At 35.4% G+C, this 72,089-nt stretch overlaps 2 pseudogenes; both read left to right on the forward strand.

Annotated features, from left to right (window-relative positions):
* Positions 1–16,011: 16,011 nt before the first annotated feature.
* Positions 16,012–17,594, forward strand: LOC101101215 (annotated as a pseudogene).
* Positions 17,595–21,547: 3,953 nt separating this feature from the next.
* LOC123385156 lies at positions 21,548–59,811 on the forward strand (annotated as a pseudogene).
* The last annotated feature ends 12,278 nt before the right edge of the window (positions 59,812–72,089 follow it).

Here is a 72,089-nt window from a genome sequence, read left to right on the forward strand (position 1 = left end):
TACTAAATACCAAACACTGCATTAAACATCTGGCAAATAATTCTCACGTAATATATCAATAAATCCTCATGTAAAACTTAAGATGTTAATAATTATTATCCTCATTGAAAATTAAATATTTGAGTTTGGAGAGCTTAAGAAATTTACCCATGTCATTTAGATGCTGATTGGTGGAGGCATGACCCAAACTCAGACCTATTGCTCCAGAATGTAAATGCTATACCATTTAGTATTCTGGTTAGAAAAGTTTTGCTAAGAATAGATCCTCAGGATGCTTCTTAAGAAAGAATTTCATGGGAAGAGCAAGATGCATATTCTTTAGAGAATATTGCCAAGATTAATTACCTCAAGAAATTTGTAGACCTTTTTTACGCCCTTGAGTTCTGCAAAGGAATTTGACGACGGAATTTTTTATTTTTAAAAAGTTTAAATGAATATTTAGTAGAAAACTTTATCATTTTGAAATGATATAAAGTAATGATAGAAAGGAAAATGTAGAATGCAGTAAGTAGTCTCATGTAATATTCACAGTATAACATTGCCTGCAATCAGAATCTTCTATGATGGATACTATTCCAGTTCACTAATTCCTGGAGAAAAACAGAATATCTTGGAAGCTGTAAAAGAAAGGAGGAAACGGGGACTATCTGAGGCTGTCATATTGACAGTGATTATAAAAGTTAAATGTAATTTGAGTACTGCCGAAGACATGATGGTGTTTTTTAATAATTTTTCCATTAATTTTACATTTGATGATATTATTGCCTTAACTGTTTGATTTCATCATTTTGAGATATTACAATCTTGAAGAAAAAACTAAATACTTTGTTTAAATTTCAGGAATTTATGTCAGCATAACTATATCTTGTATTATTCTGTTACAGTAGGTATGCCAAACCTTGGCCCAACAGATCTTAAAATATTTTTCCTCCACGTTAAACCTTTTTACATCCAAAGTGTGGAGGACATAGCAGAGGAATATGTACAAATCCCCATTCCACCTATTGTGGGTGTTTACAGTGACAGACTCTGTCAGTCACAAGACATAAATAACAGGATCCAGAAATGCTCTTGAACTCCCTTTGCGAGGAGTAAAACTTGCTATTAAATGAAATTAGGGTCTCTCTAAATCTTAGCCAAGTCTTTATTTCACCTCTGAGAAATAAACTAGCTAAAAAAGAAACATTTATGTTCACAAAACTGGGTTACAGTGTCAGCCCATTGACATTCAGTCTTCCTCATAGTCATGGTTGTTGCCATATAGTGGTGCCCTGGTAATTAATTTTCTTGTTAGGTCATAAGGGAGCACTTAAGGAAGAGCTGTAGTAGTTTGCTCCCTTGTACACTGGACAGATAAATCAGTGATCATGGATTATTTTTAAGCCTTTTAATGTTCATTTTAGAAGTAATGCCACACTCAAGAGAGATTTTACATTTCTTTCTCTTTGTTTGAATTTTTCATCAGTAATAAGCCAAAACTCAAAATTACATTTAACACACTCTTGCAAAAACAACAAAACAAAAACTTGCCATACTTTGGTTTTGTCTTGGTCTGGTCTTTGGCCTAAAAAGGATTCAAAAGAAACTACAATTCTCTTCTTGCCTAGAGATGAAGGCAGATGGTATTGAGTACATTTAGTTCTTCAACAACAGTTTTCTATAGCATTAGCAGTAAATCTACCATTTGCAATCTATTGTCTATTTAAATCTATTTAATTTACATTTAACAAGATACCTCTTATTCTTGTGAGTTAATTAAAGAGTTAGTAACTATTAAAAGGATACTAATTGAAATGCAATAAATAACCGAGTTGGTGTGTAATTAACCAAATTTACATAAGTAATAAACACAGTATTGCAGGCTTCCAGAATCAAGTTGAACTAATGCTGATAGTCTAATCTCATACAAGAGCAAATATCTAGGCTTTAATTAGCATAAAACAAAGTAGCTGTAGCAAATTAATTGTATATAATTTTTTTAAGTAACTGCCAAAGAATAATGTAACTATGCCTTATGTGGTCTTTTAACATCATGGTGATCTCTATTAAACTTTCAATGTCTCTTTTCAGGAAGAGAACACGTTCAGATAGGGGGCAAAGGATCACTCCCACCTTCATAGGATTTGTCATTCTCTCTAGCCACAGCAGTTGGTTACTTTTTGCATCCCTAGTTTACCGTTCATATGCCCTTCAGTACTCCATCTCCTACATATCATCATCCTCAATTTAAGAAATGTTTCTGTAGGACTTTCACAGCACATTCTAACTTAGGAGATCTATGCCCCTTGCAACTCCCTAACTTATTATGGTCTTGTGCATTTATGATATGATTTCATAGAAAATATACAGCTCATAGGTGTTAACAGACTTTTGAAAATAATCTCTTTTTTCTCCAGTGTGTGTGAATCTGCCTATAAAACACATTAATGCATCATAAAGTGAATCCTAAAACTCCATCTGTGTGTTATTTTGGTGATGTAGCATGTCTTATTCAAGTAAATGGCCATGATATATTCTAAAATGAGGATAAGTGGAAGAAAGATAGAAGCCAATAGTAAACCAAAGTACTTTAGTATTTAGTGTGTGGGTATAGAAGAATATTTGCTGCTGTGAGATTTGTTAAATATATTCATGGTTTTTCTTCTTTTTGCTAAATTATAAGTCTCCAATATGCAGGCTAAACAGAGTCTCTGTTTATCTCTGAAAATGTGGTATTTAGAGTGATTTTTTACTAGTTTGTAACTCATGTGCAAATATTCTCCACTTAAATTCTTCTTGAATGTTTTCACTTGCTTGGACGAAAAATTAAGAATTTGTCTTTTAAGAAAAGTTTGTGTTATAATCCTTATACTGATATAAGACCATGTTATAATTATTAGATCATAATGTTAAAATTCACAAAGACTTCTCTGATTTAATTCTAAGGTTATTGCTTTTGTGGTCTAGGTAATCAGTCTTCACTCTCATTGATATTAAAAACAAAAACATTGGGTTAAAAAATAACCTCTAAGAGTAACATGGGTTTGGACAAAAATAAAATAGAAATAACTATGATTATATTCTTATTAAGAAGTAAATAATAGTAGCACATCCACCAAATATATTGGTGGTTTCAATAGTAAAAATAATTCATTAGAAGGGGCCAGCTAACATGTTTATTTCCAAAGAATCTGTAGTCTTTAAAAGAAATATTTAAGGAATAACAGCATTATATACTGAAAACACTTTTTTTAACTTTGAGAGTGAGAGAGAGGGAGAGTGTGCACGCAAGTGTAAGTGGGGGAGGGGCAGAGAGAGAGAGAAAGACAGAGAGAAAGACAGAGAGAAAGAGAGAGAGAGAGAGAGAGAGAGAGAGAGAGAGAGAGAGAGAGAGAGAGAATATCCTAAGCAGGCTCACAGAGTCCCACGAGGGACTGGGCTTGATCTCATGAACCATGAGATCATGACCTAAGATCATGACCTGAGAAGAAACCAAGAGTTGGCCACTTAACCAACTGAGCCACCCAAGAGCCCTTGAAAACCCTTTTTTAAAAGTCTGGTTTAAGCCTTGCAAAAGGTTTCTGCTACTACCATTAAAATTACAAACTTTAAATTGCCATTGTGTTCACCTGATATGTAGATATGCAGAGGAGCATTATCTTCATTCTAAATATATTTAAGTCTTTATAAAATAATAAAGACAAAACATATTTAATGGCAACAATAGGTTTTAGGGCTTTCTGCTAAACGTGAGAATAATTTGATCATTTTTCTGAATTATGTTCCCTTCTTGTTTGGTTTCTCAACAGCATTTTATATGGAGACATTTCTTGCTATGGCTAATAACTTGTTTTGCAAATAGCCCTTTTTTCAAATTATAAAGATTGATTATACAATTGAACAGTACAAATATTCATATATTTAGGTGTCTGTGAAATTGTTTTTCACAATGTTGAGTAATCAAGTTGACAGATTTGAGTGTGTGTGTGTGTGTGTGTGTGTGTGTGTGTGTGGCGAGCGCGTGTGTGTGTGTGGGTATATAGCTGTGTCATGCACCCTGTCAGTTACTGGTACGGACTCCATGAAGGTGAAGGCTCTTTGCTCACAATCCATAAACCATATATCCAAGCTATTCTAATTCTTCTCATTTCTTTCCGTTGTCTGGAAGCTTGCATACACTAACCTAGGGACTCTAAAGCTATGCTTCTGCTGCATATGGATGTTCTGTTATTAAAATTTACACAAGGAGTATTTTCCAAATTCATGGAGAAGAAAATAAGAAATAGCATTTTCTAAATTAAGTGTTATTTCTTAACCCTTTGTCATCTGCTATAAGAGCTTGCAGCTCCATAGTGAAGGTTAGGGTAACAAATGCTAACAGAAAAACTGAAGGCATGTTTAGAACTGTAAAGCATTTTGTTAGACCAAGTGTGATTTCCATTTGCCTTTATGTAATATTGGCCCTTTCCGCTGGTAAAAAATGATTTATATTTTGAATCCTAAAATCCAATGGCAATATTTCCTAGTGTTCACCAAAGAATGCTTTGACTTCCAGACGCTCAGCCACATGAACACTGAGAATATCTGCACTGAGCTTTTAATTTGACACTTCCTCAGTCTCTTCATTTTCTCCTATTTTCCTCTCTCCAGAATGCTGACTTACATTCTTGCTGTTGGGGATTGAAGTGAAGTAATTCTACCTATTGTCTCCACGGCTAGCTCTAACTTAACTGTTCTGCCCAAGGACAAAATGTAAGCATTCACTCTCATACCCAATTCTCCAGTAAGGAAAACTGTCTGAAAATCACTGCCTGCCCCTCCCCCAATGTCTGCTGCTATTTTCCTCTTCCAGCACAGAAGGTATCTTAGATTTTCTGGGAACAGACTCTGAACAGAGATTTGCATGCACAAAGCTTATGAGGGATACTCTCAGGAATAACATCTGTTGGGAGTAAAGGAAGGAAGCAGGAATGTAGGGAAAGAAGAAAATTACAGTGTGGTTGGAATAATGCTATTGGAAAAATGGCCTTAGCATCATTCCTGCATGGAACTCTGGAGTTAGGGTGACCATCAGAAATGTCTCAAATTGAGGCATGAGCCTGGGGTGATTTACTGTCCCTTCTGATGGCTCATTGGATGACTGCCAGTCCGAGGGAAGCATATAACCTTGGGTGAGGTCACTTTCACCTTCCAAGGTATTCTAGCAGTGCAGGCAAGAATGCCTTCTTCCCAAAGGCAGGTTGTATGGGTGATGAACCAAAGCATTCAACTGACTACTGACTAGAGTCAGTCACGAAAATTTGCTGGCCTTTCATTTTCCTAATTGCTATGACATAGCTTTCTGTGTAAAGAAATGCCATTTCGTTTTTAACCATTAAAGTCTTTTAAGACAAATAGTTTAAGGTATTCAAATAATTAGTTTCAATCATTTGTATGTAAGTATACAGGTAAGGATAGATAAAAATGTGGAGATAATCTTATGAAATAAATACTGGCATTTTGAAAGTGATTCTCAACTTCAGGTTATACCCAATAACCAAATAATGTTGCATCGTGTGCAGAATAGGTGAATTTTTTTTTAATTATAAGTGTTTCATCCTCACAGATTATCTAGATCAACTAAGTGTTATAAATGCATTTTCTTATTCTTCTCTGGCCTGAAACAAAGGAATATAAGAAAATATCAAATATTACTTATATCTCAATACTAATTATATTGAGCTATAATATGTGTAGGTAACAGGAATCATCGTTTTCTATCTGAGAAATGTTTACTGGGAATCAAAATTGGGGAAAACTACTTAGTATTATAACAGGATACATGGGGTGCCTGCATGTCTTAGTCCTTGAGCATCTGACTCTTGATTTTGGCTCAGGTCATGATCCCAGGGTCTTGGGATTCAGCTCCATGTTGGGCTCTGCACTGAGTGGGAAGCCTGCTTGAGATTCTCTCTCTCTCTCCTCCTGCTCCTTTCCCCTGCTCGCATGCTCTCTAATATGTTTTGTTAAAAAAAAAAAAAACACAAAAAAACAAAATCAGGATAAGTAAACCATAAATTTATTCTTAGAACTTTTATAAACCTTATTGTGAGAATTAAAATTTTATTATAACTTTCAATCAAAATTGTTGTTTTGATTGCACTCTGTTTAGATAAAATCTATCACCACTTGTGTCTATTTTGAGATCTATTGTTATTGAGGAAATCTTATTATATGACCACATTTTGAGGCATAACTTTGATTTGTACCATATTACTTTCTCTTCCTGTACTCCTATAGCCAATTGAGAATTCTATCTCAATATAATAAAGCAGATTCCATCATTTGTAATGAAATAAACCTGCTATGGGTTTTATTGAAGTGAGGATAAATCCTGAATATCCACTTATGATTCTTACATTTATTCACTCAAAAATATTTATTATTCACCTATTATGCACGTCATATTTGTCTTTAATCTGTTGGAGTATTTGGAAGTCTACTGAATAATTATATATCTCAGAAAGGTCAGTGGAACTCATGATTAATAGATTCACTTTATAGAATATCCAAATTAGCTATTTCTAATGTCCAGAAAATATAGAAATTTAATAAATTGAATTACATATACTTAAGTATTTAGTGTCAAATAATTTCTGTTGTTTAGCCACCTATTGTATCATGTATTTGGTTTGTAAAAATCATCTACACTGGAAACACTGGTGAGCAAAGCATTGTATTTGTGGTGGCATCTCATTCATACTGTTTTAGGCAAAAGGTATTCTAAAAAGGTGAACAATTCCAGGAAAATGGTAGTACATTCACAGTTTAAAGTTTTGCCACAAGTCAAAACTATTGAAGCCTCAGACTGTTCACTCTAGTGTTAAGGTGAAGTTGGAACAGTTACATAGTTTTTCAGGCATTTTGGAGCAGTAATCTAGTAGTTCACTGCTTGAATATTGAAGCATCACTTCTGGGAGTAACAGTCTTACTGAGTCACATCTTATAATTGGAAAAGCCCGACTCCTAAGTCAGAAACACATTTGTATGTTAAATTTTCAATGTGTTGGCACTGGCAGTTATAGAACTTAGGAAATTTTATGTTCTTGTACAATTTATACAGGTAATGGATTTATTCATCCTCTTTTTTTTTTCTTTTTATATGTAACGTTGATTTAGGTGATACCATACATTTAGGCGTATTTTTAATTCTATAGCAGTCATTACTCTAGCTTTAAGAAAGAAAGAGCAGACAATTTATGTTCAAAAACTCAGATCATAATAGGTTATCTTTTACATTTTGAAAGACTTTGTGAGTTTTCACCTGCCACAAATATCTACAAATGCTCTGTTTAACACAAGTGTATTCTGCAGTGGGCAAATTTGCACATTCATGGGTTATGCACAAGTCTCCTATGAAATATGGAGACTACCTGTCTCTTTCAGAAAAGGCTGCAACCAGTTTTCTCTCCTTGTCGTCCCTGGGTCTGAAATAGCAAATGGAAATTAATTCTTTTCAATGGATTATTACCTTAGAATAACTGATAGAAATTTCAATGAGTGAAAAGAACCCTTGGCTGAGAAAATATCATGGCTAGGGGCACCTGAGTGGCTCAGTGTGTTAAGCATCTGACTTTGGTTCATATCATGATCTCACAGTTTGTGAGTTTGGGCCCTATGTCATGCTCTGTGCTGACAGTTCAGAGCCTAGAGCCTGCTTTGGATGCGGTGTCTCCCTCTCTCTCTGCCCCTCCCCTGCATGTGCTCTGTCTCTCTGTCTCCCTCTGTCAAAAATAAATAAACATTAAAAAATTAAAAAGAAAATATTGTGGCTAGGGAAATATTAATTATTCTAAATATTATGCTTTATCAAAAGCACATTCATAAGTAGACAAATTTAGAGAGGTTAATAAAAATTACTAAAGATATGCTTTGCAAATTTACTTTAGTTAAAAGGGTCCTATCTGAGTTAAGTACCATGTCACGTAGAGGACCCTGAATCCGACCTTAATTTAGGATTCTATACTCATGAGCAACTCCTGAAATAGACTACTTATTTTAACTGGTAATTATACACACACACACACACACACACACACACACACACACAATAGTGATATTCTAGTGAAATAGAATTCTTGTGTACAGGACCTACCTTGCATTATATAATTAAAGTATGCTGTGTCATCATTCTGACTGTTGTGTTGTAGTTTGGGCTCATTAACGCAAAACATTGCTCAAGGTATTTAACTTCTGAGTTTTGAACCTAACTGAAAAGAATAATTACAAATGCAATGTGTAAATGAGGTAGAATCACGTTCTTCTGAGTTTGCTTTAATCTATTTAAAATTTCTGTGAGCTGGACTTGCCCAAACGTTAACCATAAAAAGGACAAAACACTTTCACAAGCTGAAAAACATTGTAATTGATAAAAAATAATACGATGCCCATAGGGGACTAACCTTAAATCAATGCCAGGTTGGGTTTTGAAATATTTTTAGCGTGTTTAAGTTGTACAAGATTTAGATGCTTTGCAGAGACATAATAAAAGATGACAGGTTAATTAAATATTGGAGATGTGCCAAAACACAGATCCCTCCTCATCACAGGGTTCAGCAGGTGCTTCCTTCACAAGTGTTATATCTCAGTTGTAGGGAAGTTCACAAACTAATTAGGATCATGCTGGATGACTGGTTATTACTTGAATAACTTGGTATTCAGGGTTTAGGAATATTAACATGATATAACACTGGAGGAGCATGCAAACATTTACTAATAGAGTTTGTATTAACCCACACAAGTGCTATGCTTCTTTGTGTGTTTTTTGTTTTTGTGCTTTTTTAGAAATTTCACTTAAAATGAGCAGAAATAGCACATGGGGAAACAAAGATACAAAAATCTGTCTCACAAAAAGCAACCAAAAGTAAATCTAAGAGATCATTATTTCCTAAACTTGTGATGATGTGGTTAAGGGGTTGTTATATTGCAGGGTTAGCTTTGTCTGAATATTATCAGTTCCTTGATGATTTTTTTTGATAGACCAAATAATCTAAATTATAATCTTGCTTACACTAGAGTATCAGAATTCTAGGAACTTCTTAGAATTTTCTAATCAGATTATCTCCGTTTATATTTTCTTCTTTATCTGTTTATACACTCCCACCTTCCACAGATGAAGATCTCTTTGAGGAACTTCATCTTTCATGTTTGCCAAGAAAATCTAGTATCAGAATAATTATAAGAGAAACTCATTAAGTATTTAAGGTAAATTAATAACAGATTACAATGTTAATTATAGATCACTTACTTCAATGTATAATTTTTATATTATTGCAATTTATAATTAGTAACAGATTATATAAATTGAATTTTTAGTAGGTTAACTTTCTATGTGTTGAACTCAATTGCCTGAGGGTATCCAAACACATCTTTATTCCTCATACAGAATCTCTTGTAAATCCTGTATCTGTGGATTTTCAGTGAATCACACATACAAACACATACTATAAACACTGATTACATTTTTATAACCTTTTTTCTTTTCATTCTGAAGTGCAATCAAGTCTCATTTCTGTGCACCCAACCCATGCCATATAAATAAATCTATATTAATGGGGCACTTTAAAATAGTCATAACAAGAAAGAGTAAATCACACAAAAAGTCAGTCATTTATATTTACCATTTAGAATCTCTTCACTCAAAGGCATGCATATTTTATAAGGAAACCATAACTGCACCAGATATTGGAGAGAAAATTATGACTCTGCTTGACCATGTGGTACCAGACAAATGTACCAGTTTTGGGTCCCAAAATGGTGAAATGCCTTCAAGCCAATCTGAAAGAAATAATAACAATTTGAAATAATGTGTGCTTAGTTTCCATTTGTACACCTCTGAGTACACTATTAATTTTGTGGTTAAAGGGCTATTACAGAAAAGAACAGAATGAAGTAATATTCAGCAGGTGCTAGACAATATGTGCACACGATAAGCATCAGGGAGCCACCTGGGTTTGTCTAACTCCAGCCAAATCAATCTTTTATCCAATAATGAAAGATGATTCAGACATAGAGGGAAAGAGAGCACAGCATTGTATATTATTCCTAATGCAGTGATATACTTTGAGTGCAGATTAACTATTTGAAATCTCTCTTCCTCTCGCTCTCCATATACATATATTTATATACACAGATACATATATATGAAAATATCAATCTGTATAAATATAGATAACTGTATTTCTACAGGCCTTCTTCGAAAGTTGAAATGTCCTAAAAAGAACTGGCGAGGCTGGATACAGCCTTTCTTTTCTCTAGTATTGAATTAAGAAGGAAAATATGTGTCATTCCCCAAGCAATAGCAATCAATAAGCATTTATAGCATGCCTATTAATATTTTTTAGCATTATTAATGGTGGCTAGATCTGTGTAATTAGTGTCAGGTTATAGAACTAATTTATTTGTTCACCAAAGATTTAGGGAGTTTAAGCTGTGTCCAAGAGAGTTGCTACTGTGTGGTACATGGGATTTGGTTGTGTCTTAGTTTCTTTCCTTTCATTTACAAAATAGAGACAATAATAGTTCTATTTATTGAGGTTGTTTAGGAAGATGTAATAAGCTGATACAAAGAAAATTCTTGGAAGAATGTCTATTAGCACTTAGTAAGCACTGAATATATGGTAGAATACAGATAACATGCTATTTTTTTTTGTTTTGATTAAAGAGATAAGCTCTAATTTTTTTTTATGTTTATTTATTTTTGAAAGACAGAGACAGAGCACAAGCAGGGGTGGGGCAGAGAGAGAGGGGGACACAGAATCTGAAGCAGGCTCCAGACTCTGAGCTGTCAGCACAGAGCCCGACATGGGGCTCGAACTCACAAACCGCAAGATCATGACCTGAGCTGAAGTCAGATGCTCAACCGACTGAGCCACCCAGGCACTCCAAGAGATAAGCCCTAACTAAATCTTCTTATACCAAATGCTGAGGGTCTGTCCAGACTTCTTAGTTTATTAGATACTATTTAAGTAGGAAAGACAGGTATTTACCAGGGGTTAGAATATTTTTTCCCTGAAATAATATTACTTTGATAGACATGGACTTTTAACTCTGTGAAGGCATTCTTTGCAGTGGGAAAGATGAGCATGATGATTTTTAAGATTATGGCTTTGCCAATTTTTTTTTCTTTTTGGTCTTTTCTAGGGTCAGCAGCTTTTTTATCCCTCAGGTTATAGAAGAGGTAGCACACATCTCTGATATTACTTCACAGGTGATAATGCTGTTTATAAACCATCGGTGAGAAATGGTTGAATACCAATGTACAGTTTGCCTTACTTGTAGGAGGTATGAGAAAAGGTTAATACAGGGGATAAAAATGCTGTTTCCAGTATCCCAGTGGGTATTAGAGCCGAGCAGCTGAATGCTCTCATCCTTGGTAAGAAGCATGAGACTTGAGATGTAATAAAGTTTTATGATTTTGGTAAAATCATTAAATTCTCTGGGCCATTGTGTTATTATCTTAATGATGAAGACGCTAGTTTAGTAAGGTACCATTGAGTACTAAAATGTTAGTATCTGTTTTGGTACACTTTTTGTAAGCTAAAAGAATGTCTCCTTTTACAGTTTACTGCAGTAGATGTGGAGTGACAATCATTCCTATCATTTTCAGTCTTTGAGTAGACAACCCTTATATAGAATTTTAAAAGAAAACGTGAAATGTTCTCCATATTTCCTAGTCATGTCAACTATAAAATACTTTAAACTACTTCAAGGAAGTGGCAGGTGCAAAAGTTTCTGTTACTGTTCAGCTGTAGGACAGAAATGTTTAACTCTTTGGAATATCAGTCTAGTTTTCTGAGTTCATCATAAACAAACTAAATATTTTTATGAAAAGTGTCAATAAAAACTCCAGAAATGGTTGTGCTACCAAACAGTGTGGAGCAGATGATATATCAATATTTAATTTCCTACTGCATTAGATCTCTGCCTCCAAAGAAAATTATAAATTACTATAGATGTTTTCTGAATATGTGCAGCTCCATTCTTCATTGAACAAACTAAGTTGGAGAATGTAGCTTGAAGTGTATTGAAAAATAAAAAAAAATTATTAGGGGAAGAAGAGAATATTTTTTCCTGGTCTAAAAAATGTATTTAGAGAATATGCATCAATTTAATTTTTAAACCAAATTTATTACAAAATGTGCTAAGGCAGTGAACATGTTTTAAACGGTGTTCGTCTTTTTAAGGCGGGAAATAAATTGCATTTACAATTTAATTCTAATCCATTTGGTTAGACAAGTTAAATGTGAGAATGTAAATAGAGAACCTGAAAAGAAGAGGAAAAAATCTCTGGAAACAGGCTATTTTTTTGTACCACTCTGTTAATTTGTCAAGACAAGGGTGTGAGCAAATTCAGGGTCAGAATGATTTATGGTGATTCATTCATTTTAATTATCTTTCTAAAGTTTTGAATAAACACTACTCAAACTCTTTTGGTCTTCTCTTTTTGGTTAATGGGCCTTTTATAAGAACATTGCATTGTAATTAAGTGATCAAATTCAGGCTGCTACAATAGAAAAAGCCATAAACTGCTTTCAGATTTCAGGAAGTGCAAAACCATCTCATTTCCTCTGACACCATAACTTTTATTGTTTGATTCATGCTTCTTCAACCTTTCTACCTCGTTTCTAAAACAGACCTTAGGTAACACTGAAAAAAAAAAAACTAGAATATATAGAAAACTAGAAACAAAGAGAAGATTATTTCTGGGAGGATAATGAGAATCAACTGAGATTCCAAAAGAAAGACACTTGGTCATGGAGAAGAGGACAATAAAGAAAAGCTCAAAAATTTTGCTCATTTATTTCAACACTATAGAAGTTTTCAAATCCAGTTTTATTGCTTAGGAATGAGCATTTGAACCACAAATAATGGTCCTTTATTTTTAGAAGGTATCCAGGATTAGATATAACAATGCCTTCCTGTGCTTCAAAGTAACTTATTCCCCCAAGCAATCATGATAAATAGAAAAGCCCTCCGTCATCTGAAACATTTAACTCTTCTATTGAGTTTCCCAAGTGTGTGCTCATTTTCCCCAAAGTAAGATTAAAAACAATTGTATGCAAACATTTCTGTGTCTTACACTATTCTAGTTTCTCTGAGGTATAAACAATAAATTTCCCCAGTGCCTCACTCATTTCCAGATCTTATTCCAAAAGAGTGCACAAACTAATTAAGAAAAATGCATTTATTAAAAAATCCTGGGAATTTTTTGTTATCTCAGATGAGCACAGTACTTTGCAACAATTAAAAGCCTGCTTCGACCTGCATTAAAAGCTTTGCTAAGGGGCGCCTGGATTGCTCAGTCGGCTAAGAGTCCAACTTTGGCTCAGATCATGATCTCACAGTTCATGAATTTGAGCCCCGGGTCAGGTTCTGTGCTGACAGCTCAGAGCCTGGATCCTGGAGCCTGCTTTCGATTCTGTGTCTCCCTGTCTCTCTGCCCTTCCCCTGCTTGTGCAAGCTCTCTCTCTCTCTCTCTCTCTCTCTCTCTCTCTCTCTCTCTCTCTCTCTCTCAATAATAGATAAACATTTAAAAAAATTAAAAAAAAAACTTTGCCTATAGTAGCATCATATACTTTGTTACTTCCAACTGCTTTGATTTGAGCATATATATTTTAAAAATTGATTCCTGCAAAGTTTGAAAGTCTAGAAGAGGGGAAAAACCCATTATTAGCCTTAGAAATTCTATTTCTATCATTTTAAGGGTTAAATGTAAGATCTTTTACAAAAATAGACTCAAAGTCTAGGAAGTTAACACTGATTCAACTACCAGTAATCCAAAGTGGGGAAGAGCAGAGAAATGCCTTCAAAGACACAGACTAAAATCCCTTAGGGAAAAAGAAACCATTGAGATTTAGCGGCTTAGAAGAACTGCATACCATGACAACTGAAGATACTTGTGGTTCTTGGAAATAAAAAAACATTTCTTAGTTTTCTTACTAGACCAATAAGCAGTAGTCTAAACAGAAGTAGCTGAAGCTAACTCATTTGCATTTCCTTACGGACATGTGTGTGTAAGTCTGTTCTTAAGAAAAAAAATCAGAAGATCAAAGAAAAATTAAAATCTCATCTTAACCATGTATTTTCAGATATTGTGCACCGAAAGGTACAAACCTCATGAAATGTTTCTGCGGGATATGTTATGACAAGGAGGTTTTAAACTCCTCAATGTAACTGACAACGAGGCAGGTGATTAAAAAGGAAGGAAAGACTATAAGTTACAAGCATGATGAGAGAGATACTCAGATTTCATTAATTTACACATCTTTCTTTCCATGTTTCTCCTTGCCCATGCTGGCTCTAACATGCTGTGCCCAGACAAGGACTAATTTTCTCACCACTCCTTACATATAGGTGAGACCATTTGAATATTTCTCTCTTAATGACATTTGAAACGAAGGAATATATGACACTTTGAAGCCAATGATTTTGATTATTTTCAAGCCTCTTATTCTCATTTTAAACTCACCTATGTTGGTGTTGGGAATCCCAGGTGGATATCCTACACTAAAATTATGACGAGTTGCTTATATTGTACATGAGCATTATGTCACTGGGAAAATTATTTCTTGAGTCACTTCAATGAAGTGGCTACTGATGATGACTTCCATGTAGCAAAGCTACAGCCTGAAGATCTGCTGCTTGATCTGACATAAGTTCTGAATTTGGGGGCTTGTGACAACTTTATTTCTCACTTTAATTAATAAAAGTGCAATCTGTTTTTTTTTCCTTCAGTCTCCACTCTTTAGTTAGCATAAGACAGTCCCTGAGGGACTGATTATCCCTGAAAATAGAAAGAAGGGCATCCCTGAGCTTCTAAGGCAGAGCCAGATGCAGCCAGCCTTCTCTTTGATCATTTTATTATAATTTACATCTTCATTCATCCTAATCATTTTTAAGATGGGATATAAATGTGTTTGTTTCCAAGTAATCTATCTTTAGAACCCTAGTTTAACAATCTCTGCCTTTCTTATAAAATGTTAATGTTTTATTTTAAATCAAATACTAAGTTATATTGAGTACATTTGATCAGAAAGAAATTTGTCATCCTGGTACATAGAAATTTTTGAGGTTATTAATAAATACATCAGTTGAATGTGATTCACTTTTTCTTGGAGGTATGTGTGGAATTTTGCATCTGCTTTTTTTTTTAATTTTTTTTTTAACGTTTATTTATTTTTGAGACAGAGAGAGACAGAGCATGAACGGGAGAGGGTCAGAGAGAGAGGGAGACACAGAATCTGAAACAGGCTCCAGGCTCTAAGCTGTCAGCACAGAGCCCGACGCAGGGCTTGAACTCACGAACCTGTGAGATCATGACCTGAGCCTAAGTCGGTCGCTTAACCGACTGAGCCACCCAGGCACCCCTGCATCTGCTTTTATATTGAAATATTACACAGTACATCCCCATATTTGGAAGATGTCATGGAGAAAGTGGTGGGCAGAATAATAAACCCTTAAAAATGTGCTAAACACAATCCCTGGGATGTGTATATTGTTACTTTACATGGCAAAGAGTCAAAGAGCCTTTGCAGAAATGAATAGGGATATGTATTCTGAGATGGGAAATTATCCTGGATTATCCAATTGACCAAATCTAATCACATGAGTCCTTAAAAGCATGAAACTTTCTTGGCAGAGCTTAGAGACAGATGTGACCATGAAGAAGGGTCCAAGAACTGAAATAGTGCTGCCTTTGCAGATTAGGGAAGGAGAGCCCAAGCTAAGGGATGTATAGATCTCTGGAAGCTAGAAAAGGCATGGAAACAGGTTTCCCCTAGAGCTTTCTTGGGAGGGGGGAAACACAGCCATCTTGACATCCTGAAATCTGTGTGGGACTTTTGACCTTCAGAAATGTAAAATAACAAATTTGTGTTGTTTTAGCTGCTAAATTTCTGGTAATGTGTTAGTATGGCAGTAGAAAACCAACATAGTAAATAATTTACATAGATTATAAGGAGATACTTGTGAAGGCACCATGTCATCTTGACGATGAAGGACAAGAATAAAACAGAAGAAGAACTCTCAGAGAACCAACTGCACAAACAACATATCATAGAGTCTCATAGGGGAGTCTACATCTCACTAATGACTTTTAAAGGAGCAGTATCATTTGTACACAAAGGACACTCTTAACGGGACAAAGATGGTATGATCTCAAATTTGGGAAAAGCATGAAGTTGAAGGATTTTGGGTGACAAAAGAAGATGCATCAAGTATGAAAATATTTAAAGTAGGATGCCAGCCTGTTTTTTTTTTTTTTTCTCACTGATATTCTTACCAACAGGACAGTAGACTAAGTATCCATGATTCCAATTAAAAGAAACCTGGAAGTCTCACTCACTGTAGCCAGCCTGGATTCTGCCTTCTCCCACTGCCTGGTCTCTGCATCCACTGCCGTCACCTCCACCTCCACCAACGGCAATAGTAGAGGAGATTGCTGGGCTCGTCATTGACAATGGCTCTGACAAGCTCAAGGCAGGCTTTGCTGGGGATGATATCCCCTGGCTATTTTCCTGCCCATGGTTGAGTGCCCCAGCAACAGGGCATTATCATGAGCAGGTACCAGAAGGACTCCTACATAGGTGATGAGGCCCAAATCAAACCGGGCATCCTGACCCTCAAGTACCCCACTGAACACGGCATTGTTACCAACTGGGATGACATGGAGAAGATGGCACCATACCTTGTACAACGAGCTGTGTGTGGCTCCTGAGGAGCACCTAATGCTGCTGACCGAGGCCCCCTTGAACCCAAAGGCTAGCCATGAAAAGATGACTCAGATCATGTTCCAGACCTTCAATACCCTAGCCATGCACATGGCCATCCAGGCTGTTCCCTCTTCGTATGCTTCTGGCCATGCCACTGGTATTGTCATGGGCTCTGGGGATGGGGTCACCCACACAGTGCCCATCTATGACGGGTACACCCTGCCCCAAGCCATCCTGCATCTGGACCTGGCTGGCTGCTACCTGATGGAACCACCTCATGAAGATTCTTGGGTAGCTTGACTACAGCTTCACCACCACCACCACAGAATGGGAAATTGTGAGTGACATCAAGGAGAAGCTCTGTTTTGTTGCCCTGGATTTCGAGCAGGAGATGGCCACTGCCACCCCTTCATCCTTCCTGGAGAAGATCTATGAGCTGCCTATGTGCAGGTGATTACCATTGGCAGTGAGTGGTTCTGCTGTCCTGAGTGCTCCTCCAGCTCTCCTTTCTGTGTATGGAGTCCTGTGGTATCCACAAGACCACCTTCAACTCTATCTTGAAGTGTGACGTTGATATCTGAAAGGACTGCTATACTAACATGGTGCTTGTCTGGTGGGACCATCATATACCCGGGCAATGCCAACAAGATGCAGAAGGAGATCACAGCCCAGCCTGATGAAAAGCAAGATAATCTCTACTCCTGTACTTAAGTACTCTGTGTGGATAGGGGGCTACATTCTGCTGTCTATCTTCCAGAAGATGCAGATCAGCAAGCAGGATTGTGATGGGTCTGGCCTCTCCATCATCCATCACAAATGCTTCTAAACGGAGGACATGTGTAGCATTTGCTACATGAGTGAATTCTGAAGTATACATTTGCCCAAATGTATACACCTCATGCTAGCCCCATGAAACTGGAATAAGCCTTTGAAAATAAACTTGTCTTTGAAGCTTGTATCTGATATCTGCACTGGATTGTAGGACTTACTTACTTACTTATTTATTCATTTATTTATTTATTTTGCATGTGAAATTCCAGTTTTCCTAATACCATTTAATGAAGATACTATCCTTTCCCCACTGAGTATTCTTGGCTCCCCTGTCCACTATTAATTGCCCATAATTACTCTTGGGCTTTTCATTCTGTTCCATAGAGTCTATGTGTCTGTTTTTATTCCTATACCATACTGTTTTGATTACTATAGTAATTATTGTAGAATAATTTGAAACCAAGAAGTGTGATGTCTACAACTTTATTGTTAATATTGCTTTACATTTCAAGGTCTTTGCTGGTACCATTTGAATTTCTGTGAAAAATTCATTGGGATTTTGATAGAGATTGCATTAAATCTATAGACTGGGGTAGTATTTTTTTTAAATAATATTAACACTTCTGATCCATGAACACAAAATATCTATTTGTGTTTTCTTCTATTTCTTTCATCATCTTATATTTTTCAGAGTTGAGATCTTTCTCCTCATAGGGTAAATGTATTCCTAAATATTTCATTATTTTTGATGCTTTGGTAAATGGGATTTGATAGATAATAGATAGCAGATATTTTTTTCAGACACTGTTGTTGTATAGATACATAAGTGTTTTTTGTCTGTTGATTTGTATCCTAAAACTATACTGAGTTTATTATTCTATCAGTTTTTCTGGTGGCATTTTTAGTATTATCTACATCAAAGATCATGTCATCAACAAACATACAAGGTAACTTTTTTCTTTCTAATTTGAATGTCTTTTATTTCTTTTTCTTGCCTAATCATTCTGGTTAGGACTTGTGGCACTATGTTGAATAAAAGTGGCAAGAGTGGGCATCCTTGTCTTGTTCCTAATCTCAGACGGAAAGCCTGCAACCTACCATCATTGAGTATATTAGTTGTGGACTTGTCATGTGTGGTTTTCAATATGTTGAGGTATGTTTATTCTATACCCATTTTTTTTGAGAGTTTTTATCAAGACAGGATGTTGAATGTTGTCTTTCATTCTATTAATGTGGTATATCACATTTATTGATTTGCATATGTGAAACTATTCTTGCATCACAGGGATAAGTCCCCTTTGATCATGACATGACCTTTTTCATGTGCTGTTGAATTTGGTTTGCTACTATTTTGTTGAGAATTTTACATCTATATTTATCAGGGATATTGGTCCATAGCTTTATTTTCTTGTAGTGCCCTTACCTGGCTTTGGTATTAGGGTAATGCTAACCTCATAAATGATTTTGAAAGTGTTCCCTCTTTAAATTTTTGGAAGATTTTGAGAAGGATTAGCGTTAATTCCTTAAATGTTTAGAATTCACCAGTGAAGCCACTTGGTTCTGAGCTTTTCTTTGTTGGGAAATTTTTGATTGCTGATTCAATTTCTTTACTTGTTTATTGATATGTTCAAATTTATATTCTTTTTCATTATTCAGATGTGGTAAGTTGCATGATTCAAATGTGGAAAGTTGTTTCTAGAAATTTATCAATTTATTCTAAGTAATACCATTTGTTGTCATAATTATTCATAGTAGGTTGTTAGGATTTTTTGCATTTCTTTTATCAGTTGTAGCATCTTTCATTTCTGATTTTACATATGGAAGTACTCCTTTTATTTTTTCTTGGTAAGTCCAACTGAAGGTTTGTCAATTTGTGTTTATCTTTTCAAAAGAACACCTCTTATCATCTTTTATATATTTTTCTCTAATTATTCTCTGATCTTCTTCCTTTTGCTAACTTTGGGTTTAGTTATTTATTTATTTTTTTAGTTGCTTGAGGTTTAAACCTAGGTTATTTGAGATCTTTCTCTTTTTTTAATGTAGTCATTTATTGGTGTGAAAGTCCCTGTTAACACTGTGTCTGGTGCATCTCATAACTTTTGTTATGTTTTGCTTCCATTTTTTGTTGCAAGATATTTTTTGGTTTCCCTTTTGATTTCTTCTTTGACCCATTGGTTGTTCAGGAGTGTGTGTAATTTTCACATATTGTAGATTTTCCAGAGCTCTTTTTGTTATTAATTTCCAGTTTCACACCATTTTGGTCAGAAAAGAGAACTTTGTATGATTTGTTAAGATTTGTTTTGTTACCTAACATATAATCTCTCTTTGAAAATGTTTTATGTGCACTTAAGAAGAGTATATATTCTGCTTCTGTTAGATGCAAACTTTTGTATATATCTGTTAGGTCTATTTGGTCTAAAATATGATTCAATTAAAACATTTCCTTTGTTGATTTACCCATTGTCAGGAGTGTGTCTTACTGTTATTGTATTGCTATCTACTACTCCCTTCACATCTGTTAGTACTTGCTTACTATATTTAGGTGCTTCTGTGTTGGGTGTGTGTGTGTGTGTGTGTGTGTGTGTGTGTGTATGTGTGTCCTCACAGCTGAAGTGAGTCTTTTATAGTTGGATCTTGTGTTTTTTTTGTTGTTGTTGTTGGTTGGTTGGTTTGTGTTTTTTGTTTTAATCCATTCAGCATACTATGCCTTTTGTAAGAACTTTCTCTCTCTTGCCATCTTGTTCATTGTTTTCTAGCTGATATGTGGTTCCTTTGTTTCTTGCCTCTTGCTGTCTTCCTTTGTGAATTGATGATTTTCTTTAGTGTGGTATACTTTGATTCCTATCTCTTCTTTTGGTTATCCCAAGGCTTACTTGAAACCTGATAGAGATATAAAAGTTTACTTTCAGCTGATGACAACTTAACTTTGATCACACATAAAACCTCTACCCTTTTACTCCCCCCTACATTTGTTGTCAAAAATTACATCTTTTATATTGTGTATTTATTAATATTTTTATAGTTATTGCTCTTTTAATTTTTAATGTTTATTTTTTGAAAGAGGGAGCATGATCGTGGGTGGGGCAGAGAGGGGGGACAGAAGATCTGAAGCAGACTCGATGCTGATAGCAGAGTGCCTGACGTAGGGCTTGAACTCACAAATCTTGAGATCATTACCTGAGCTGAAATCAGATGCTTAACCAACTGGGCCACCCAGGTGTCCTTATAGTTATTGTTCTTTTAAATACTTTTGTTTTTTTAAGTTTTATACTCGAGGTATGTGGTTAACACACCACCATATTTCACCATTAAAGTATCCTGAATCTAACTATATACTTGGCATGAGGCGCCTGGGTGGCGCAGTCGGTTGGACGTCCGACTTCAGCCAGGTCACGATCTCGCGGTCCGTGAGTTCGAGCCCCGCGTCAGGCTCTGGGCTGATGGCTCAGAACCTGGATCCTGTTTCCAATTCTGTGTCTCCCTCTCTCTCTGCCCCTCCCCCGTTCATGCTCTGTCTCTCTCTGTCCTAGAAATAAATAAAACGTTGAAAAAAATTTAACTATATACTTGGCTTTACCAGTGTGTTGTATATTTTACATGTTTTTACGGTACTAATTACTGTCCTTTCGTTTCAGCTTGAAGAACTCTCTTCAGCATTTCTTGTAAGGAAAGTCTAGTGGTGTGAAATCTTTTAACTGTTGTGTGTTTAGGGATGTCTTTGTATTGCCTTCATTTCTGAAAAACAACTTTGCTGAGTAGAGTATTCTTGGTTGGCAATTTTTTTTCTTTCTTTCTTTTTTTTTTTTTTTTTTTTTTGTCTTTTAGCACTTTGAATATATCATTGTACTCACCTGGCCTGCAAAGTCTTTGCTGAGAAACTGATAGCTTTATAAAGGTTCATGCAGGTGTAAAGATGGAATGGCTAACATGTGTGAATCCAGCGGTGCAGGCCACTAACTGGAGATAGGGCCGAATTCAGGCCCACAAACAGTTGTGAGGGTTTTTCTGTCTATGTGCACTTCTAAGGCTGCAGGATGTAACCATGAATGTGCATACAAGTGGTGGAGGCCAGTGACAGAATTCAGGCCAGTGGCATACCGAGCTATGGCTGGAGGACTAGTGCCAAAAGTGTGCACATGATGGTAGGGGTCTACCCTTGGGGTCTAGACTGGCATTTAGCACTTGTGCAGTGGCAGAAGCCTGGGCTATCTGCCTGCCTGTTTGGATCCCAGGTTTTGGGAGGGGTTGGGAGGGACTAGGAAAGATTTAGATGGTAGTGTCTGCAAACATGTATACCTGTGAGCCTAAAACTGGTGGAATCTGTAGGGGCTCTGTAGAGGCTGTGCTGGCTATTGGTTTCTTCAGTGGCAAAAGACCCTGGGGTCCTCTGAAGAGCAGGTCACTGGAAATTGTGGTTACTCCCACTGCATGGTTGTTACTGGTAGCCCCTGTTCTTCCTTATTTCCAGCTATCTCTGTATATCTGATAGTTGCTGGTCTCTGGGTGGGGTGAAAACTAAGTGGGTTTTTCCTATAGTGCCCTGAATGGCTACAGAAGCTAGTCATTCACCCTGCATTCACTTTTCCAGTGGTGGGAGGGAAATCTTTCTAGCTGGCTTGTTCCTTCTTGGTGCTAAGCAGTGTGAGTCTGGGTGATGTGATGATGCAAGCAAAATGAAGCTGTTCTGCCTTTTTTTGTGTAATTATTATCAGATTTTTTGTTCTGTCATTCCTTTTTTTAAAAAAATTTTAATGTTTATTTTTGAGAGAGAAGCAGAATGTGAGTGGGGGAAGGGCAGAGAGAGGGAGGGAGGGAGAGAGAGAGAGAGAGAGAGAGAGAGAGAGAATCCAAAGCAGGCTCTAGGCTCCAAGATGTCAGTATAAGGCCCCAAATTCCAACATGGGACTCATATCCACAAACCATGAGATCATGACCTGATCTGGAGTTGGATGCTTAACCAACTGAGCCACCCAGGTGCCCCTGTTTTTTATTCTTAAGTGGACACCTTTGCTCTCTCAGAGCTGTTTTTGTTTATAGAAAGCTATATTAAATTTTTATCTTTGGGTGGGAGTAACAGAGGCTGGGGTTTCCTAATTCACCATCTGCTGATGTCATACTTCTTGATTATGTTTTTTTCTTTCATGGAGTTTTTACCTACCATGTGCCAGTGCAAGTTGCTCAAATATAGTAGCTTTATCACGTACTTTAATATTTACTAAAATAAATGACCCTGATCATCATTCCAAAAGATTACTACCTGTCTTTTCTTTTAGGAGGTTTATGGCTTCAGGTCTTTAATCCATTTTGAGTTTATTTTTGTGTATGGTATAGGAAAGTGGTCCAGTTTCATTCTTTTGCATGTAGATGTCCAGTTTTTCCCAACACCATTTATTAAAAATACTATATTTTCCCTGTTGGATATTTTTGCCTCCTTCATTATAGATGAATTGACCATATAGGTGTAGGTTTATTTCTGGGCTCTCTATCCTGTTTTATTGACCTGTGTGTCTATTTTTATGGCAGTACCATACCATTTTTGTGGTTAATTGGAGCCTTTTGTGATTCCACAGAAATTTTAGTATTATTTGTTCTAATTCTGTGAAGAATGCTGTTTGTTTTTTTGATAATGATTGCATTGAATCTGTAGATTGTTTTAGGAAGCATAGATTTTTTAATATTACTTGTTCCAATCCATGAACATGGAATATCCATTTGTTTGTGTTGGCTTCAGTTTCTCTCATCAGTGTTTTATAGTTTTCAGAGTTAGTTCTTTTACTTCTTTAAGTTTATTTCCTAGATATTTTATACTTTTTGGTGCAATTGTAAATGGATTATTCTCTTAATTTCTTTCTGCTAATTGTTGTTAGTGTATAGAAACACAACCAATTTCCATGTGTTAATTTTGTTATCCTGAAACTTTATCTAATTTATTTATTGTAGTAGATTTTTGGTAGAGTCTTTAGGGTTTCCTATGTATAGTAGGTCATCTGCAAATAGTGACAGTTTTACATCTTCTTTACCAATTTAGATGCCTTTTATATCTTTTTCTTTTCTGATTACTATGGCTAGGACATGCAGCACCATGTTGTGTTGAATAAAAATGGCAAGAATAGGCATCTTTGTCTTGTTCCTGATCTTAGAGGAAAATACTTTCTGTATTTCACCACAGGGTATGATGTTGGCCCTAGGTTTACATGTATGGCCTTTATTATGTTGAAGTATGTTCCCTTTAAAACCATTTTGTTGAAAGTTTTTATCATGAAGGGATGTTTTATTTTGTAGGGGCTTTTTCTGTATCTATGAGATGAACATATGGTTTTTATCCTTTCTCTTGTTAACATGATGTATCATATTGATTTGCAAGTGTTGAACCACCTTTGCATCCTTGGAATGAATCCCATTAGATCATGGTGAATTATTTTTTTAATGCATTATTGAAGTGGTCTACTAAATTTTGTTGAGGATTTTTGCATCTATGTTCATCAGAGATATCAGCCTATAGTTTTGGGTTTTTTTTTTTCTGTTTTTTCCTTTCTTGTCTTTCTTTTTAGTGTCTTTGATTTTGGTATCCGGCTAATTCTGGCCTTGTAGAATGAATTTGAAAGTTTTCCTCCCTCTTCTGTTTTCTGGAACAGTTTAAGAAGAATAAGTATGATCTCTTCAAATGTTTGGAATAATTCACCTTCAAAGCTGTCTATTTCTGGACTTTTGTTTGTTGGGAGTTTTTGATTACCAATTCGATTTCATTACTTGTAATTGCTCTGTTCAAATTTTCTATTTATGATTCAGTTATGGGAGATTACATGTTTCCAGGAATTTATCAATTTCTTCTAGGTTGTCTAATCTGTTAGCATATAATTCTTGTTAATATTCTTTTATAGTTCCTTGTATTTCTGTGGTGTCAGTTGTTATTTCTCCTTGATTTCTGACTTTGTGTCCTCTCCTTTTTTTTCTCTTTTCTTCTTGATGAGGCAGCTAAAGATATATCCAGTTTATCTCTTCAAAGAACCAGCTCTTTGCTTCATTGATTTTTTTGTTGTTGTCTTTTTGAGTCTTTGATTCATTTATTTCTCCTCTAATCTTTACCATTTCCTTCCCTCTACTTCCTTTGGGCTTTGCTGTTTTTCTAGCTCCTTTAGGTGTAGGGTTAGGTTGTTTACTTGGAGATCTTTCTTGTTTTTTGACACTGGTGTGTATTACTATAAACTTCCCTCTTAGAACTGCTTTGGCTATTTCTCACAGATTTTAGACCATTGTGTTTTCATTTTCCTTCATGTATTTTTATATTTCCTGTTTATTTCTTCAAATGTGTTTAGTAGTATGTTGTTTAGCTTCTACATGTTTGTGGGATTTTTTCATTTTTTTTCCTTGTATCTAGCTATTCTTATGTGTTATTCTGCATAAGACATTTTAGAATAATTTTGACATTGTCAAATAATTTTAAAAATTACAATTACTCTTGGGGTTTTGATATTCTTCAAAATACAAATGTGCATCCTATGTGTATGAAGGAGGATTCATTCTAATTGTAAACTGTGACATTAGAATTAGCTATCATACATTCATTTATTCATTTAACTATTGTTAAGTGCCTACCACATACCATTTCCTGTGCTATGCATTGGGAATACAAAATAATGTAAACCTGTGTTTATGGAAGAAACAGAGAGGAAGAGAGATAGGAAATAAAACAGATAAATAGATTCCACATATATTTGTCAGCTATTCCCACAATAATAATTTATGAGTTGCCATAAGACCTGGTGGCTTATAACAATAAATAATTGTTTTTCTTGATGTTTGGTCTGTCAGTGGATTCAGATGATTTTTCTTCAGGGTTCGTGTAGCCTGGGCTTGACTTGAGGCTGCAGATTGGATTCTGTCCCACAGGTTTCCTCATTCTCTTTTGACCAGCAACTGCTCAGACATGTCCTCCTCCCAGAATTTGGGAGTCCTAGGGACAAATCGAACCTCAGACTTGTGCAAAGCTTCTGTTTACATCACATCTATTTACATCCCATTGGCCATGTTAGGTCAGATGGTCAGAGAAGGATATTTTGCCTTAAGATACTTGACAAGAAAGTAATCCATTGAAATGTGTTAGAAGATGCTAAATTGTATGGTTAAAAAAAAAACTGAGCAGGGGAAATGGTATTGAAGGCTTTGAGGGATTAAGTTGCAATTTAAATCATGTTGTCTGAATAGTCCTCACTGAGATGACATTTAAACATAGATCTGAGGAAGGTGAGGGAGTTCTCTATGTGGATACTTCAAAGAATAGCAATCTAGACACAGGGATCATCCTATGCATAGTCCTAAGGTGTGTATTTGTATACCATTTCAAAAAACAAAAAGTACATAGAATGATTGGAGTAAAGAAAGGGAGGTAGAATGAAGTAGGATAGGAATTAGAGATTTAAGTGGAAGCCACATCTTTAGAGCTATGTAGGTTGTTGTGAGGGCTTTGGCTTCTACTGAGTTGAGGAACCATGGCAGGATTTGATCAGAGGAGTTACATGATCTGATTCACTCTGACTTAAGTGCCAAGATGAGACTGTAGGGGAGTAAGGGTAGAAGTAGGAAGACCAATTAGGACACTATTGCTGGAATCTAAGTGAGAGATGATGGTAGCTTGGACCAAGGTTGTAGCAGTGGAGATGAAATTATATTTTGACAATTTTTATGTTTAAAGGTATGCTCAAAAGTTGCATTGATTGAAATACGTAAGAAAATGGTTTGGAAACACTAAAGAGTATTATTGAAACTACCTACAGTATGATAGACTGTATGGAATACATTTTCGCTTTCTCTGCAATTGATCTCTTATTGGGTTCTCACCAATTCACAACTGCCAACCCTCTATATTTTAGTATCAAACTACTTACAGCTAATTGAAAATCTTTTATGCAACACATTTCTTCATGCCAATCCCTATGCTATTATATGCCTCAGTGAATGTAATACACGTTTCCACATTCTGTAAATTTATCCTCTAATCTGGGAAAGAAACAATACACATATATACAAACTTTTATGTAAACTTGAGTTTAGAGGAATTCTCTGAAAGAAATTAATGGAGTGATAGTCAAATGTGTGCAAAGTATGTGCAAAGGGACATCAAGAGAGGCAATATCTATGCCAGGGCCTAAAATTTGAAAAAACGGCCAACTTTGCAAGGAACAGGAGGAATAGATTCACCATTTACACGGAGCCAACAGCTCTGGCCCTGATAAATGTGCTAAAATATATACCTGATTTTTTATAAATGATAATGCATAAGTGTATTTTATTACTGGTTTAAACTTGTACTTCATACACTAACCAGTTTGGTACCTATTAAGAGAAGAATAAAGAATCACTAGACCATCTTTTTGCACATTAAAAATAATCACTATAGTCACATTTGTCTCAGAATTGAACAAAGCTATGTTCTCTTCATGAAATATTATATCCAGGATATATCTTTAAAATTGGGAAAAATTAACTATTGAAACTCACAATTACTTCATATGATATTGCCATAAATAAAGCCAGTTTTATGTGGTATTTATGAGCATAGGCTTGGAAGCTAACCAGACTGAGTGGAAAGCAGGCTCTGCTCCTTATTAGTGGGGTGACCTGGAACATGTTACTTAATCTCTAGGTGTCTCAGTTTCCTCATCAACAAAATGAGGGTTGTTGTGAGCATTATATTTATACATCTCAAATCTGTCATCATGCCTGGCATATGGAAAATAATTCATAAGTTATTTTTATAGCTCATATTATTACATAGCCCCATATCTAATTAATTTTAATAATGTAAACTTTATAGCATGTGAGAGAACCCAATGGGAAATGATTTTAGAATATTAACACATTGTGAATGATAGCATAAAAAGTATTCTCTAGAGAGTTATCTAGGGAGTGCTATAGCAATAACCATAGTTTGCTTGAACTATTAAAGTTTCTCTTCAATTTTGGGGTAATCCTAGATATTTAATAGTAATTATTTTTTTTATTTTTATTTTATTATTTTTTTATTTATCATAGTAATTATTGAAGTTAACTAATAGAAAATAATTCTTGCATATAACCCATTAAATATTAAATGAATGTAACAAATATTTCTGGGTCAATTAACACATAAGTCTCTATTTCAACTATAGGCAGAGGTAAAGTTACTTCTAAAAAAAATACGATGCAATCATAAAATGTCTCATCCAGGGTGAAAGAGAATTTTAAAAATGTCATTCTATATCTTACTCCACTTTCAAATTATGACCTATATTTGGCAAATCAGAGAGTCTTTTTTTTTAAGTGTATTGATTTATTTTGGGAGAGAGCATGCACACACCTGTGAACAGGTAGGGACAGAGAGAGAGGGAAAGAGAGAATCCCACGCAGGCTCCTTACTCTCAGTATGGAGCCTGATGTGATACTCAAACTCACAAACCGTGAGATCATAACCTGAGCCAAAATCAGGTCAGGCACTTAACTGACCAAGCCACCCAGGTGCCCCAAATCAAGGAGAATCTTGAGCAAAAGTCCTAGTGGACAAAACTACAGTGAAGAAGGTCTGTACATAACACTGCTTTATTAATTGTATTTAAAGAAAGGAGAGATGTAATTATTAAATCCAGTAGTGGGCAAACTCATCTCATCTAGATGTTAGAACTTTTTTGGATAGTAATCCTTTAATGTACCTTGACATTTAAATGTGGTATTTCTTAAAATAAATAAATAAATAAATAAATAAATAAATAAATAAATAAATAAATAAATAAATAAATAAATAAATAAAATGTGGTATTTCTTAACTAGTTTCATTTTCACACATTAGTTCTAATAAAAAATTGTTAAAGTTATTTAACAGTGTTAAACCAAGTGTTTTGGGGGCTACTAAATAGAAGTATGGCATGAGGCTTGTCTTCAAAGATCCCTGAGTCTGTTAAGAGGGAAGAGGCATATCCATGGTGAAGTACAACGTAGGTTTCATGAGAAATACATTAGAGGTTCACAGGAAAGAGATTAACATTCTAACAAGGATTTAAAAGCATTGAAATATGAATGCCTTGTGGGACAGGGAGGTGAAAGAGTACTCTATGTGGAAGATAGAGGTGCATATATTATATTACACTTAGATGCATTCTTTTCTTTTTTTAGATGCATTCTTCATATGCACAAGGAAGTATGCTCTGCTATGCTTTTGAACTGGAAGACTCATACACATTTTCCAATGTTTTATACAGATAAGGATATAGAGTAACACAATTTAAAAACAAAAAAACAACCAGAAAAAAATAATTTTAAAAAATAGGGCAAGAATGACAATAGATGGCAAAGAGGTTTTGTCTCATTGTAAGTAAGACCACAGGGAAGATGGAGAAGTACTGGGTTGGAAAAGGCTGGCCATAGGGCTCAGTCTTGGCAGTGTTCCACCTGATAGATCACAACTGATATGGTGGGTGGGTAGTAGTAGCTGGTAGTAGCTGATCTTCTGACTTCCAAGGGAAGCTGGAATTCAAACTTGGAATATAAAACATCTCAATTTTTAAATTTTTTATAGTGTATTTATCTTGAGAGAGAATGAGAGAGAGAGACAGAGAGAGAACAAGCAGAGGAGTTCCAAGGAGAGAAAGAGAATCCCAAGCAGGCTCCTCACTGACAGAACAGAGCCCGATGCAGGGCTCGAATTCACGGTCGGTGAGATCATGACCTGAACAGAAACCAAGAGTCAGATGCTTCACCAACTGAGCCACCCAGGCTCTCCAAAGCATCTCAATTTTTAACAGTTGGATCAAGCTATTAAAAATTGGAGAAAAAAAAAGTCTGAGCCACACAAAATGCCTATGCTGGTTGAATTCAGCTAGAGGGGGAAGCGATTTGCAGTGCTCCCCGAAGTAATGTTTTATTCGGTTTTGAAAGAACAGTAAGAATTTTTACCTCAGTGATCATTTCTAAAAATCTGAATTTGGCTCAGATTCACAATAAATACAATATAAGACAAGAACTGTCAAGGTAGTGCACATTTATATAATTTATTCTTTCCTTAAAACCCTTCTTTGCTATAGAACTAAGAAAGTGCAGACAATGACATAGATACGTTTGCAAATGTGAGAATATATGATTCTAAATTTGTGCTCTAATACCTTTACCAAAACCATCAGCGCCCTATGTAACAAATTTATGAATCCATTAGTGGGTGCCATTGCCTCCCAGAAAGAATTTCTGGGAGTTATTAGATATAAAACTTTGCTGTTGCACAAAAGGTGATAAAACATTTACTTTCTAAACCATGGGGATAGTCTACTCACGACAAATTGAAGCATACGGAGACTCAGAAGTATTAACTCTGTAAGTTGCACTATTTTCTTTATAGACTTCTTTCCATAAGCCCTTGTTTGAAATCTCCGAAGTAGCTGGAGATGAGATCAACAAGAAATCCCAAGGTTCTCCAATAATCAATCATTTTATATGTTTTCTCTTCCATATTTCCATTTTTAAACACTGTTTGGTTGAGAATATAATTTAAAGAAATCCTATTTTCTCATTCTCAAGGAACGAACATGGAAATAAGTGAAAACATAATTTTGAAATCTTTGCCCGGAATATCTAATTGACAGAAGGCAAAATTTTCTTTCACAAAATGTCTTTTCTCTGGTGGCATTGTATCATGATTTCTTATTTAAAACTGTTTTCCAAGGAACATTTTTCATATGAGCCATCACCATAATTCTGTTTCAATGCCTCAGCATCATTTTCAAACACTGACTGATACATAATTTAAGGATGGTTTTACTTAATTTACTGGGTCTTTTTTTCATTTCCTAAAAAATATATTTTTTTATTTTTTCTTCTTAACTTTCCCTTTTACTCGTATGCCTTTTCTGTCTCCTCCTTTCATTGTATGGGAGCATGTTCCCTTAACCTCACCAAACCCTTGGACTTAATAGCTCCCCCAGAAACCTTCCCCTTTTACTTCTCGCTCTCACGGGACCGTATTTCATGGCAAAACCCTATTAGCTTATTTTGATGTTTTTATCTTTCTGTGATTAGGAACCAGTCCATGCAGCCAAAACAGACAATTTTCTGAGGGCACTAAGTGGGTTTTCAGATCTCCTGTGAGGAGGAATGAGCTTCAATAAAACATTAGGCCACTACCAAAGTTGACTGGCTTGAGCGATGTAACATCTCATGTGGTTCCTGCCTTTTACTGTAAGTTTACACTCCTATGAACATTAACTCTGCCCAGCTGTAGTGCTTTAAGTGAAGGTTTGCACGCAAATATGGCCTCCACGAAAGTTACCTCAGGCTAAAGTACTTCCATCATCGACAAAATTAAGCGTCACACTAGGTCTCTGGTGGTTTAGTTGGCCTCAGATTCAGTTGTGGCTCATGTTTTATTAATGTGGTGAGATTGTCCTTTATTTTCAGCCTCCCACAGCAGGTGAGCTTGTCATATTCACTAAGAGAGAACGAGAGAAGATTGCCAACCACTTGCGTGAATTGTTTCCACAGCTCTTAATTTCTGTTGAGAGGCACGCAATATAAACAAAGTTTTACTTAACTGCTGGAACATTTGTCAAGGATTTGATACACGCAAACCTCCATTTCTATACTATACTATGAAAACACTGCAGAGTTGCTCCTCTGAGTAACCCTGTGCATGCCAGGCGGAATCCCAGAACTAAGGTCTTTGAACACATCCTCTGGCAGTAGCTAGTGGAAAGAAATCTGACTACCCAGAAAACTAGACGGGTGGCCTGGAAATAAGTTAAAAATCACAGTCAGCTAGTGTAGAGAGGTTCTGGTCCCTACAGAGATTTAACTTGTCTCCAGCTGAGTTTTTTGTGGTGGCTGTGTGTACGTGTGCATGTGTGTATATGTGTGTGCATGTGTATTGGGTATAGAAAATAGCAAATCCTTAAAGTTATAAAGGTGTTAAAAGCTAAGATTTTTAAGTTTCCAATGTGCTAGACAAATACTCAAATTTTATTTTATTCTCTGTAACCAACATATCAGTGAATGCAAAGATTATCTTTCTTGTCGGCTAATAGAAATTAAAAAATTTTGCGGGGAGCCTGGGTGGCTCAGTTGGTTAAGTGTCTGATTTGGCTCAGGTCATGATCTCATGGGTGGTGAGTTAGAGCCCTGTTCTGCTAACAGCTCAGAGCCTGGAGCCTGCTTCAGATTCTGTGTCTCCCTCTCTCTCTGCTCCTCCCCCACTCATGCGCGCGCTCTCGCTCTCTCTCTCTCTCTCTCTGTCAAAAATAAATAAACATTAAAAAAAATTTTAAAAGAAAAAAAATTTAAAAATTGTCAATAGTTATGAGGAGAATCCTTACTGTGTTTAATCCCTGTTGGTATAAGCATTCATCTTTTAAAAATATTTACTGTGATTGCAATTTTTTTCTTAAATTTGAGAAGACCTATAGTTTAAAAGAGCAAGGTTACAGATTCTATATTACAAGTAATGACAATTTGCTGATCAATGGATTCTGTATATTAATCTAATTAACTAGGTAATATGAGTTGAGAAAATGACCCAAGTGCATCATTTCTTTTTTTCTTGAAATTACAATACAATAAAAGACTTTTGTGAAAAACATAGCATTGAATTTAAACTTTAAACAGTATGTTTACTTTATGTTCACTTTATTTTCTCTGAAAAATGTTGCAGTCTTGGAACTCAAACTATTCTAAAGGCTATACAACTGTAATCCATAATGTAAGTCAGGGAATGCTTTCTTCAATATCTAGTATATTAATCTATTCATTGAATAATGGAAAAAATAGTTACTATTCGTGCTTTTAAAATATTCTGCCCTCAAATTATCTAGTTTGGCTACAAATGCAAGTATGTTTACAATTTTTTTAGTCTGACTATAAATTAAATGAGTATTGCCAAACTCGCCTCTTTTTTTTTTTTTTTTTTAATTTGCGCTTGGAAATCCTTATCTATGATTTCTAATTGTGTTTTGATTTACTTACATTTAGTCAAAATTTCTAGAATAAACAGATGATATGTAGAAGCTGAAGTTCATGACTGAAACTTATAAATATGAAATGCTGCTGTATATATATACACGTATATATGTATATATACGTGTATATATATATTAGTGATCTAGAACTGATGTTAAAAATCTCATTACTATTTTCATAACATTAAAGTGGTTATCTTTTTAATTGTCACTTGATTATTAAAATAACATATGCCTTTTAAAGAATCATGACATAATTCTAGTATTGGGATATACATATTTTGTATTCTTCTAATTAATGTTTTAATCTATTTCCTTTATATTTAAATATAAAATTATTCTTTTAAATGGAGAGGTGATTGTTTTAACTCATGAGTTAAAATAATGTGAACAAAATTATCTAAAGAAACAAACAAACAAAAAGAATACTGTACTTTTAAAAGGACCATCAGTAGTTTCAAATGCAATGCATTTCCAGGTAGAAGATTATTATTTACTGTGCTACAGAGAAGTCTTTCAGGTACCTAATCCATAATCTGACCTCAAAGTAGTTGCTTAATCAAGCTTAACTTAGAACCATTGCCTCGATTCCTGCTCATCAAGGTGTATCTGACATCGCCATTCATTGTTTGAAGAAGAGCATGCCATTCTTTGAGGAAGAACATGTGCTCTGGAATCATACAGACATAGATTTAATTCCTGTTCCAGGTCTCACTGGGTAAAGAACATTGGGGAAGTTACTTAAATTGCATTCACTTTCTCCATCTATACCGTAAAGATATTAATAGTTACCAGCTTTAACAGCTGCTCTTTTTATGACAACACATACTAACATAAGGTGCTAGCACTTTATGGTAGATTAAATTCTGAAGGTGTTCCCCCAAGATTTCCGTTCTTAAACACTAATTTAGTTTCTGTTGTGAAGGGACTTTGCAGATGGAATCAAAATTGCTAATCAACTGGGGCACCTGCGTGGCTCAGGCAGTTTAAACATATGACCCTTGATATCGACTCAGGTCCTGATCTCCTAGTTGTTAGATTGAGCCCTGCGTTGGGCTCTGAGCTGAGCTTGGAGCCTGCTTAGGGTTCTCTCTATCCCTATTTCTCTCCCTGCCCCTGCCCTGCACTCTCTCTCTTTCTCTCAAAATCAGTAAGTGGACATTAAAAAAAAAATTATTAATTGACCTTAAAATAGGGATATTATACTTGATTATCCAGGTAGACCCAATGTAAACACCTAGGTCCTTTAAAGTAGAGAAGTTTCTCTGGCTGGACTCAGAGAAAGACTACATTTTTGGGTGGGGTGGCAGAAGAGAAATAATAGTGCAGAAGAGGTTAACGATTCCGAATGTGTGGACCAGCCTTGCTGTTGCAAGACAGGCCACATGTAAAACATAACGAGGAATGTGGGCAGTCTCTAACAGGAAAGTCAGGCCCTGGGGCTGACAGGGATGAAACAGGGACCTCTCTCCCCTAGCTGCAAAGAAGTGAATTTAGCCAACAACTTAAATGAGCTTGGAAGCAAATTCATCCCTACAGTCTTGGGATAAGAAGGCAGCCTTACTGACATGTTGACTTCAGCCTTGTGAGACTCTATGCACAGCTGAGCTGTTCTCCTGGACTTCTGACCCACACAGAATGTGAGATAATAAATAGCTGTTGTTGTAAGCCACCAAGTTTATAGTAATTTGTTACCATTGCAGTAGAAAACTAACATGTACTTATTTGCTAAGAAGAAGTAATGGCAAGTGTGCAGTTGTTGGGAAGCAAGGATGTCTTTATTGACTGATTTGAATACACACGCAGTGAAGAAACAAAGGCATTAACAGATGACATACGAATATCGAGGAAGCTAATACACGATAAGATGGAAAACATTAAAACCAACTTTCAGAGAAAGTAGGTGAATTTCTTCTCTCTTTCAAGCCTACCATGGTTACACAGACAAAATCAGGCAGGAATAAGGATGCAGTAGTTGAAGCTATTTGATGTGTCCTAACAGTAGTTAAGCAGATTGCGCACAGGGCCTCGTGTGAGGAAAGCCACGTGAGAGTTGAAGCTGGCTCAGAAAGAAAAGGGAAGGGAATGAAGATAGGGATGGCAGATGTGGTGCTGTGTTGAATAAAGCTTTCAGCGAATTGATGACTCAAGAAACAATTCTAGTGCACATTGCTGTTTATGTAGTCATAGCTGATTTTGGCTTAATACAGAACTAGACTACCGATGTTGATAGTTTTTCTCCCTGGTGATCCATGTGGTTAACTCCCTCACTTGCCCTTGGTCTCTGTTCAAATATCACATCATGAGTGAGACCTGCTCTGATACTCTAAAGAAGCGTACCGTCTGTACCCCACTTCTGTCCTCTCTTTATAACTTTATTTTTCTCCATGGAACTCATGAAGAAAACATTTACTTGTTTATCTCTTTCTTCCATTTGAATGTCTGCTTCAGGAACACAGGAAGCATATTGGTGCACTGCTCTATATCTAGCATGTAGACAATTATATAATTTGCTCAATGATTGAGTGGATGAAAGAGAAATCTAAACTCTCGATTTCGCTTTGAAATACTCTCCTCCATGTTGTCAAAGTACCTCCCTGCATCATTCTGCTTGAAGCTTTCCAAAATGAAAATAAGTGAATCTGGATCAAAATCAATTAAAATTAAAACTCATTAAAATATTTCTAGAGAAATGTTGTCCAACAGTCTAATTAGTGAGAATGTTTTCATTATTTTTTTTTTTGGTATTAGTAATTTTAGCCATCTGTTTAGAGAATGCTTTTCTTTATTTTGTCCACTGTAAATTTAATTCTAAGGACAAATGGTTCTATCCTAATACACTAATGTGTTTCATGCCTCGTGTTATCATCAACACCATTTGCAAATTATGTGTTTTTTAAATGCAAATTCTAATCCAATTGAGCTAGGTGGTAATGGTGGATCCACACTTTTATTTAAGAGAAGAGTTTATTTAGAAACAATGGAGTTTAAAGAGCTACTCCGTGTCAAGCAGTAGGATTAGCATTTAGTGCACCAAACTAAGGAAAATAGCAAGGGACTAATGTTTACTGACTAATGAGAAGGCAGGCAAGTTCTCAACTTTCTACTAAAAGAGCTAGTCTACATATTTCATTTTTTGTCCTGTAGCATTGTTTATTAGCACTGTCTAATTTTTCATATTGTTATGTGGCTAAACAATTTTAGCCACATCAAAACAGAGAGAAGAATTCAGATGTTGATATATCTGGGAAGTTTATCATGTCACATTTTTGAACCTTAACATTGTGGTCTTTTTTACTACATAGTTTCACATTTTCTTTGAAATATAAGGCTAAATAGCAACAAGGATTATTTGCATGAAATGAGTCCCCTCTGTGCAGTACCATCCATAAACAATGCATATGGTTCAATAATGCAAGTTGAAAATCAGGGTCCCATTTTAAGATGATGGCACGGTAACATAGGCTAAAATCAGTTCCTAACATTTAATTAGATTTATTTTTATGAAAAGATGCTCAAGATTATTTCACTGGAGATATTATTTTAAGTTTTCTTCTCGAGTGCAATAATTATTGACACTATTTTCAGCTAACCACAGCATTTTGACTGAGAAGTAATTCTACCATCACATTTCTGTCACGTGGTATAACTAATAGGCTCAATTTTTCCAGCAAAGCGGGTTAGATGTGTAAAAACAATTCAAAGCCAGTAAATGCAGTTCCTTGGAAACATTATAAGGAAATGTCACACAATAACATTTACCTGCTATGTTTTATTCTTTAACCCTCAAGCACTTTCGTTGTTTCCTGAGCTGAGATTAGTAACTTAAAAAGCTTTTATTAAACATGTACAATCTAAATGAAACACTCAACCAACTGTAAATTCTCTCAATTAGACTTCCTGCAAATGACAAGCGAGTGTGAATGTGCAATAAACCTTTGAATACCGGTGATTTAGGGCCAAGCAGCACTAGAGGATTTCTAGCAACAGATTGAATGCAATTGATTGTGTGGTAAAAGGCAAGAAAAGTGTGTGGTGGTTCCTTGTTTGCCCTTTCATTCCTTAAATCAAGAGAGGATACTTGAAATGCAAAATTTATATTAATGTGCTTTGAGCAACAACTTAGGGCACAGAAAAGACACAACCACTCCTAGGTTAACAGTTGCATTATTTCAAGTCACCAGACCTCAACTCCTTTTGAGCAATATAAGAATTACTTGTAGATAAGAAAAATTCATCCAACGTGTCATTTATTTGCTTTTTGTTTGTATGAAAGAACAATTTATGGTATTTCTTTATGGACCGTAATAGACTTGCTTTAGACTTCCTGATGATAGAAGCTTACTGTATGTAAAGGAACTGCTTTGGTCCACATTAGCAGTTTTAAAATTTGATGGTGACAGCCAAACATATCTGCCTAAATATCCTATTTGACATTTATATTTATTTTCTGGAGTTCTGTATTTAATCTCCCGTGGAGAAAATTTTGGGACCTGTAAAATTTGTAGCTCAGTGATATGGTCTTGAAAAGTAAACAATATTTGCCTTTTAAATAGGAAGACCACAACAACAACTTTTAAAAATATTCTATTTTATTTTGCAATATGTATATTTATCTTTAAAATACAGCACTAAATTTTTACTGTTTATGTATGCACACATCATACCAGGTTACATGGTGACAGCAAACGGTCCCAAATCTATGCGACTAAACAGTTTTCATTCTGTTTAATTCCTGTACTAAAAAGCTATGAGTTTATCTGAGCAAAAATCATGATCTGGCAGTGCTGAACTAGAAATGGTTAGGAGCTCACTACTGGCAGGAGCTCTGAGAGACCTTTATAGAAAAGTGATGGAAGCAGAACCAGGAAATTATGATTGGCTGTAGTTTAAGCATTTGCCTTATATGGAAAAACTTAGCTGGCTATTTGAGATTGGTTGTCCTTAGGTTTTGATTTCTTAACCTTGCAGGATATACTGGCTTAGATTTTGGTTTGCTTATGTAGGCTACAGAGGCATTAAAGCCACCTCAGTCTAATGGCCTCTTTGTTTAATTAAGTTAACAATTCTCATTCATGCTGGATGTCCATTAGCAGACAGAAACGGGGCATCTCAAACATGGTCACTTAAGGACCCAGGCTGATTGATCTTAAAAGCTGGTCATTACAGTTTCAGAAGGAAAGGAGGAAAGTGAGCTCTGGCAATTCTCAGTCCAAAGGTAATAAATAGATGCTGTGTTCACTTTCAACCAACAAAATAGCTGGTTTGCTTGTTTTCAATTTCCAGAAGACAGGTGAAAAATTTCAAAATACTACCTGACTTTATGGTTCTTTCTTAGCACAGTTTTCAAATCAACCACAACTGACATTGTGCTACTACACGCAAAGGTGATAAGTTGCCAAAATCGTGTACACATATTGATATGAATGTTTATACACTGACAATCTTCGGCTATTCTGTACTGAAGTTGTATCAATTCACTGTTAGTAAAATAACTCTAAATTACAAAAATTTACCAACTTCAGTGACATGTAAAAGTAAACAATAAGCTCAAGTATATTTATTTCAATAGTAAATGAATAAATAACAAAGTAACACAGGGGTTCGCAAACTACTGCCTAATGGCCAAATAAGGCTTGAAAACTATTTTTGTATATTTCATTAAAACTAAGAATGGGTTTTACATTTTTAAATGGTTGAAAAAAACAAGGGAAAATATTGTGCAACAAATGAAAATAATATAAAATTCAAATTTCAGTCTCTAGGAGTAAAATTTTATTAGAATTTAGCTATGGTTGTTGGTTTATGTTATCTAAGACTATGTTGTACAACAGTAGAGTTGATAGTTGGTATTGAGACCATATGGCCCCGAAGCTGAAGATATTTACTGCCTTTTCCTTTATGGAAGAAAGTTCCTTGGCCCTTGAGCTAAAAAAAAAAATATATATATATATATATACATCAGCTGACTTAGCTTGAGCTTGCCTGAGATGGCTCTCCTCCACATGTCTCTCTCCTTGTAGAACGGGCACGTTCCTCTCATGGCAGTGATGACAGGCACGACTATATTTCGTAAAGATATCCTGGAATATCTTCACGAACATATAGAGAAAATTTGGCAATAGAAAAATTTGAAATATCTTATGTCTGACAGAATTTAGATCAAAGATGCCAAAAGAAAAAATAGATCTCCTGGAATAACTACCATATTTTGAATGATTAATGTGTCACAGACACCTGGTGCATATTTTCGGGTTTAATTCTATGCATTGAGATACAACATGTATTATAAAATTTCCACAAATTTTTATACTTAGGTAAAAAAAAATAGGGTTAGAACTTCAGGTCTGTGTGCAATAGGCATGACCCTATGTCGTGGAAAGCACAGGAGAGTTCGAGATTTTGTGTATTGTCCAGCCTAATGATCAGTAGTTCCTCTTTTGTTCACAAAATTGCCTGGTTTGGATGATAAATTAGATGGTCACTCTAGTCTGAGTCCAATGCTTTCAATTGTGTCTCCTTGTATTAAAACAGAATAGGAGTCTAAATGTAAAAGCCCTGCACAATCTACCAACCTTCCTTTTGTCCTTAGCCAAAATGAATTTATAAAAAACTTATTTTAGAAATAAAATCCCTCATGCTCAGGATTTAGGCCCTTTATTTCCATTTTTAGAAGGGAGGAACTTTTCACCACAGTGATCTCAGCATTGTGGGATTCCTTTGAGTTCCTGAACATGTTGAAGCATTATTTTCTTATTCCTTTGGCTTCTGGATATGATCAATCTTGTGGTTTGGAACATTTTTTATATACTTCTTTGTGTTTGTGTTTTGACATTATTAGAGTTGGTCATATGTGGTTTATAGAACATACATTCAGTAATAGGAAATAATTTGGGGAGACTTTCATACTAAATCTGATTTTGACTATTATCTGCATGAGAACAACTGATCTCTCATTTGTCTACATAAATCAAAGTGGGATATACGTAACACAACAAATGTATAGTCATAACCAAATATTGTTAAATGTAAGACAATGGAGAAATATGGGGTTTGTTTACCTGATTTTCAGTAATAGAAGTTAGAGCTTGAATTACTTACTAATTTAAAGTGTTAATTAAGTCCTTAAGCTTAAGAGTTTACAATTACAGTAAGTGTAGAAATTTCACTACTTTACTGCCTTCTTTGAATGTGTGTTAGTGTTAGTTTTTCTGGCCCCAAACCTAATCATATGCAGAGACCGGTTCTCAATTAACATTTATTGACTAACTGACTGACTGATTGATTGACTTAATGCACAAACTCAGTGAACTTGGAAGGTAAATTTGAGTTCTTTTATTAGAATTCAGTGATTAATCTGTTTATATATAACATTTTGTTCCAACTTTTTGAGAAGGAGGTTTTACCAATAAAACCATAGTGATAGATCATATAAATTAACATAAGCAAACAGAAAATATAGTCAATAAAATTGAAAGATTTCTTTTAAAAAGTCATGGGAATATAAACAAGAAAGCTTCTCAAGTGGATGCTGTACAGAGAAATATCAGGTTCTATGTTTTAAATTTTTTAAATGTTTATTTACTTTTCAGAGAGATGGAACACAAGTAGGGGAGGGACAGAGAGAGAGAGAGGGAGACACAGAATCAAAAGCAGGCTCCAGGCTCTGAGCTGTCAGTACTGTGAGATCATGACCTGACCCTAAGTTGGACACTTAACCCACGGAGCCACCCAGGAGCCCCTCAGGTTCTATTTTTCTAAATAAAATCTTTGTGTCTCATATTTAAGAAAGGATATAATGTTTTCCCCTTAGCAATTATGGCTAATAATGAACTCAAATTTGGAAAAATAGCCAAACATAAATTTGAAAAAAACTTATATTTCCCATTTGAATTATGTATAAGCGTAGCCACTCTGCTCTGACAGGACTATAATCTTGAAAACACCAGTGGTTGGAAATCTTCAGGTGAAGAACAGAATCTTATGTTAAGCAGGAGTGGGAGGGGCTACAAGGTAAAACTATGTAGGTGTATGCACTTAAAGCATATACTGGAAGAACTGAAAGGCTATTTCTGTGTATTTACTAGATTAATGTGTTTTTTTCAATCACGGACCATGCATTCTCCATGTCTTATATTCTTCTTTCTTTTTTTTTTTTTTAATTTTTTTTTCAACATTTATTTATTTATTTTTGGGACAGAGAGAGACAGAGCATGAACGGGGGAGGGGCAGAGAGAGAGACACACACACACAGAATCGGAAACAGGCTCCAGGCTCTGAGCCATCAGCCCAGAGCCCAACGCGGGGCTCGAACTCACGGACCGCGAGATCGTGACCTGGCTGAAGTCGGACGCTTAACCGACTGCGCCACCCAGGCGCCCCTATATTCTTCTTTCTTGATTGCACAATCACAATGGGAAACAATAGATTAGGTTCTCTTTGATGAAAGGAATCTGAGGTGAAAATAGATTCCCTTGGATAAAACGTGCATGTGAGAGTGTATATAACCATGTGTAGCATCCCTCAGTCACATTCATCTTGAGGCAGTTCAGGGAGTTGTCGATGCTTAAATTTGTAATTTTCAATATCACATAGATAGCGATTGCAAACACTTTTTTTTTAATGTTTACTTATTTTGAGACAAAGTGCAAGTGGTGGAAGGGTGGAGAGAGAGGGAAAGAGAGAATCCCAAGCAGGTTCTACACGTAGTGTGGGTGTGATATGGGGCTCGATTCCATGAACCATGAGATTATGACCAGAGCCAAAATCAAGAGCCATTTGACTGAGTCACGCAGGCATCCCCATTATAAAACCTTTTTAATGGGTCATTAAGAAAAGATAAATCATACCCATAATTCTCAAATAAGGCAAGGCTGGAGATAATGAGCTTTAGTTATGTTTCTTTTTGTTATCTTCAGATCATTTTGTCATTTTTTGAGCAGGTGATCCAGGTAGCTTCCAAGTCACTGATTGTCAAATTGACTGTATGTGAGAATTCTGATGTCCCTTCCCATATCAACTTTATTAGGTTTTTCTCTGTGGCAGCTTGGTCATGATGTTTAAAGTTTTCTAGGGGATTCCCATGTAAACCAGGGTGGAGAACCACTGAAGTAGAGTTCTGTTAGAGAACATCATTTTTCTTAATCTTTAGTTATCCTCCCCAGAAGGATGATAGAACTAAAATTTAAATTCAAGCCCTTGAGAGAGAAGTACAATAAAGAGAAGGGTGATAGCATGCATGCTGGCACATATCTTCTACATTTGATAAAGCAGTCTGGTTGGTCTCCTTACGATACAAACCACTGGGGAAGAACACACTAGTGAGGACTCCTGAACCTTGGCTTCCTTGCTCTGTAAATCTGGGGCCTTGGCAAGACCAGAGTTAGTGCCATATAGAGAGGAGACTGAGAAGGAGCCAGAATGGAGACCAACACTGAGAGTGAGGGTATATTTTTGTTTGCTTGGTTTTCCTAATTCAGAAAGAATTAAACTTCAGGAAATAAAAAAAAGAGTTTAAAGATCTGTGAGATTCTTTTCTCTTTTTTCTTATCCTTGAAACTGACCCTGGGGCACCTGGGGGGCTCAGTTGGTTGAGTGTCTGACTTTGGTTCAGGTCATGATATCACAGTTGGTGGGTTTGAGCCTCACGACGGGCTTTGTGCTGACAGCATGGAGCCTGCTTCGGATTCTCTGTCTTCTTCTCTCTCTGCCCCTCTCCCACTCATGCTCTTTCAAAAGTAAACATTACAAAATAAAAAATAATAAAAAAAAAAACTTACCCTGCAAGAGAAGCAAGCAATAGAAATTAATTACATCATTTATTAAGCATACATTCATGTATGTCATGAGTGAGATATGAATCAGATATACTGCCTTTTTCTTAGAGTATATAAAAAATGCACATAAATAACTTTAATACTAGAAACAAAATGCTGTTACAAAAGTATTATATTTTTCTATTTTCTCTCTAAATACTATTAATAGTTTAATATTTCCCTAATGATCAGCAGTTCTAGATCTGTCCTATCCATATTCTCCAACACTACTTTCAGACAAAAATGAGGGCAGTAATAACTAATATTCTAAAAAGAAATAATCAAAAAAAAAACTATCCCAATATTTTGATACCTAAGTCAAAAAACAGAAGCATTTGGTTTCAAGTCCTTTGTGGAGTAACCACTACAAAAGTCTGAAAAAACATCAATAAGTAGGGATAGAGGGAACTTTTCTCAACATTGTAAAGGTCATATACAAAAAAACCCACAGTTAATATCATCGTCATCAATGGGGAAAAACTGAACTTTTCATCTACAGTCTGGAACAAAACAGAGATGTCAAGTCTTACCATTTTTATTTTTAAAAACTTGTTTTAATATTTATTTATTTTTGAGAGACAGAGACAGAGTGTGAGTGGGGGAGGGACAGAGAGAGAGAGGGAGACACAGAATCCGAAGCAAACTCCAGGCTCTGAGTTGTCAGCACAGAGCCCCACGTGGGGCTCAAACTCATAAGCTGTGAGATCATGACCTGAGCTGAAGTCAGAAGCTTAGCTGACTGAGCCACTCGGGAGCCCCAAGTCTCACCATTTTTATTTAACATAGTCCTGGAAATCCTAATCTCAGCAATCAGAAAACAAAAAGAAACAAAGGGCATCCAAATTGGCAAGGAAGAAATCAAACTTTCACTATTTGCCAATGACATGATAATATATGTAGATATGTACTTCTATACACCAACAATGAAGAAGGATAAAGAGAAATCAAGGGATCAATCTCATTTACAATTGTACCAAAATCCATAAGATACCTAGGAATAAACCTAACCAAAGTAAAAGATCTGTACTCTGAAAACTATAAAACAATTTCGAAAGAAATTGAAGATGACACAAAGAAATGGAAAAACATTCCATGCTCATGGATTGGAAAAGCAAATATTGTTAAAATGTCTATATTACCCAAAGCAATCTCCACATTTAATGCAATCACTATCAAAATACCAACATCGATTTTTCGTAACTACAACAAAAAATCCCAGAATTTGTATGGAACCATAAAAGACCCCAAATAGCCAAAGCAATCTTGAAAAAGAAAAACAAAGCTGGACGCATCACAAACAGACTTCAAGTTATATTACAAATATAGATGAGTTTGTATTCTTAGGATCTTATGCGTAGAATCACTCAGTGTTTTTTTCTCTCTCTCTCTCTCCCTCCCTCCCTCCCTCCCTCCCTCCCCGTAATCTGGCTTAGTTTCAAGTAGAATAATGATTTTTAGATTGTTCCATATGGTTGCTTATTTATCCATTCACCTGTTGATAGATATTTTGACTGCTTCCATTTATGGCTCTTACTAATAAACCTGCTATGACATTTATGAAAGAAAAAACAACAAATATGTAGTGATCAAGACAATAGGGCACTGGCACAAAAACAGACACATAGATCAATGGAACAGAAGAGAAAACCCAGAAATGGATCCACAACTATATGGTTAACTAATCTTTGACAAAAAAGGAAAGACTACACAATGGAAAAGTCTTTTTAACAAATGGTGTTGGAAAAACTGGACAGCAGCCTGCAAAAGAATAAAACTGGACCAATTTCTTACATACAAAAGAAACTCAAAATGGATGAAAAACCTTAATGTGAGATAGGAAATCATCAAAATCCTAGAGGAGAACACAGGCAGTAACTTCCTTGACATCAGCCATAGCAACTTCTTATTAGAAATGTCTCCTTTATTAAGGGAAACAAAAGAAAAAAATAAACTATTGGGGCTTCATCAAGATAAAACCCTTCTGTAAAGGGAAGGAAATAATCAACAAAACTAAAAGGCAACTTATGGAATGGGAGAAAATACTTGCAAATGACATATCTGGTAAAAGGCTAGTACTCAAAATATATAAAGAACTTATAAAAGTCAACACCTCAAAAAACAAGCCATCCAATTAAAAAATGAACAGAAGACATGAATAAACAATTTTTCAAAAACATGAAGTTAGATGACAGACACATGAAAGATGCCAACATCACTATCAGGGAAATACAATTGAAGGCTACAATGCACTATCACTTCCTACCTGTCAGAATGGCTAAAATTAACAGCACAGGAAACAGGTGTTGAGGAGAATGCAGAGAAAGGGGAACCCTCTTACACTGTTGGTGGGAATGCAAACTGGTATAGCCACTCTGAAAAACAGTATGAAAGTCCCTCAAAAAGTTAAAAATAGAACTACCCTGACTCAGCAATTGCACCTCTAGGTATTTACCCAAATGTTACAAAAATTCTGATTTGAAGAGTCACATTCACCCTGATGTTTACAGCAGTATTATTAATAATAGCCAAATCATGGAAAGAGCCCAAATGTCCACTGACTGATGAATGGATAAAGAAGATGTGGTATTTATATAGAATGGAATATTACTCAACCATCAAAAAGAATTAAATCTTGCCATTTGCAATGACACGTGTGGGGCTAGAGAGTGTACAGCTAAGTGAAATAAATCTGTTAGAGAAAGGCAAATACCATATGATTTCACTCATGTAGAATTTAAGAAACAAAACAGACATAAGGGAAAAAGAGTAAAAAGGTGGGGGGCAAACCAGAAAACAGACACTGAACTACAGAGAGCACAGGGATTATTATCAGAGAGGAGGTGGGTGGGGGCATGGATTAAATGGGAGATGGGGATTAAGGAATTCACCTGTCATGATGAGCACAGGGTGATGTATGGAAGTGTTGAATTGCTATATTGCACACCTGAAATTAATATTACACTGTAGGTTAACTAACTGGAATTTACATAAAAACTTGAAGCTAAAAAGAAATTAACATGTCCAATTTTAATATTCACTCAGCATTGTATATATAACATATACATAAAATAATATATGGGGCGCCTGGGTGGCGCAGTCGGTTAAGCGTCCGACTTCAGCCAGGTCACGATCTCGTGGTCCGTGAGTTCGAGCCCCGCATCAGGCTCTGGGCTGATGGCTCGGAGCCTGGAGCCTGTTTCCGATGCTGTGTCTCCCTCTCTCTCTGCCCCTCCCCCGTTCATGCTCTGTCTCTCTCTGTCCCAAAAATAAATAAACGTTAAAAAAAATTTAAATATATATAACTATATATATAGGTCATATCAACAAAATTATAATTTTCTAGAATTTTTAAACTCCAAAGAACTTAGAAATTACTTAGGAAAACTTTTTATTATTTATTTGTTTTATTCCACTCACATTTGAAAAGTATGGCTTTTGTGATATTAATTTCTGGCACTGAGTTAAAAACTCAGGGTCTTAGCATTCAGTTTTGTCTTATTTTAATTATCTCATGATTGTTTTCTTTGAACTGTAAGAGAAAGATCAACTAGATTATTGTTTATTATCTCAACATAATTGTCAGAAACCTATCTGTTTCAGACCTCAACATACAAATTGACGTATTCACAAAAGTAAACATAGTTAAGGGAAAATTCTAGAATATGAAAAACTTATCAAGTAAATATTTAAGAAAAGTTTACCCATTATAAACATTGAGATTCATGGATTTATTAGAAATTAGAGCTATATGCATACAAACGGTTTAAAATATTTTAACGAAAAGAACACAGCTGCATCAATAGATTAAAAATACAGCATCACAGCTTATAAAAAATTTCATAGTAATAAATATAGCTAAAATAACTATTTTTCAAATAATTTAACATTTTCGTTAAATACTCTGGGAGGTTTTACAAACAATTTTTAGAAAACAAGAAAAATAGTAGGTAGTATTGCCACATGGTACATTCAAGGAAATAATATCAGGAGACAAAATAGAAATCCCAAAAGATCATACACAGACCAAATCAAACTCATGTAACAATATTGAGACTAAAACTATTTTGTTATGTAAAATTGATTAGTTTGAAATGTATGTATTAAGTATATTTTTATAGTTTGAAATTGCCTGGTTTCTGGAATGCAGAAGTTGGAAAATTTTTGGAAGGAGGTTCGAGAGAAAGCATGAGACGAAGTAAAATTATCATTGTTTTCCAAGTCTAGCAGATGATACATTAAAAATTATGTCCAAATTAACCTTTCCAGATTTATAGTAATTATAATATGCAGATTTTCATGTTTACCTGACTAAAAGTCTAGAGGAATTTGAGATTAACACAGACTCTAATATACATTATTTTTGTCAGCTGGGAAAGATATATGGACAAAGGGAAACTAATTCATAAAACAAAAAGACTTCTCTTTTTATATTTGTAAGTGAAATAAAGTAAATTTATGTTGTGTCAAGTCATTTTAGACAAAGTGAATTGGGAAAGAAGTGGAAGTAAATGATCACTTCACAGATGCCTGAAGTTCACATGAAGTACTAAGATTGTGTGAGAGCATACTGAAAATCACCCTGAGTTCTGTTAAATGTTTTTGCTAGCATATTAAAAATAAATAAAAACCTGTCAAGAATGTTTGTTAAGTGGAACTCTGATATTCATGATCTTCCCACTGAGTTTAAATATCACTCTCTATTTCTGAGGTGCTCAGTTATTATATAAGCAGCACATTAATAGAAAGACATTTCTTTAACCATTCAATTTTTGTGCCTGAAATCTTACATTTAAAAAAAAAATCTTAAGGGGCGCCTGGGTGGCGCAGTTGGTTAAGCGTCCGACTTCAGCCAGGTCACGATCTCGCGGTCCGTGAGTTCGAGCCCTGCGTCAGGCTCTGGGTTGATGGCTCAGAGCCTGGAGCCTGTTTCCGATTCTGTGTCTCCCTCTCTCTCTGCCCCTCCCCCGTTCATGCTCTGTCTCTCTCTGTCCCAAAAATAAATAAACGTTGAAAAAAAAATTAAAAAAAATCTTAAAGATAATGTTTTAGTAGTAAACACCACAGGTTTTTTCTAAATTAAGATAAATAAATCTAATCTAAATAAACCATGACCATGGTGTTCTGTGTATAATAACATACAAAATAATGCCATGCAAATAGATAGGTTTTTGAAAGCCCATGTTTCTTACTTCCCAGACAAGAAAGATTAACATAATGTATTTCTTAAAAAAACTAAAAACAACAACCAACTAAACTGGAACTTAAAAAGAAATCCCGAATAAATCATAAATAATTACATCCATTGTTTACGGATTACCTTTATGAATTACCTTTTGCTCATCCAAATCTGAAAATGTTGAGTAACACTTGCCTAAGAATTTTATTTTTGTAAATGTCTATTTTTGAGAGCGAGAGAGAGAGAGACAGACAGACAGAGGAGCGCAGGCACAGAATCCAAAGCAGGCTCCAGGCTCCGAGCTATCAGCATAGAGACAGAAGTGGGGCTCAAACTCACAAACTGTGAGATCATGACCTGAGGCAGTCAGACACTTAACCAACTGAGTCACCCAGGGGCCCCTTTCCTGAGAATTTTAAAAGAAGTAGTTTCTTTAGTTTTTATTTTCGTTCTATTTAGTTAACTTACAGTGTTATGTTAGTTTCAGGTGTACAATATAGTGATCCAATGATTCCATACATTACTCAGTGTTCATCACAATAAGTGCCCTCCTTAATCCCTATTACGCTTTATCCCATCTGCCCACCCTAACTTCCCTCTAGTAACCACCAAAGTGTTCTTTAGAGGTTACAACTCTGTTTTTGATTTGTTTCTTTCTCTCTCTTTTTTCCCTTTGCTCATTTGTTTTGTTTCTTAAATTCCACATATGAGTGAAAGCCCATGGTATTTGTCTTTCTCTGATTTATTTCGCTTAGCATTATACTCTCTAGCTCCATCCATGTCATTGCAAATGGCAAGGCTTCATTCTTTTATATGGCCAAATAATATTCTGTGTGTGTGTGTGTGTGTGTGTGTGTGTGTGTGTGTGTGTATACATACCTAATTATACACACACACACACACTCCTTCCTTATCCATTCATCAGCTGATGTATACTGGGGCTGCTTCCATATCTTGGCTATTGTATACAATCTGCTATAAATATACGGGTGAATGTATCCCTTTGAATTAGTGTTTTTGCATTCTTTAGGAAAATACCCAGTAGTGTGATTACTGGATCATAGGTAGTTCTATTTTTAACTTTTTGAGAAACCTTCATACTGTTTTCCAGAGTAGCTGCATCAATTTGTATTTCCAGTAACAGTGCAAGAGGGTTTCCCTTTCTCCACATCCTCGCCAATACTTGTCGTTGCTTGTGTTGTTGATTTTACCCATTTTGACAGGTATGAGGTGATATCTCATTGTAGTTTTGATTTACATTTTCCTGATGGCTAGTGATGATGAACATCTTTTCATGTGTCTTTTCGTCATCTGTATATTTTCTTTGGAGAAATGTCTGTTCATATCCTCTGCCCATTTTTTAATTGGATTATTTGGTTTTGGGGTGTTGAGTTGTATAAATTTTTTATATATTTTGGATACTAACTCTTTTTTGGATATGTCATTTGCAAATATCTTCTCCCATTCCATAGATTGCCCTTTAGTTTTGTTGGTTGTTTCCTTTGCTATGCAAAAGGTGTTTTTGTTTGTTTGTTTTTCCTTTTTTTTTCCTGATATAGTCCCAAGAGCTTATATTTGCTTTTGTTTCCCTGGCCTCAGGAGACATATCTACAAAAGAGTTACTTTGGCTGATGTCAAAGAAATTACTGCCAGTGTTCTCTTCTAAGATTTTATGGTTTATTTATTTATGGTTTCAGGTCTCACATTTAGGTCTTTCATCCATTTTGAGTGTACTTTTGCATATGGTATAAGAAAGTGTTGGGGCGCCTGGGTGGCGCAGTTGGTTAAGCATCCGACTTCAGCCAGGTCACGATCTCGCGGTCTGTGAGTTCGAGCCCCGCGTCAGGCTCTGGGCTGATGGCTCAGAGCATGGAGCCTGTTTCCCATTCTGTGTCTCCCTCTCTCTCTGCCCCTCCCCCGTTCATGCTCTGTCTCTCTCTGTCCCAAAAATAAATAAACGTTGGAAAAAAAAAAAAAAAAGAAAGTGTCCCAGTTTCTTTCTCTTTTTAGGCTGCTGTCCAGTTTTCTGATCACCATTTATTGAAGAGATTGTCTTTTTTCCGGTTAGATATTCTTTTCTGCTTCGCCAAAGAATAATTGACCATATAGATTTGGGTTCATTTCTGAGTCTTCTCTTCTGTTTCATCGTTTTTGTGCAAGTTCCATACTCTCTTCATGACTATAGCTTTGTAATATAACTTGAAGTCTGGAATTGTGATGTCTCCAGCTTTGATTTCATTTTCAAGATTGCTTTGGCTATTCGGGGTCTTTTGTGGTCCCATACAAATTTTAGGATTCTTTGTTCTAGTTCTGTGAAAAAGGATGTTCATATTTTGTTAGGGATTGCAGTACATGTGTAGGTTGGTTTGGGTAGTATAAACGTTTTGACAATATTTGTTCTCCCAGTCCATGAGCATGGAATGTTTTTCTACTTTTTTGTCTTTAATTTCTTTCATCAATGTTTTCTAGTTTTCAGAGTATACCTCTTTCACCTCTTTGGTTAGGTTTATTCTGTGTATCTTATTTTTGGTACAATTGTAAATGGGATTTTTTCTTAATTTAACAGAACTTTGAAGCTACTCACAGGATTCTTTGTTTACAAAAATCTAATTTGACCTAAAAGCGTTTGTTCAGTCAATGATTTCAGCAATATTTTACTGGTTTATATTGCAGAAAAATTATTTTATGACAGTGTTTTTGAAATTTTTACATTAAACTTTAAAATCGCTTCAGTATTTCTAAGTATTGAATATTGAATACTCTGAATTTCAAAGAATTCTTTTGTTATTTCTCTTGATTGTTCATCTGGAGTTTCTTACTCTTTCTTGTCATTCACGACATGGCTGTTTTTGAAGATACAAACCTTTCTTTAGATAGAAAAATGTAGTTTTCCTAAGAAAAATTATAGGTTTATCATATTTCAGACTCAATTTTAACATTATAAAATTTAAACTGGTTGGATCTTGATCTCATTCTTTTTTACTGAAATATTTGGTTTATAACATTAAGGTAAAACACAGTTGTGTTATTCTACACAATAAGTTTAAATTCGTAATATTGATTACACCCCAAATTTAAACTGCTAAATAATATTTATTATTTCTTTGTGCTTCTAATTTATTTCAAAGTCATTTAAAGTAATTTACTTCTGTATGTGGCTATCTCTCCACCTTGATATAAAGTTGAGTTTCTTTACTTACTTTTTTCAATTTTTTTTTTTGGTGAAGGGGGCTTTTGTAAATTAAAATTTTCTTTGTGAATATGTAAAATATTTATATATTTTCTAAACCAAAACTACAGTAACAGGGTGTGTTTCGAAAAGGCACCCTTCCATCATTGCCTACCCTGTTCCTTTTCTTATCCATAGATAACAATTTTTATTAAATTACAAATTCAGTGAAAGTTTTTTCTTTATCTCTTAGTTTCAATTTACTTACGTTTTTCTTGGGATTTTACAGAGGAATAAATTTAATATTAGCCTGAGTTGGTGAAGAAATTGTTAGGACTAAACAAACCCCTTTTACTGAAGTTGAAAGTTTTCAGATGAAATGGTTTCCATATAGGTCAGTGTTTTTCTTTTTTTCTCCTCTCCCTGCTTGTCCATCGGGCCTTTCTAGATTAGATGAGTGGTTTTTTGCTTCTATTCTTCTTCATATATATTAGCTGTTGCTACTGGAAGGTGTTCACTTCATTTCTATTAGGGACAGAAATCCTTTCAACAGGAAACATGACTGAGAATACCTGTGTGATTCCATTTACCATGTGAGTATAACCCCACAAGCTAGACTTCACCTTGCTATTCTCCTCACCATTGGTCATGATGGTACCTTGATCAACAAATTTCTCTTAGTTTGTGTATTAGAGTCCTCCAGAGAAATAAAGCCATAGTGGATTTATATAAAGAGATTGTAATAATTTAGCTCATGCTTTTATGGGGCCTGAGAAGTCCCATGATCTGTTATCTGCAAGATGGAAACCCCACAAAGCCATTGGTGTAATCCCAGTCCTATTCCCAAGGCCTAAAAACCAGGGGAGCTGATGGTGCAAATCTCAGTTCAAGGGCAGGAGACTGATATCCTGGCTCAGGAAGGCATGGAGGAAGCAAACAGTGGTGAATTCCTCCTTCATAAACCTTTTTGTTCTATTGGAGCCCTCACAGATTGGATGATACTCACCCACATTGGGGAAGACTATCTATTTTAATGAGTCTACTCATTCAAATGGTAATCTTACTCAGAAATACTCAAAGTCACAACCAAGAATATTGTTTAATCTGGACATCCATTTCCCTTGTCAAAGTTGACACATAAAATTAACCATCACAATTTATCTGCTTCCTCACTCTAGACTCAGCTTTATAAATGCAGGGGCCATGTTTAATGTCTTCCTCATTCTGTTCCTTTTGTCATACAACGAGCTCCTTCACAGTGAAATTCAAATACTTTCTTGGGAGTAAGCAGCTAATATTAAATATACAAACTCCTTATGAAGAAGTATGAAGATATAGGAGATGAACAATATAGCAAAAATATGATTTTTATGTTACTCTTATATGCATCATTTTACCTTAAGTATATATACCTGAGGCATACCCATATCCCTATACTTTTGGCAACAATCACACTTTCATAAAACTTACTCATTTCTTTTCTAAAAATCTATTTCTTTCCCAGTTTTTGAAATTTTGCTTATTAGAATCATGAGTTTCTCAAGTTACAGAGTATCCCACATCCAGTTATTTACCAAGTAATACTGATTCTATTTTCAGATTATCTCTTCAATCATTTTTTTTCCTTATGTATGCCTGTTTCCCCTGACTTAGTTTGGATATCAATTCTCTTTCCAAATCTTTTGTCCAATCTCCCTGTAGTGGCCTGTTTTGTTCTTCCATACACCATAATGAAGCTTGGATTTCTTTGTATAAAATGTATCTTTCATATCACTCTTTGGTTCAAAAAAAGTATGCTTTTTAACACATAGGATTATGTCTAATACCTTTAAATTGGAAGTTAAATCTTTCAGATTTTGTCCCTATCTACTTGTTCAGTTATTTTCTATTTTGTAACCTATGTTCCAAGCTTTGTAAATCTCTATTAATTTCCTCTATATATGATGATCTTACCTGATTCTTTGCCTTTATGTCTATACTTTCTTCTGTTTGAAAAACCCTATCTTGCTCTCTGCCTAAAAGATATCTACTTATTTTTCAAGAGCACAGATAAATTATTATATTCTACTTTGATGATGTCAGATCCTACAGAGAATTAGTTGCCTCATTTTCTCTAACAATGATATAAACAAGAATGATTAGACTTTTATGTGCCATTTTCTTTCCATCGTGTTTTTATCAAATTCTTAAAACCACTCTTTTTCAGGTGATAAAGCTGAGGTTCAGAACCATTACTTAATTCAGCCAAGAGAATATAAGCTCAGTCCCTACTACTTAATGAACCCTTTAAAGAGTCCCTCAATGAGTGTATTTGTAAATAATTCTTCATATTTAGATACACATTAATTCTCACCATACTATTCATTTAACTCTCTTGCTTCTCATCTATTTGCTTATCTCCCTGAGAAGACCTTCATCCTCATTATTTTTTTTTTACTTTATTTCCACTCTAATTTCTCTGAGATAACCTGAAAAGGAACAGACCTTCTCCTTTTATCTATTTATTACTGTTAAGCATATCCAGCATGAGTTCTTTGTGTCCATAAGCAGTATATGTTTCCCAGTCTGTAGTTGTCATTAATTACCCTGTCCAATTCTTGGTCTTCTATTTTCCACCTACTCTTGGCTTCCAGGATCTGAGTTCTGATCTCTTGCTTAAGTTAGAGTTACATCCCTTCTGTCTCTCTTGATTTCTTATTTACTTTATATTAGTAAGTGTATAGGCTGCATACATATGGCTAAGGATGTAGTAAAAATGAGACCTAGACATCCTGGGTGACTCGGTTAAGCTTCTGACTTTGGCTCAGGTTATGATCTCGCAGTTCATGAGTTCAAGCCCTACTTTAGGCTCTCTGATGTTAGCACAGAGCCAAATGAACCCACTTTGGATCCTTTTCCCCCTCTCTCACTGTCCCTTCCCCGCTTGCATGCATGTGCACTCTCTTTCTCTCTCTCTCAAAAATAAATAAACATTTTTAAAAATATCATTCAGTAACCAAGATCCTTTATAAATCTGCCCATACTCCAAGGTATTATCCTGATCTGCACTGTCCAAGACAAAGTACTACCAGGTCTGTGTTCTAACATTTTTTTCCAGGGGAAATAGTGCAATCCAATGATACATCAAAAGTTGCACATACCACCTCTGTTCATATGCCATTAGTGCGGACACAGTCATATGACCATATCAAACTGAAAGAGAGGTTGTAAAATACAGTCACCAGGTAGAGCGTCTGAAGGAGGAAAAGAGAATAGAAACTTAAAATTGGTTACTAGTGTGCACTACATTTATCTATTATTTATTCTGAAACCGTGCTAATTTAACATATATATACGTTTATTTCATAGAAAATTCCACATTTGAACTAGAAAGTCCTCAGTTTGAATCCTAGCACAACCATGAAACTCTTTGTACTTTGGAAATGACATTTTCTGCGCTATATTTTTTATGACTGAAACTAGTTTGTAGAAATGTTATCCATATACATTAAGTTAATCTTAATGTATTATCCACTGCATACTTCAGAAACATCATGCATGGTGGCCAGAGAAACTACCCTTAACGTTATGTTCATTCATTTTCCCAACAACTCATTTTTATTAAAGAGACTATCCTTTATCGTTAAAAGGGAAAGTGATTGAAAATAATAATGAGAAATATTTTCTTACTAAAAAGAAGAAAGAGAGAATAGATATTGCAATAATGTTTAAAGAAAAAAATCCAAAATTACTGCTATTCACATGACCATATAATCTCTCTCATAGACTTGTTCTGTGATCTTGAGCTTTTTTGTCTGTTCTCTCTTGGCCTCAGTTTTCTTACTTACGAAAACTTGATGATCTCCAAGTTTCTTTCCTTTACTAATGTTGCTGATTCTCTTTAGTTAAAAATATGTATTTATTAAACATTTTATTTATATGTGTAAGAGACTATATGGCATTTTTATTGCAAGGCAGTTTGATGATGATGATGAACTGTTGAATAAAACAGACCTATATTCCTCTGCTGAGAAGCTAACATTCTAATAAGATTGGTAATAAAAATTAAGGGAAAATAATGATGGGGTAATTAATATCAGAAGACATGAAAGCCAGGCTTAGAAGAAAGAAAATGGGTATATTTTTACAAATCTATGGTTTTCAGTAACATAAACTGTTATATACGTAGTTTCTCATATAGTTATATATAGTTATGTATATAGTTTATTAGGTATATATTACCTTGGGATAATGTATAATTAAAACACAGCTTACATGTATCCCTAATGAATTTACTCAGCCTACTTTATCCCACTTCTACTCCTTCACCTAGCTAAAAAACACATTTCATAATTTACGTGGAGTAGTATAGAACTCAAACATAATCTCCTGCATCTTCTTACTCTAGATGACATTCTATAAAAGTGCGCAATGACACCCAGACAGATATTACACTTGTTTATTTTTTTAAATTTTTTTTCTTTTTTTTTACATTTAAGTTTATTAATGATGATATTAAGCAGTCTTTTGATACTGAATGATACTAGAAATAAAATAATTATTCTCTATTGAGGCTACATTCTGCCTATAAAAATATTTCATCTATGAAAACACTTTGCCTCTATAGCATCATTGGAGGATACTAGTCATGTGTGTCAGTAAAAAGGTCATAGCACAATAAATTTTAAATACACATATTAAGTATAATTTGACACGGTTCAATATCTTAAAATATGCGTTTTGTTATATCTTTATTCCAAGGCACATCTCCAGCTTTGAATTACTAACTGAATAAGTGAAAAATTATTAACTACCATGTAGTCCTTTTCAATTAATCCACATTAACTTTCTAACCTTAACGTCCATTGAGAGGTACCCAGGTATACATTTTCTGTTTGTCACTTAATCTTAGTATCTCATCTCTAAATTTGCTTATCATAATCACAAAAAGTAATCTTTATTGAACTCCATGTGTGTGTGTGCTAGCTACAGTGATAAATTATTTTTTAATCCTCATCTAACTCGATGAACTAGGTTGTTGTATTATAGTCACTTAGTTATGACCAGAAAGTTAACCCAAATTAATGGTTATCATTATACAGAATAACTATTTCTAAGTCTATTTGACAATGCTAAAATGCAAGGTTTCTCTAAGAAGCATAGTGCTAACATTATCCTGTTTTTTTTCTAAGTATAGAGGACCTTCTGCTAATTCAACAAGGCTGTTATATATTACCTTTCCCCCAATTCTGTTATATTTATGTATATATGAATATACACATAAAAGCATTCATTTAAAGTCAGTATACTACATCTATTACTTACATATAGAATATTTTCTAGTGATAAGTCTTAAGAAATTCTTAAGCACCCAAATAGCTTAGAGTTAAGACCACCAGCTTTTAGCAGTAAAACACCAGTTGAGTGAATTCTGTCCAGTTTTATTTTTGGTTTCTTTCTTCTTTTAAATGTTGACTTGTGTTATCTGTGTAGATATTCATTGTAGATTATTGGGAAAGTACAGAAAACTATTAGTTAAGACGTGGTCAATGCTCTTTGAGAACTGATAGTGGTGTCTTAAACAATGTAATAATCATACTCGTCTTTTCTAAAAATTCTGAAATTCCAGATGAGTTGGAGGGAAAGAGGTATCTTCTATACTGTTAGGCTACCATCCCCTAGGTTGTTGCTGTCACCATGTCTCATCTAAATAAGACTGAATGTCAGAAAATATACTTGAATGGGTAGCATTTTCTTTTCAGGAATTATTAGACAGTGACATTCACCATCTGCTGCTATCTTACTGGACACAACATGGCAATTTTGAACTTACCAGAGTCTTGCTAATGTGGTCTTTAAGTAGATGGTCATGCATCCAGCTAAAATTATCAATATTCTAGTGTTAAAAAAAGGAGAGTGGGTATTGGGATCAGTAACCACCAAAGAAAAGTATCTCTCTGAGATTTTTAATGTTAATTTTGGATTAGTGTGATTAATGATGAAATAAATGTATGGAACATTAATTATTCCACAGTGTGGAGGTTTTAAGCTAGATCCCCAAAAATGCAAATTCTGGGTCAAAATATGGCAAACAAACCAAAAAAGTTAAAATCATGCCTAAATATGTCTCATAAAGATAGTACTAGTTTATGCTTAAACATAATTTATGCTTGAAAACTATGATATATTCCAGGATTTATTTATAACTTTGCAAATGTGATAGACAAAATACTTTAAAACTGCACATAAGTTTCACTTTTAAGCATGATATATTTCTAAGTGAATTGGCCAATTTCGTTTGCTCTACACATTGTCTCCTTATGCATCTTCTTATTTTATGTAGAATCTAATGTTTCTTACTTATGGAAACTTCATATATATCGCGGATAGTAACACTTCACTAATAATGTTATTTTTAAATATTTTCCTAGTTTGATCTTTACTTCTTGTTTATTAACTTACTGCTTTTCTATGTTTTAGAACTTTAAAAGCTGTATGTTTTCAGTACTCAAATCCATCAATATTTTTCAAGTGTCTTATCCTCAGTTATATTGAGATGTAATTGACATATCACCACATAAGTAAAGTGTACAGCATAATGATTTCACTTACCATTTCACATACCATGAAATGATTACTACAGTAAGTTAACTCTGATCACCTCATATAGATACAGGGAAAAAAAAATACATTTATTTTTCCTGGTGATGAGAACGTTGAGGATTTACTCTCAACAAATTTTATATATGCCGAACAACTTTTACATATGCCAAACAGCAGTGTTAACTATAGTCATCATGTTGTACATTACATCCCTAGTACTTGTAACTGAAAGTTTGACCACCTTCCTCCATTTCCCCCTTCCCCACCCCTATTTCTGGTAATCACAGATCTGATTTTTTCTATGAATTTGTGTTATCTGTTTATCTATTTATTTATTTTTAAATTTCTAACACAGAAGTGAGAGCATACAGTATTGGTCCCATCCTCTCTCTCTCTCTCTCTCTCTCTCTCTCTCTCTCTCTTTTCTAGAAGTTTGTACCTCTTAGTCCCCTTCACATATTTTGCTCACCTTCAGCATCTCCCAGCTGTGGTAACCAACCAACACTTTGTTCTCTATAAGTTTGCTTTATTTTGTTTGTTTGTCTTGTTTAGATTCCACATATAAGTATTTGTCTTTTTCAGATTTATTTCACTTAGCATAATACTCTGTAAGTCCATCCATGATGTCACAAATGGCAACATTTCTTTCTTCTTTAATGCTGAGTAATATTCTGAGGCACAGGAATCCCTTGAAGATGCTACAAGTTCAGTTCCAGACCACAGCAATAAAGTGATCTTTACAACAAATAATTTTTCCGGTTCCCAATACATATATGAAAGTTCTGTTTCTACTGTAGACTAGTAAGTGTGCAATATCATTATGTCAAAAAAAATGTATGTACCTTAATGAAAAAATACTTTATTGCTAAAAAATGCTAACCCTCATCTGAACTTTCAGCAAATCATAACCATTGACCATAGATCACCATTACAAATATAATAACAATGAAAAAGTTTGAAATATTACAAGAATTATCAAAATATGACAGACATGGAGTGAGCAAATGCTGAGAGCAAAATGGGACTGATAGACTTGCTTGAGAGTTGCCATAAATCTTCAATTCGTAGAGAAGGCAGTATCTACGAAGTGCAATAAAGTGAGTACAATAAAATGAAGTATGTCCAGTGAAGGAATGCATATATACATACATAAATACATACATACATCATCTTTATTCACTTATCAATGGACACTTAGGTTACTTTTATGTCTTAGCTATTGTAAATAATGCTGCAATATATATATATATATATATATATATATATATATATATATATATATATATATATATATATATCTTTGAGTTGATATTTTTGTTTTCTTCAGATAAATACCCAAAAGTAGAATTGCTTGAACATATGATAGTTGGCTCAGGTCATTTGATGGCTTGTAAGTTCGAGCCCCACATTGGGCTCTGTGCTGAGAGCTCACAGCCAGGAGCCTCTTTCAGATTCTGTGTCTCCCTCACTCTCTGCCCCTCCCCCACTCACTCTCTCATCTCTCTTTGTCTCTCTCTCAAATTTACTTTATTAATAAAATTTAAAAATTTTGATTCACTAAAACAGCAGACCTTTGGAAATCTCTATTTACAAGTCATAGAGAGAAGAATCGAAATCCAATACAGTGTCTTAGCACAGGCTGCTATAGCAAAATGCCATGGGCTAGGTGTCCTAAATAGCAGACATTTGTTTCTTACAGTTCTGGATGTAAGTCTGACCTGAGATCAGAATGCCAACATCATTAAATTATGGTGAAGTCATCTGTCTTGCAGATGACTGCTTTCTTGGTGTATCCTCAAATGGTGCAGAAATAGAAGAGAGAAGAAAGAAAGCAGGTTATCTGGTCTATTCTTATTAGGGCACTAATCTTATCCTGAGGACTGTATCCTCATGACCTCATCTAAACCTTATTACCTTCCAAAGGTCCCACCTCCAAATACTATCACATTGGGAGTTAAGACTTCACCATGTGAATTTTCGGGAAACACACTCAGTCATTAACTACCAGAAAATGTACTGAAAATATAATTCTTCCAAAGATTACATATCAGTTACTATGGCTAAAAATGTAAATGGCCTCAAGCCCAGGACCTGGACATGTTAGATTGCCAGGGTTTGAGCCCAGGCTGAGGGTGGCCGGATACCTCAGGCCCGGGGAGTTCTGGATCAGTGCCTGCGGGGCTGGCTGTAAATACACCCAGCCAAGGGGGTCACCGAGACCCAGGAGGTTCAGGGAACATTAGTGATCTATGTGTGTTTTTCCAAGGCACCTAATAAAAAACTTCTTCACAAAATGGTTAATATGATTAAGTGAAACAGAAAATGGCAAGCACGTGTCTGTATTAGAGCTCCTTGGCAACATTCTTATCATCCCTCAAGCCACCCTTGGTGGGAGAATAAAAGGCAGAAACATGCAGTATCACTCTAACTCTGGAAAAGCGGAAGGGTTAAAACTTTATCCGCAATTTGTGACTCTGTGTGAGAAGGAATTAGCTGCTAACAGCAAGACAGCTGAAGCCAAGGTTGTGGCGGGAACAGGATACTTACCCAAACAGGAGTTATAAAGCTGGATACCAGTGGACCATATACACACCTAGTTTAGTTTTGAAAAATTAAGTTAGCTTCTGCAATTGTTTTGTCGTATAAAATAATCTCAACTCTAATTATTTTCTTCTACTTCTTTTTTTTAATGTTTATTTTTGAGAGAGTGAGAGAGAGTGTGAGAAGAGGAGGGGCAGAGAGCGAGGGAGACACAGAATCCGAAGCAGGCTCCAGGCTTTGAGCTGTCAGCACAGAGCCGGATGCAGAGCTTGAACTCACAAACTGCGAGATCATGACCTGAGCTGAAGTCAGACGTTTAACCCACTAAGTGACCCAAGTGCCCCATTCTTCCTCTTCTTCTTGACTATGCTAACCTGCAGCAATTTTAGATAAGAAAATCCTGGGTCCCATCCATAACTCTGTAACCTGCTAATTGGATGACCTTGTCAAGTCGCAAAACACTGTGTTAGTTAGACATGAGCAAGGAAGGATAAAGCAGGTGCTGGCCACACCTTTGGAGCCACCCTGAAAGTTAACAGTCACACTTTCAGAGCTACCTCTAAGGGCTAACAGAACAGGAAAGGCCTTGCCACAGAGCTGGCTCAAAAGCCACAAGGGGACTTATAAGAGATGAGCATGTGCTCAAAATGTGCACTTTGCCCTTAAGTACTTTTAAGGTCACAACAAAAGCTCAGAAGACACTCATAAATACACAATACATAAATAAATGCAAATAGAATGCATCATGGGTAGGTGCATGCTGAGAAGCCATAATGTCATATAACCACCAGGTGTCAATCCAAAGTATCAATAAAGCCAAATTCACATGTACACAAAACAAGCTTAAAAGGTTGTAGGTAGAGCTTCTTGGAGCCATTGCCATCCTTTCTTCTGGCACTGGTCTGCTTTTACTCTTGCAAGTGTATTCTACTTACCTACTTGATCAACTCTATCTCCCCATTCTGATCTGGGGTCTCCAATTCTTTGGTACATCTGGGACAAGAACTGAGTGACCCAATGACAGCTGGATCTCAGTCACCTTTCGTCCTGCTTTCTCTACACTTTCATTTGATAATTTGAACACTGCTTTCTATTCACTTTACAGTCATTGAGGGAATATTCTTAGGTGTATTTAAGTATTTTGCAGTGAATAATTTTGTTCAGTCAAGAAAAAATATATTTCTTAGACCCTCAAGTGTGTGTAGTATATAATAAAAATAACTATTTGCCTTAAAATTAGGTAAAATCCTGCACAAACTGAAAAAAAAAATTCAACAGCCTTTGTTCTCACAAAATGCACAGACAATACTTTAGGTCTTGTGTAATACTGTAGAAGCATCTTTATTACTGCCTAAGTGATTTACAGTCTTGTGATATAACCACCACTGCTTCAGTAAACAAAAGAAAGCCATTTCAAATTCAATTATTAAAATGCTAACATTAGTTTGGGATGGAACCAAACAGAAAATCATTTGTGTCCATGGCTTAAAAGTAACATTATCCACAGTATGAAGTAACTTGAAACCAATATGGAGCCAAATGTAATGAAATTGAATGACTTTATTTTTCTTGATGGGTTCCAAGAGTCATATTTTACCAAATTCAAAACTAAACTAGTCCCACCTGAGACTTTTCCAGGAAGTCTCCCGTTATAAGCTCTTATTTTGGATAGAAATAGAAGGGTGAACTATTCATTTCTACAGTTAATGAGTAAATGTTGTTGAGCGCCCCCTATGTACTATTCCAAACACATGTGTAGCTTGTCTTATACACAGTTCTTTCTCTTCCATCTTTTCCTCCTCTTCCTTTTATACAGTGAATTCAGTGTGCTTTAGTCTTTCATTTTTTAATTTCTTTCTCCCCATTACTGCACTCTTGGTATCCCTTTGAACACCAAGTTCAAAGACAACAAAAAAAGTTCCACCGGTGTGTACTGCCTATATAGAAAAGAAAAAGTAGAGTAAAATAATTTTCCATTAAAAGTGATTCAACTAATAACTCATTTTCCATTAAAGAGGACCCAAGCAGGTCTAAAGTCTGAGGTCTACTTGTCATCTGTTTTTCTATCTACAGTTGATTTGTAGGGAAATGTTTTCTAGCCCAAGACTTGTCTACACATTGAGAACTCCTCAATTAAGTCATTAGTCTACATTTTTTCCCTGACATTTACATTTAAATATCTAACTACCTACCTAGTGTATCTATATGGATTCTAACAGATACCTCAAGTCTGCATGTCTGAAAGTTCAGTTTTTGGTATTCATACCTCTCCCCACTATAGAAACAAACAGTGTGCCCCTCCCATGGTGATTCCTATCCCCTTCATGGAATTCTAACTTCATCATTCTAAGTGAACAGGTAAAAGTCTTAGAGTCATTCTTGACTTTTCTTTATCTCTCACATATAATCCATGAGCAGATCGTGTTAGCTCTCCCTTCAAAATGAATCCAGACCCCTGCTTCTGACAATGACTGAGATACGGTGGTCTAGTCCTATACCAGTATGTAAAGCGTTGGAAAAGTGAACAAAATATGACATAACTATTTTCAGATATCCGAAAATAGGAATTATAGGAATGTATCCCTTATTGAAAAAGAAAAATGTATGAGACTTATGTTTGCTCAGGATGTTGGCCTAGAAGGGATTTCTATACAATATGGCAACAGAAAATACAAGCAGAACATATGAGTCTTACTGAGATGTGAAAACAAAGATAGGCTATTGGGGAGGCTGAGGAAGCTGAAATTACCAGTAAGATGTACTGGATAAGAGAAAGCTATTTAGGAAAAATTCTCCATACATCTGCGGAAGAGTACCTGGAGTCTTTGGCTGTATATGTATATAATATACAAGTACAGAAAAACATCAAATACTGGGGAAATGTAATCTCAAAAACCTACAGAACTCAAACAGAACAGGGCGATGTTAGACTTCATGAGCCAGAGTGGGGAGACCTCACTGAATATTCAGGGCAGTCAGTTGAGACCTAGAAAATTCCTGCTTTATATAGACAGCTAAATCTAGATACTCCACAATATATCATTCACAATAGCTAGCATTCAGTAAAAATTGCTAGCAATATAAAAAGCAGAATACTATGGACAAAATATGTAAAATAGCTAAAGGTTAATGAAGTGAGGAAAACTTGATTGAACATGCTGGCTGCATGAAGTTGATGAAAACTGAAAATACCTGAATGCTACAAAAGTTAGAGTGCTATTTATATAGGTTTCTCTACCTTAATGTGGGAGGTAGGGTGGGGAGCAATGGGTAAACTTTTTTCTTCTTTTTAGTTAAATAAGTTGAGGGAAAAATCACCACTTAACAATCTCCAAAAACTTAAGAGATAGAAGCATTAAGAATCAAAGCCTACTAATATTACAAAGAAGGAAGACAACAATGTTTCCTATAGTCTGGCCAAAAGGACCTAACCTGAGTCTGAACCAGTCTATGGATCGAACTTCAAATTTTCAGGAAATACAGGGACAAAGGAACATAATAAACTTTACCATAAGTGTGCAATTAGCAAAGATCAGACCGTGGGAAATTGTACAAGGCAAGATCCCTTAACCCACAAGCTGTAAGTAAACTAAAGGGATGGAGGAGGAATCTAGAGATTATAGGAAACTTAAAAGATAAATTTTAAAATGTCTTAATATAAGACTAGAGTTGTGATATAATAAAAGAATATTCATTTGGTCTTTGCCCTGTTTCCTGGCACAGAGATTTTAAGACCCTTGAAATCTCCTGAGTGCTGGAAGGGTCTTTAGTATGTTACTGAGAAGATTCTTAGCTGAGAGGTCTATAGACAACTTTAGGACGGGGGCTGGTCACCAGAGGAACCAGCCATGTAATCACCAGTGGATTGGAACTTTTGGCTCCACACCCCACCCCAACACACATTAACACACTCCGCGGAAGACCGAAAAATGCTAGCAACTGATTTAATCACTAATGGCCAATGATTTAGGCAATCATGCTTAAACCCTAAATTCTGCGGTTTGGAGAGTTTCTAGGTTGGTGAACATATACACATATGAGGAAACTGACATATCCCAAACTCCAAGGGGATCGAAGCTGCTATGCTTGAGAGACTCCCAGACCTTACACACTTTATGTCTTCATCTTGCTCTTTATCTTTATCATTCATATAAACAAGTAATAGTAAATTTAAAAAAAAAACCCATAGGACTCAAATATTTTTTAGATCTTAAGTTTATAGGTATTTTATTTGTTTGCAAAATAGACTTTAGTTTTTCTCATAATTACCTTCAATGTTAGTATCCTCCAAATTGTTTTCACAATAAATAAGACTGTCAGACTTATTCACAAAAAATAAGACTATTAACAGCTTTTAGTTCAAAGACTTCCAGGCATACTTTGTCAAAACATTTTTAAGATGGAGCAGGAACATGGCTGTAAGCTAACACATGCCATCAGGAATATCCACACTATTTAAAAATGCCATGAGGCACCAACATAGTTGTGTTGAATGGATACTGAGTAATTGATTGAATGGTGCGGTGTAAGCTTAGCAGAAGAACTGTGCAAAAGCCATAGAATCAACTCTTGTTCCTATACATACTTTCTGACCAAATTGGAATCAATTATATGTGGAATTGGCTGCCACCCATAGTCTTTCCTTCCCTGTGCTCTTTTCTCATAGTTATATTCTCCTCCCATGCACTTGAATTTATCACTACATAAATCTAATTTTGGTTTATGTGTGTATTCAACATGTACTTATGAATGCTTAATAGATAAGAACCATCGCATAGTTGCCTCTGTGCTCCTGGAGACTCGCACATGAAATGAACTCATAAAAACTTCATGGAATGAACAAATCATAGGACTTCACAGGTAACTTGGCGCAGTGTAAAAAGGGCCTTCCTTCCCTGATCTACTGGTTGATGGTAGAATTTCGATGTTCTCTTTAAGCTTTTATTCTAAAACCTAGACATCTGTTGAAATATAAAGACATTTAGATATGTTAATCTGAAGGTAGGACAAACAAAGCTAGAAACAGAATATATTAATTAAAATTTTGTATGGAGATTGTAGAGTCCCGTGCAGTTCTAAGAAAGAATATAGAAAGATCCCAAGTCCAGTTTACCTAGTCTCCCCCGATGGTAACCTCTTCTAAAACTGTAACATGGTTTTTCTGTTGGTGTTTCACTGGAATAGTGCAGGTATTGACAGAAAGATGTTTCTGCTGTTAGGCTATCTTGATCTGGTCTTTTGCTAGAGAAAACAGGCTTTTCTTGGAGCTTTATTGATCTGTGTGTGTCCAGTTTGGCAGTTCCTGCAGTCCTCATCTGGGGTGTATGGAGTAAGAAGGAGACCCAGGGGACTCACTGCTACATGTGCCTCATGCCCTGTCTCTAGGCAGTCTGCCCACTTCCTTTCCACCTTTTAGAATTTACCTGTGCTTGTTTGTTCTGTTGTGTCTGGGGTAATTATGACTGGAAGGAATGGGGTTATTGCATATTGGTGAACCAGAATATGCTTTTATTTTATTTCATTTTTAATGTCCTATTTATTTTTGAGAGAGAGAGAGCATGAGCAGGGGAGGGGCAGGGAGAGGGGGACAGAGGATCCAAAGTGGGCTCTGTGCTGACAGCAGCGAGCCCAATGCAGGGCTCAAACTCACGAACTGCAAGACCATGACCTGAGCTGAAGTCAGGCATTCAACCAAGAAAACCACCCAGGGGCCCCTTTATTTCATGTTTTTATTTATGAAAATGAGAGAGCGCAAGCAGGGGAGGGGCAGAGAGAGAAGGATACAGAGAATCCGAAGCGGGCTCTGTGCTGTCAGCAGAGAACTCAACGTGGGGCTCGAACTCATGAAACATGAGATGATGACCTCAGCTGAAGTCTGATGCCTAATTGACTGAGCCACCCAGATGCCCTGGACATATTTTTAATATGTGTCAGTAAAATGGGTTTTGTAAACTATGGGAATGAAAAAGCTACAGATGGGATTAATCTGGGTTTGAGGAAAGAGAACATGTAGGCTATGCACCTATGAGTGTAGAAGAGGGATTGCTTATGGGAAGCATACAGTATGCGGAATAAAGAAAAACAAAAGACAAATTTGGATCACCATGCACCTTTTCCCTGAGGGATAGGCACGATGCTAATATTTCTGAACACTCAGAGGTTCTTGGGAGCACTGAATATACAGACAGTAATTAAGAGACCTACTATAGGGACATAATTTAATCCAAATGAACTGAAGAAACATCATATCTTTCTTCAAAATAGAAGTGAGATTATAATTTGGGTATCTATAAAAAACACTTAGCATTAAATGTATTTGTAGAATATAATGTGGAAAAGGAAGGGAGAAAAAGAAAGAAACATTTGTTAGAAATTTCTAAGTATTGAGTCCTGATATAAATAGGTTCTTGTCATTTTGAGAATACTGCATTGATATTTACTAAAAGCTTTTCTTAATCCTTTTTTTTTTTTTTTTTTTTGTAAAAAGTTACACTCAGGGTCCTTTTATTTAGGCATGCTGAGGCAATATATCTCATTGCCTTGCCTACCAAAATATGCCTTCAATGACCTGAAAAATGATATCAATATTAACTGACACATCTTAAAAACTTGAAAGAGACATTGCCATTCATAACACACAGCACTGTAATACTTTATTTATTTATTTCTAGAGAAAGAGAGAGAGCGTGCAAGGCAGGGAGGAGCAGGAGAGGGAGAAAGAGAGAATCTTAAGCAGTTTCCACACCCAGTGGGAGCCTGATCTCAGGACCCTGGGATCATGACCTGAGCAGAAATCAAGAGTCTGATGCTTAACTAACTGAGCCATCCAGGCACCTCACAGAACAATACTTTTAAAGTGTATTTCTTATCCATTTTTCTGTTCCAAGCTGCACTGGTGACATTGTGGCATTGTTTCCTGTCCCTTCTCTATAACCCTGCAGTCAGTCTCTGCCAGATCTCACCTTTCTTCTCCAATTAGCTCATTACTCTCTCCATTTTTAAATCAATCAAGCCCATTCTTAGATGCTTTCAAATCCCAAACCCCCAACCCCAACCCATTATGTATTATCAGATAACTAACCTGAAATTTAGCTAAAAGAGATTTCTGCTTGTCAGACTGAGGGCCAATAATATGAAATAAATTTTGGGTTGTGTCTTTTCTTACCAAATTGGAAAATATATGTTGCTTTTCTTTTAGATTTTGTAAGAATTGGAAGGTTGTTAGTCATGATGAGGTGTGAATGTGTAAATCAAATAGAAAAATGCGTATTTGTTATTTGAGGCAATTAGACTGGCATGACTGCGGATATAATCAGATTGGCAAATCCACGTTAAGGAAGATCACTCGTCTATCATGATCAGAGACTTAATTACTATTTTTTAAAAGTGCTAGGGCATCTCTGATGTTTTGAGGCTGCTTAGTGAACCGATGATCCTGACAATTTTTTCCCATTTTTAGAAAAAAAAATGTTTAAGCCTCTTTGCAATGCCTTTCCAGTCTCATCATCGGAGAAGTGTGAGACCTGACTTCCCCAGTGAGGACAGGGATGATTCAGTGTTTATGGGAGTTCAATCAAGTTGCTTTATATAGCAGTGGTAGAAAACTTGGATGAATTATGAACTGTGGCTGTCTAATCTGATTATTCCACATTCCAAAATTTTGTAATTGATGGGATGTTATGATTTTGTTTATAGGCAAGATTTTGATATTTGATTCACAAAAGCTCTTGTGCTGTCATTTATAAAGGAAGTATTCATAAAAATAATAGCAGAACCAAACTTTAGTATTCTCAAAGGTGTAGTATTTTAGTGAATAAACCATATTGAAAAAGGGAAGGAAAATAAATCAGTTTATATGTGATTTGGAATGGCTATTTTATTGAGATAAGTATAGATGGAAAAATAGTTTATTATAGCTATGTAGAAAAATTATCTTCTTCAAAATAGAATTTTTAAATATGAAAATAGTGATATAGCAAATGTTTATTGTGACTTTTCCAAGTAGTGGACAAATCTTGAAACTTGACATCAAAACAATATTTGTTTGAGGGTTGTCTTGCTTAATACTTCTTTCAGATTCAACATTTCATATATAAGCTAAATATACTTAATTCACCCATTATTGTGGGAAATGAGATAATGGATGAAAAATTCCTGAAATAAAATACTTTTAATATATTTTAATAAGCTTTCCCCAGCATAAACTGTTCATGCACTAAATTTTCAATCCTTATTATGCCACCTGAAATTTTTTACCCTTAGTTTCTATATCCCATGAGAAACTGTGATTCACAGATGAATAATGATATTGCTAAGATCACAAATGGATGACAGAGGTGGGATTTGAAGTCCTGTCGTATGAGTTCTTGTCAAGAACTGATACCATTACTCAAAATCTGCTTCTAGTAAATTCAGGTCACATCATCATCCTTGATGATGTTTCTCCTAAATATGGCTGCCACATGCTTTATCAATGGATCTTACCTCATAGCTTCTTTTACTTTTTAGCTTATCATTGTGTATCTTCTTAAACCTTTGAGTTTCCATGTTGAATCTGAAGTATAAAGCAAGATAACACTCAAATACTGTTTTTGTGCCACATTCCAAGATTTGTCTGCTATTTGTCTGTCTTTGAGTTTCTATCGGGATTGCTTTCTCTACCTCAGGATCGAGGCTGCAGCAGGCTGTACAGCCATACTTTGCACAATAGAAACTTACGCTGAATATTTACTAAATTGGACTGGATTTGATTTTTCAGGAAGCAATACGTACATTAGCTAAGAACCCAGGCTCTGTAGTCACATTGCCAGCTTTCAGAGCTTATCTCACTTTATCATATCTCTTGTATTACTAAAGATAAGTCACTTAACACCTTGGTGCCTCAGTTTCCCATCTGTGTCGTGATGATAATTATACAATAATATACCTAACTTGTAGACTTAATGGAGGATTTAAATGAGAGAATAGATGAAAAGAGCTTAGAACAATACCTGCCACATAAAAAGTGTTCCTTAATCTCTCTATTATTACAATTGTTTTTACTGCTTATCAACAGAAACCAAATGTTGTTAAGCATGCATGCCAACTTGTATAAGGAGTAGGAATAATATTTTCTCCTTTAGATGGAATTATAAGAGTGAAAGGGAAAACGTATACTTAGGAACTTAGGCACATGTCTAATGAATCAAATCGAAACAAATGCCCACTGCGTGTAGATGTTAAAGAGGGCATTGTGTTCCTCCTGAGACATTTAGCTCCTGCTCTGATGATGTCTCTGTTCTACTAACTACTCAAGAGTAGCATGGTTAAATAGCACAGTTGTCTTCATGAAATAAAGAGGTGGACACATACTTTTAAAAGTGACAAAGAAATCACTTGCAAATCACAGCTAAAACTCCAGAAGATTTGGAAAATACGAATTGTAGCTTAAAATTATCATAATGACTAAAACCAGCTGTTGTTGTATCCACAAAGTATATCTTCCTCAAAGTTTTGCCACCTATATTTTTGAAGTTCATGGACATTGGTTTCTAGAAAGGAAGAAAAAAAAAACATAACACAGTGTTCCCAACTGTAAAACTTTTGAAAATTGCAGTTATTTAAAAATTAGACTAATGACAACATAAAAATCAGATCTGAGTAGGAACATCTAAGTTTACCCTTTAAGATGATAATATAGTGTGAGAGAAAATAGATCTTATTTATTGAATATATTATGTAGTAAACAATAAGATCACTGAAGAATACATACAAAAAAGTTCAAAAATGAAGTATAAGCTTAATGGTATTCTCCTACAAACATTAAAATAAATTGTAGTAGTATACATTTAAGCGATTTTTTTTTGTTTTCCTCTTTCTTGGTAGTAATTGAATATGTACTGTAGGTCGGTAATGTTTCCAAATGGATCATGACTATTTCCTGTTGGCCTTTTGGCTGAGATCAAGTGTTATATGTTGTCTCTAGGGACTCTAGCCTGCACAACCCAAGAAATAGACTGTTATTTAATAAGCATTTAGCATCTTTTAACTAAAATGATGGTAACCAATATTACACTAAGTGCTTGATTATTTATGAGGAATCTGCTCAGTAAAGATGCTCAAGGCATTAGCTTCGATGAATCTTCATCATTTCCAACTATGTCAGATAGTAATCACACTCTATTTCTTTTCATCCTTTTACCTCTTGATGATTTTGCTCCTTGACACCTGATTTGATAACAAAACCCAGCTAAATATAGCTTAAAGCCTAAGTCCTACTGGTTTGGAAATACTTCACTCTTTTTCCTTTATGCTATCAAGATATTAATGGAACACCTATTGTATTCACTATAACACTTTTTACAGACTGCTTGGGAGAGAGGTAACTCTATAGTGCATAGTAAATGGATACATCAGCCGTGTGTGTGTGTGTGTGGGGGGGGGGTCCCTACAGAGTGCCAGAGAAAACTGAGAGGATTTTTTAGAGGATTTTAGGTTCCCATATTTCAGCAAATGATTTTCTTGCCCTCCTCCAACTATCAACACTCAGGTATATTCATTTAAGATCTACTCTTCTATGTGATGCAGAGACTGATAACTCCTTACCCATTGTTTATTATCCTTTCATTGCTAAGAGAAATCAGATATTGTTGGAAAGAGGAAATTGGCCCAAAAAATGGAATATATCTGCTATCCTCCTATGTAGTTAAGATTACTATTTGACACTGTCTTCACCAAAGTGTTGTATATACCAAGCTGTTTCCTGGGGCTTCTGGGGAAGCACTTTAAAAGAGAATATAGCTGACCAATGCTGACTATTGGCCACTCATAGTTCTGCTTCCTTCTGTTGGGAAAACAGCTGCCACACTCCTAGCTGTCAGAGTGTGATTGCTAGGATTTTCCCTGAGGATGGAAGAGCAGAAAAACAAAAGGAGTTTGGGTGTTTCTGGAATCACGGAGACCCCACTGGCCCAGGGTTATCTGTCTCCAGATTTACCATTATGTGGCATATTCATCATCAATTTTGTTTAAGTCACTCCTTCAACCAAGAAATATCATTCTTAATATATACCTTCCTAAGAGATTTATATTTTAGAAAGCACTTTGGAAGAACCTAACACATTAGTATGTAAAGAACTTGATTAACCTAAACTTTAGATTTCAGGTTATGATATATGAAACTTAACATATTTTGCAGTTCCACTAGTTGCCCTTATTAAACGTATTTAAATACATGGAAAACCTTATCCTTGAAACATTGACTATTACTGTTTGAGGATTAATCAATTCCTGGATTACTAACCCTGACAAACTATATGATTCCATGAGAGTAGAATCCGTTTCTATCTTGTCCAAAATATCCCTAGGGCCTATCAAACAAGTTAGCACATAGAAGATTCTGAATAAATATTTTTAAATGGATGAATAAACTAATGAAAAAGTGAACAAACTCATATTGTTCCCAAACGTGAACAACACTTATCAAACTTAAGTCATTCTTCTTTGATGTTAAAGAAATTTTGTGCATGTTTTCTGCTCTTTAACTAGTAAAGCCCTGCAGCAGTCATCCTCCAGATACAGACTTTTTGTTTTCTGAGGTGTCTTCCTCCCTTCTTGTCTCTCTTTTCTCACTTCTTTTTCTCCCTCTTACCACGTCTTCCATTTTTGTCTCTCTCCAGTTTATTTCGTTGGTGTCCCTCACCAGCCCACTTGCTTAATGCTCCCAGCCTCTATCTTTTCAGAGAGCTCTGTAATCAAGATTCTGATTTTTTGAACCATGAAGATAGAGTCAACGTCGACGTGTATTGACTCTTTTCATCAGAAAAATAAATCCACTGAATTGTTTCCCACGAAAAGATGCCTACCTCCCCCCCATCTGAACGCTAGTTTTCTTTCCCACAAAAGCAGAATTAGTTTGCTGATTAGTTGGTGTAATCTAGCCCTCATATGAGCTTAGAGGCATAATCAAAGCATCTTTTCATACTAGAATATTGCATTTTAAACCCACTTAACACATAACAACATGCAAAGATATAAAAAATGATCTTACCATAGCCCCTTAAATATTAGATTGCACATCTCACTGAAATTGATTTTCAATACCTTTTAAGTTCATGAAAAGTGGATAAAAACTACTGTGGCCTGTTTAAAAAAAAAGTCAGAAAAACTGACTAAATTCACTGATCCTAGGTAGATTAATTTGAACTACTCTTTATATCTTTAGCTTGATCTTGAGTTATGTATATGTGTGTGTGTGTGTGTGTGTGTGTGTGTGTGTGTATATATATATATATATATATATATATATGTAAATTGACCCCCTCCTTACTCTGGCCCTGGTCAACTAGATAAAGTACTGAA

This window comes from Felis catus, chromosome B1 (genome assembly GCF_018350175.1).
Source record: "Felis catus isolate Fca126 chromosome B1, F.catus_Fca126_mat1.0, whole genome shotgun sequence".
Classification (NCBI taxonomy): domain Eukaryota; kingdom Metazoa; phylum Chordata; class Mammalia; order Carnivora; family Felidae; genus Felis; species Felis catus.